The 69,523-nt window shown below is 43.1% G+C and overlaps 2 long non-coding RNA genes across 4 annotated transcripts; both read left to right on the top strand.

Annotated features, from left to right (window-relative positions):
• Window positions 1–11,862: 11,862 nt before the first annotated feature.
• On the top strand, window positions 11,863–59,584 carry LOC120100960 (uncharacterized). Of its 2 annotated transcripts, none has more exons than XR_005501377.2 (3): window positions 11,863–12,831; window positions 46,244–46,373; window positions 47,152–59,584. It is a non-coding gene; the product is annotated as an uncharacterized LOC120100960 (long non-coding RNA). The 2 variants fall into 2 exon arrangements; XR_005501378.2 differs by lacking the exon at window positions 11,863–12,831 and adding an exon at window positions 35,859–40,561.
• Window positions 18,282–29,157, top strand: LOC120100961 (uncharacterized). 2 transcript variants are annotated; one of them, XR_005501379.2, is made up of 4 exons: window positions 18,282–19,995; window positions 20,883–20,960; window positions 21,738–21,806; window positions 23,641–29,157. It is a non-coding gene; the product is annotated as an uncharacterized LOC120100961 (long non-coding RNA). The 2 variants fall into 2 exon arrangements; XR_010064483.1 differs by having other exon boundaries at window positions 18,282–20,960.
• Window positions 59,585–69,523: the final 9,939 nt, after the last annotated feature.

Here is a 69,523-nt window from a genome sequence, read left to right as displayed (position 1 = left end):
CCCAAGGATAATGCTCAGAATGGGGTTATTTATATCCTCCTTGTTAGTCATGCAGTCTGTGCACAAACAAAATAACATTATTCTTATCTCCTTGGAAAGTTTAATTCATTAGCAATTAAAAGCTGATATAGAAAAGGGCCAGGCACCACCAGAAAGAGGCCCTTTCTCTCAAAGCACAGCCCCTGTGAGCCATCGGAAGGGGCGGCTTTCATGGGTAACTGTGTCCCCGGGTTGGCTGGATGGTGGCACAGCCCTGTTTTTGAATAAATAGTTTACCCGTGTAAGGATTAGTCTGCTGTAATTAAACAGATAAAACAACCCAGGGGCTCTGTGCAGCACCCTGTTGAAACTTGCTGTCCTCAGGCTCTTGCCAGAGCCCATCCTGCCTCCAGTTGCAGTCCCCTCCCCTGTCTGCCTTCTTTGGCGGGGAGGGGAGAGCTTGCCTCTGGGCCATGCTACTGCTCTGACCAAATGTTCTTAGGAAAATGGCTCCTCCAAGCAGTCGACAGAAGGAGTTCCACTTGGAACAGAGAGGGGTCTGACCACTTTCCCGGTCGTCTTGGGGTCAGGGAACTTAAGAATAGTGAACCTGTACTGTTCTGCCAAAATATGCTCATTGCAAGAGGTTGATGATAGGGACACAGGGGTGGGATGGGACGGTGGGTCAGAGCGTCGTGGAGAAGTAGGAAATAGCTCTCTGTACTTTCCGCTCAAAATTCTTACAAACCTATAAGAGCGTAAAAAAGTAGTTGGCTATGTAAGATTAAAAACAGACAGAAACCATGTGGCTCACCCATGACTCTCTGGGTGAAGTTGCTTTAGTTAATTTTCTGCTTTGTCCTGGAGAGCGAACCCAGGGACCCGGGCCTACTACCCCCAACTTAAAAGGCCTTGTGGAGGAATTTCGAAGACTTGGAAACCTTCACAGGCACAGGGGATTGGAAACAAAAAAGTCCATTTCTCTGTATTTTGGAGAGTGAAAGGGGCAACTACCTGAGGGCTTTCTAGCTTTAGCGCCACTTGGGTTTTCCTTGACCATCAAGCCCCCAACACACCCAGCTTGTTTCGCCTCACCTCCAGTAAGTTTGCGGCAGCTGTCTGTTCCCACGGAAATATTTTCCTTTCACGACTCCATTTCCTATAGTACGGTCTCAGTGTCTGAAACATAACCGACACCCTTGGGAATTGACCGGGTCTAAAATAAGTATGATTAATACAGTAGGGACACATTTTAGGGCTGAAAGGGTCCAGAGATAAACTCTGACGAAGAGCAGATATCCTGTGGCGAGAACTTTGCCCACCCCTATGGAGGCAAGAAAGAGTTAAATCCTGCAAGGCAGGTAGAGGAACTTTTAATCCCAGCTGCTGCCCCTGGGGGTGAGAGGAAGAGATATTTGATAGTCCAGAGAAGAAAGTAAATATAGAGTAAATTACTTCCATGTAATTGGGGAGATTATGTCAAGTAGATTGCAACTTGGAAATGGATCACTTCTTTTCAAAACGCAGGGTGACTTGTAATTCCCCCACCCTGGCTCCAAGGTGGCACCAAGACAAGGGGCAGTTGCTAGCTTTAAGGGCTAGCTCTGGCCAGCCGCTGTGTTTTGTAAAGTCAAAGCTAAACATCTTTAACACTTGGATTACTCCGGCCCCTTGCGGTAGCTTTTCAGGACAGCGCAGAGACCTGAGAAGTGTGGTCCCTAGAAGGATACCACCTTAAATAGCTGAACTCTGAGCCCTGGTGGATAGAAAGCAGAGAGCTCCGCAATTAATATAATTGCCCTCCTTCAAGGAAATAGCCAATTTGATTTAAAATGGAGTGGAAAAGCCGGAGAGGGGATCTGTGCAAGACACCTAAAAAATGTTACATATTGAAAACAATACTTAATGGAAGAAGTTCCCCACAAATGTCTGTTTGGCTCTCTGTCCCAAGGCCAGCATGTCCCTACCTGTCCCTATAACATCTAACCCTTCTGAAGGAGGTGCTAAGACCGGGGAAGCTCACTGAGGTTCATGGTCGTTTTCATCTGGTACTCGATTCTGGGCAAGTTGCTTTCAGCCGAATACTCAGCTCATGTTTTCTTATTTGCAAACCGGGGACGATGAGGTCTCTGCCTTTCGAACAGGGGATTTTGAAAGCTCAATGAGAAAATGCCCGCGAAGCACCCAGCACTTAGTTCTCTTTGTGATTAGCTCGATAAGCACACAAAATAAATTATTTCTCACACAGAAATAATTTCTGCCCACTGTTCTAGTTATTATTTATTTTTTTGAAGTTAATTCAGTGTGTAGCATCCAGAATAGAACATTACATTCTAGATATGACCTGATAGTGCACAGTAGAGTTCTCTGTCCTTCGTTCTAGGGCTTGTACTTTAATTAATGTAAACCAAGATTCAAGTGTTCTGCTTATGGTATTTGGGAGTGACTGGCACAGCCAAACACTCCACACTCCGTTCTTTGCTATTTTACTTTAGACTCCATGCTAGACTTAAGTTAATCACGTCACGTGTGATTTTTCCACAGTTACTTCCCCTTTCTGTCAAGTGTAGCTCATGTGCCCATACCTTCTTTCACTCTAGAAACTTTCAAGAAGATATTTATGGTGAGCCAACAGGGTGATTGTTATTTGCCATGATTGGTAAGTTCATGACGAGAAGAACTATCTCTTCACATTCGTATCTCCAGGGTCCGGTACAATGCTCGGTAGAAAAACCGAATTCCTTAAATGTTATTGGATCAATGAATGTGCTTCTGAAATACCTTGTAGATAATGGAACGATGTCCAAGTCGAATGTCTTCCTTGTGAGGTGGTGGTGACTGTTGATGAGATGAGATCCCATGTAGACAGACTAATCTCAATCTTGTTGTACAGACAAGGTAGGCGTTGGACTCCTGAGTTTCTTGCCTCCGCCCTCTGAGGGCTGAGAGTACGAGTCAAGGCCACCACTCTTTTCTTAACGTAGCATAGTGTGATGGTTAGCTTTAAATGTCAACTTGTCACAACGTAGAAGCACCTGAGAATTGAGTCTCAGCTGAGCAATTGTCTTTTCTACGTTGGTCTCTGGGCACATCTGTGGCAGATTGCTCTGGTTATTAATGGATGGAGGGAAACACAGCCTCCATGGGAAGGAGGTCCCAAAGTATAGGAGAGAAGAAAGCTAGGTAGGTGCAGAATCAAGCAGCATGTGCACATTTGTCTCTCGCTCTTCTTGATTATGGGTGTCATGGGAATAGATACTTGCGTCTCTGTCTTCGTTTCCCCTCAATAATGGATTAAAATTTAAAATTGTAAGCCACATGCGTACTTTTCCTCTTCTAAGTTGCTTTTGGTTAGGGTGTTTTATCCCAGAAAATAGAGATGACTCCTCCCCAATATCACTTTCCTCTTAAATAGTATCTCTCCCCACCCCCAAGGACATTAGGCTACTTAAAGAAATTAAATCAAAATAAATGTTTCAGGTCTTAGTCAGTGGTTTTTCCATTGGCTCTTCTAGCTTTGGCTGGGTCATCCTTTGTGTCTGTTTGTCATTGCTGTCTCACATGTCTTCCGTCTGCCAGTCTTGGCTCAGGATCCACAACTGTTCGACTGTCAACTCTTAAGGATGCATTTTAAGAATTTCAGTTTTGTTGAAGTTTCTTGAACCAGAAGTCAGATGGCATGATGTAAACTAATAATTTTTCAATGAAGCAATGAAAAGTCTTAACACTAACAAACAAGGACTCCAACCTATTGACACCTGTTTGGCTATGCTATATTGATTCCTACAGAATGTTATGAAAGAGTTCCTCATATTCCCTAGACTGTAAGCAAGGACGTAAATAATCACGACAAATGTGCCATAGAGTATCCCACGACATTGGTTGCCTTCACTGAGTCAAGTGTTTCCTTCATTCAGGTGGGTTTGGTTGCCATGAAGGACCATGGACTTCATGTGGCTATGCCTTCATGACTATGATTGGACATGCCATGGAGTTGCAACAGACAAGCCCAGCTTGTCAATCATCGGTGACAATGATCTGAAGAAAACGGGTCCTGCTGCTTATCTAGTAAGAGTGATTAGCAAGTTACCAGAATTCAAAATTCCACAGGGATTTCTCATTTCTTACTTAGGCCTTCAGGGCCCTTACAGAGCCTTCTCTGATTTGATTCTTGGCTTTTTGGTTGTTTTTCTGTGAGTCGCTGAAGTGGTGAGATAGGTGGGGTGGATGAGGCTTCGACCTCAACTGAGTGTGCAAGGGTCTGTGACAAGTTCAAGATAATTCTACACACTGCAAATCCCGCCACACCCCGGAGACTTGGCAAGGCTCACACATGTGGCCCCTGCACCCAGGACTTGGCAAGGCTCACACATGTGGCTCCTGCATCCAGGACTTGGCAAGGCTCACATAGGTGGCCACTGCACCCAGGAGGACTTGGCAAAGCTCACACAGGTGGCCCCTGAACCCTGGATGACCTGGCAAGGCTCACATAGTTATCCTTTATTTTTCTGAGTATGAAATGTACTTGATGGAGGGTTTCAGGGAAACAGTCAGAAACATTGTGGGATCTGTCTTAGAGCTAATTTGCTGAACAAGTTCTGTTGTTGTATAATATAAAAAATAAAAAAAAGTATGGTTATCTTTTATCCCCCAGGAAGTCCGGCACAAGATATCTGCTGGATATCTTGCCAGAAGCACACATTCCAATTCCGTGGTGGCCCAGACTAGCCGCCCTGCACTCCATTACACTTAAATCTACACATGAAAGAATACACAACACAATAATCTTTGACCCAATTGGTAAGATATAATTGCCCACCTAAACATACAGAGCCCAGTACCATCCATCCCTTAAGAACATTAATAACAACCTATAAATACATAGAGCAGAATCTTAACGTCACCTGCCATGGCTTCTTGTCCTCTCCGTCCTGTCTCTTCCTCCTTTCTCTTTCAGTCTCATCCTCTTCCCTCAAACTTCTCTCCCGCCCATCCTTCCTTCTCCTCCAATGACAGGCCTCCTTCTATCCTGTACCTGCTCCTCACCTGTACTTTACAAATTCAATGGGGAGAAGGTTCTGGTGAAGTCACCTGAGTCCTGAGTACATGACTAGGCAGCTGTCCTTGGGGCAGTGGAATTAGCATCAAAATACAGATAACTCCAGATAAACCACAACAAAGTTCTAAGTTTTTCCTAAGCTTGATTGCTTATTTTGGCCTAGTTTGGAATGAGGAAGATGGATTTCATAGGGTGGGACACCAAGAAACTCCCACATCGTTCCTGGGTACTATCCACTGAATCCTGGTTTGGTTAATATTGCAAAATCCATTCAGTGTTGCACGAGGGGTAGGATGCTCCTGAGGGTCAAAATTCATCCTTCAGTGAAGCATGTTTCCAATACTGTCCTGTACTCAGCCATTGTTGGTCAGGAGAGAGCTTTGATAAACAGTCTCCACTGTTGATATCATCTTGGTGAGAACCAACACATAGTAGAATCTAGAACAACTTTTCGTTGAAAGAACACTAAGACCATTTCCTGTTTCTATGTATAGATTTTCTTCATACACCTTATCTTTTATGTCCTTATAATTCTTTGGTATATAAATCCCTTTCCTAGATTAGTTTTCCCACAGTGACTGAGAAGTCTGTATCTTTCTGCATCATTATGATTGAAAAAGAATGTCCCTCAAAGCCTTTCATTTTCCATTTGACGGGGAAATTACAGCACACAGTATTAGCAATTGCCCTGAGCAAGAAGACTAACAACACAAACAATATGAACTTGGCATACGAGGACAGTGCTCTCCAGCTCATGAATAAATGAATTACATTGCATGGTTATGTTCATGGCATACTTAGTTTACATTATCTCATCTGCCTTTGCGACTTGCTCTAAGGACAGGTAAGACTATTTTTATTTCAGAATTGGAGAAACTGAGACTTGAAACACAATCATTTACTTTCAGGATTCAAAGCAGAAGAACCAGACATGGTATTAGGCTTTTCAAATCCTACCAACACAGACACAATCACGTGGCTTCCTGCGATGTTTTGGGGCACATAGTTTGTATGTCAGTCTTAGGGGAGACTTGCTGATGTCAGATCATTTATGTTCTAACCCCTGATTCCCTTGAGAAATCTCCATTTAAAGGGATGTCCCTTCCCTTGCTGTGTAGTGAGTTTCCTTGGAAGGAAATGTCCCAGTTGGTCTAACTCCACTGTCATCTGCTAGCTTTGCATGCTGAAGTAATAATGTACATTTTTGAGGTTTTGCTTGCTTTTGGAAGATATGGTGGTTGGAATGAGCAATGGTTGGACCTTCTGCTAGGTTCAGCCTGGGGCGCCATTTGTTATTGTTGGGATATTGAGTCATTCCAGCCTTACAGTGTACCTAGCGGTGGGGTTTGAGAGTTTTATCATCCTATCCCATTTCCGGTTCTCTCCTGTTTCATGCCTGTGTTTGAAGATGTGATCTCGTAGCTTCCTGCTTCCATGCCTGCTACTCGCTGCTGTGCCTTCCTTCCAAGATGGCCCCTTATCCCTCCAACTGACATAGATGGTGTGACTCTGAGATTTAACAAAGACATTTTAAGAATACCAGATTATGGTAAACTTATAGAAACATAGGCATAATCTCAGAGCTTCTGCTTCTTTATTGTGACCATTTTGATTGAATATTTATGAACTCATGGTTCTTTATTTTCATAAGTTCTAGCTGGACTATAAGCAATTCAGGAGGTTGGGATGGGAGGATTGTAAGTTCAAATCCTGCGTGGGATACAGAATAAGTTCAAAGACATCTTGGATGAATTAGTGATACCAGTTCCCATATAAAACATTAAAAGAAAATGGCTGGGAAGTAGCTCAATAGTAGATAACTTGCTTAGCACATGTGAAGGTGAAGGTTAGCATTACAAAAGCAACTAATCACTCCTTTGAAGAAGGAACTAGGACCATTGTGGCTCATGCTACAGGTGTGATAAGGGTCCAGACTCTGCATCTGTGATGTTCTTTAAAGAGAGGTATAACAGTCACCTCTCTCACTGTGGTGACAAAATGCCTATCAAAGGCAACCTCAAGAAGGGAGAGTTTATCTTGGTTCTCAGTTTGAGTCCATCATGGTGGTAAAAGTTTGATGTCAGGAACCTGAGGTCTCCTTTTTCTGTCAGAGAGCAGGAGAGATGCATGCTGGTCTCCACTATCTTGATGTTGCTTATGCTTCTCCTTCCAACAATGGCCTACTTTGGCCAACAAGATGGTTCCTTTTCTGAATTTCAGAACATCGGTCTGACCTGACCTGTCAAGGCTTAGAACTGTTAATCTCCTTGACCATCACATTACTCTACGTGACTGATGAGAGCACCCCTGTTTTATTAAATGCTCTCTCTGCTGAGAATTGGGAGCTATTTCTAAATAGTAAAGAGCTGCCACTCACCGGGACTGTACTCTTCCTCGAAAATTTCCAGCATTGATTTGTTTGGACCCATTATTTCAGATTAGTCTTCTCCATCTTCTCTTCTACTTGTATGGAGGTGAGTGACTAGAAGGAGTCACATTGCAGAGAAGGTATTCTGTCTAAAATAAATCAGGATTACCTAGAGGAACTAATTTCTTTATATAAATAATAAATTCTGGGGTTGGGGTTGAGGAGAAGGCGTCATGGTTATGGAGGGCACACTGCTCTTGCAGAGGTCCTAAGTTTTTTCCCAGCTCTTACGTCCAGGTGTTTACAACTACATGCATTTCTAGTTCCAGGGGACTTGGCTATCTCTTCTGAACTGTGTGTGCGTCCAAGTGTGTGTGTGTGCATGCATGTGTGTGTGCGTGCGTGCGTGCCTGTGTGTGTGTGTGTGTGTGTGTGTGTGTGTGTTTGTGTGTGGTGCCACTGCTCCTTTCTTTATGGAGAGGTGTAAAGACCTTGAGGATAACCTGGATAACTGGATAGTGTTAATTGAATATTCTATGTTCTGAGTATATGTGTAGAACTACTGTACACTGTGGCTAAGATGTCACAGGTAGTGAGGCACTGTGGGAATTCGAGGATTTTCAGGTGGGACCAATCCGGGTTTCCATTAAGTCTACCATGGGTGCTGAACTTCACCAGCTTGTCTGCTCTAGGGATACTGGGAATGTACTTACCAGCCCAAGTGACATTTTTACCCCATGCCGTGGTGTCTGACATTCCATCTGTAATGATTCACTCATTTTTGGCTTTCTTTCTTTCCCTTAAAATGGAAATTCTCTGGGTTTGTGCAAAATGCAAAACCAATTAGCGAAGCTCTGTGCCGTACATGAAGGTACTTGTTTTCTGCTGGTGAAAAGGGAACTTTGGAAGTTCATGGGGGAGAGGGTGGGAGTGGAGGGGAGAATGGCTGAGGGGTTAGGGGAAGAGTGCAGACCTCAGGGGAGGGATGGGGGACACACATCTGACCCCCTGGACTGCCTCAGCCTACCGAGTACTATTGAAAAATGAAAGAGCATACATTTGCAGCATGCTGCAGTTTGCTTTGCAGTAGCTGAATTAGGTAAGACCTTCATAGCGGGAGTCTGGGTGACTAGCTAGACTTGGAGCCAAAGACGTGAGTACTATATGGTGGCATTTATTTGGGTACTGAGGCCAGATCCTGAATGGCTGACCTGCTACTTCCCTAACTCAAATCCAGAGGGCGTGATTTTTCCCCCATTAAGATTTCTGTATTGTTTTTTAATTAAAAACATTATTTATTTATTTGCTTACTTACTTATTTATTGTTTAGTGTGTCTAAGTGTGTGCCCACCAAGCACATGTGGAAGTCAGATGACCCATGTGGTTCCTGGGGATCCAATTCAAGTTCTCAAGCTGGGGAGCCTTTACCTTCTAGTTCATCTCTTCAGCGCCAGTTCCTGATTTCTGTGCTAAGTCAGGGAGTTTGATTCATGAAGCATCAAAAGACCATGTTGTCCCTACATCCCCTTTCTTCTTTATACATACAAGAAGCCTTTTAGGCTAAAGACCATTGGTGGTGGTCCAGTGTCTCTTTCTGGTTTAACTCTCTGGCCTCTCATTTCTACAGAACCTGTATTTCAATGCACAAATCTGGCACGAAAATGATCCTAGTGACCCAACGTGGGGGAAGACAGTAGCCTCGGGCAAGGCCCCAGGCTGCAGGATACTCTACATATCATCATCGGGCCGATTGCTTTTGGGGTTGGGAAATATAGTCGTTCTAAGCTCAAATGCTTCAGTGAAGTTGGTTAAGTACGCATGGGAGTCCAACCCCGGTGGGCAGCCTGTATCTCACCTTCAGTGGACTTTGACTAAAATCAGCTCTGTAGTTTGAGAGGAGGACACCGAGCTCTGGACACGCCTGGATTTCTTTCTCGGGCTGCCATTGAGTACTCACAGAATTAACCAAACAAGCTAGGCACTGGTTCCCCAAATAACGTTCATTGCAGACACCTGACATGACTCTGAGTGAGTGGGAGGGCTGTTTCTTTTCTCTCTCTTTCTTTTTTTTTTTTTCCTAACTGCTTTTGCATCTTGGCTTTCATGTTACTACATGTACATTCCGCCCACAAATTTCTGTTATCTAATCAGGTGCATCGGTCCGTGCTGGAGATGAGAGGGCAGGAACGCCCCTCTGACTCAGATTTTGCACAAACAAAACTAAGCCTTGTTAGCAAAGAGGGCAGAGCACCCATGGCTGCTCTGTTCAGATCTTTTCCCGACAATCTGCGGGGCAGTGCAAGGGGAGGTGAGGAGTTTTTACAGCAAGATAAGCAATGGGAACGACCAGCCTGGTATGCTAAATAAAATTAAAATGTCAATATTTACACATGACCTTCAAGGCTCTTTACACGCTTGTTTCTTAGTGTTCAGGGCAGACTGAGTTTCTTTAGTTTGTTTCCAACAGCTTGGAAATTCATTGTGAGGACATAACCCAAATGTTGTCCAAATGTTCCTTCCAAATGGCCGTCCCCAAAGAGCCATTTTAAAGGCATATGACCTTTATGTGCCGATGGGGGTTAGTGCCCTGACTTCCCACCTGCAGGGGCTGTGGCCTGAAGTGTCTATGAACTGATGAGGAAGACGGTATCACCTGTTTTCATTTCTTGATTTTTTTTTTTAAACAGGTTTTTAAAGACAGGGTCTCGAGTTATCCAGACTGGCCTCAGACTTAACATATGGCCACGTAGGTGAGGCTGATCTTGGACTTCTGATCCCCCTGCCTCTGGTTCCCTGTGCTGAGATTCTAGGCAGTAGGTACCACGTCTGGTTTTCTGCTGCTGGAGCTCAAACCTAGGGCTGTTTGCACGTGTAGGTAGGCACTCTACCCCCCAGCAACCCGCCGGCCCCGTGCAAGTCCTTTATCCAGGCATCTTGAAACCTGGCAGTTGTGCTTTGCCCGTCCAACCTCCGCTTCTGTGCTGACACAAACGAATAAACGCGACCATAACGGTTGAAATGTAGTTAGAAACACAATTGAGAACATCTGTATTGTAAGCAGAAATAAATTAGAAATACCGAAGTGGTTTTGTAGCTGTGAAAAAGGGAAGGAATAATAATAAAAAAAAAAATAACCCACAGTACCTGGATTAAGCGGCGATAAATAATGTATAAAGCAAAAAATCTCATTACCCCCTGTGCAAACTCCCCCCATCCGATGAAATATATTTTATGAATGTAGTAGCTGTAATAATAACCAAAGCATTTGTTTTTTTCCCCCCACAAACTTTCCATTTCACAACTGTGAGATTGTTTGGATTTACAAGTGAGGCTGGGAACATCCTGAGGTTCCTGGGGCTTGGTCTCTTCCTTATGACCTTCAACTCCAGGAGTCTGTGCGGTGCCACACTGCGCTATTTATCACGTGTTTTGTGTGGGTGAAACGGTCCCCAAAGGAAGCGACACAAGCCCAGGAAGGGCCGAAGCACTAATCGTGCCAGCCCGGAGGAAAAGGCCTTAGGGTTCTCTCACGGGGTGCTTCTTCTGCGTATGCCTACCACACCTGGCCACCTCCAGAGTGCCGGCTGATGGTGGTGAGATCCGGCCGTTTCTGATGCCACCGTAGGCGAGGTGACAGCTATGAGAGAAGTGCCCTTTGTCTGACTGACATGTGGGATCAATAGAGGGATGGCCAGGAGTGGTCCTTTGGGCCTTCTTCTCAAAGTAGCCAGGAGATAAAGGTCCTCTGCCTGCTGGCCCGTCTGCCTCATTCCTGGGCCTGCTGTCCCTTCCAGTTTCCCTGGTTCCTTTTTGTTTTTTGCAAGCCCATGGAGCAAATCTGGGACACCATGGGACCCAGAAGCATGCTGAAGGGTGAGCAGTGGTGTCAATAACAAAAAAACCAGTTCTCCTGGGCGAGGCAGGGTGAGCACTAGATCTTTTAAGATATGTGAGGGCAAGGAGCAGAGCCAGCTGGCTGGGCGACATTTTTACATAATAGGAGCCATCCTATGCCTATCTCAGACAGCTGAGGATTCCTTCTGAACTTTAATCAGTGAATTAGTGTACATCCCACCTGGCTTTCTGAAGTCCTTGGAAGGGCTCCTGAGCCTGCCACAGAGATCCCCCGAAGATAGGCAGGTGCTGTTCTGACTTGTGCCCAGAGTCGTCTCTGCCCAGTCCCGACCGGATCACAGCTGAGCAGAATGACCCTATCAGCTCCTTTCTATCACGACATCACCGTATAGATTCTTTCTGGATCAGTCAGAAGCTCATGAACTCATGACCGTGTCCCACCTCCCCCCATTTTGTTGTGTGTCTGGTTCAGTTTGGATGTGGGTTAGGAGGTGTGTGACACCCTTGCTATAGGTGACATTGGGCCAGACAGTGGCTGCCACTCAGTTAACTGGAACAGGGAGATGACACTACTTTTCTTTTTTTCTTTTGGTGGCAAGTGAATAAAGTCACATAAGAAAAGGGGTTTAAAATGTCGTCGGTGTGGTGAGATTAGAAAAAGGAGTGATCTCCTGCCAGCTTCACTTACCGATTGAGGACCGCATCAAACAATAGAGATGAAGACAGCTTCGAAAAGAAGAAAGCATCCAGCGTCAAGGCTTGGGCATTATGGGATGCCCATGGCAACTGCTTTTTCTGTGGCTACTTGTTCTTACCAAGATGCGCAGCCCACTGAACCAGCACCCAGGACCCAGAAGCTGGAGATAACTGTGTCTGCTGGTATCTTTGTACACCCCAACTTTCTCAGGAGCTCCTCCAGCATTTTGAAACTTTGTCTCTTGTTTCCTCTGTTCCTGAGATAGAGGGACAAGTATCTCCTGATACGGTTGTTGGGGAAACAGGATTGCAATGGATTCCCTAAAATAGCTTTTAAGGACAAAAGTTCTGTGAAGGACATACGTCATGCATGCTCTCCTTCTGTGCAGGGAGTAGGCACATCTCCACATCCCCCTAGGACCTCAAGCTGATAACAGCACGGACCTATGGAATCAGGACAAGGAAATGGTTCTGCTCCTGTAGCAATCTAGGTCTCCGAGTCCGCTAGGATGCAATGAGCAGATTGCATCGTCAGGAAAAAGGTTAAGCGCCAATATTTTGGACAGGAGGTGGTTAGATGCATTTTTTTTAAGCCCTTGAATTTACCTGATGGTTTCTGTGCCCTTGTGTGGACTACAGCCCGTTTCAGGTTATGAGTAAATTTAACATCACAAAGGAGGTCATTTGAAACTGTTTCCATCGGTTGCCCCGCCTCCTCGGCTGCCCCTTCAGTCTCCCTTTCTCGGTGTCTTCACCAATTTGGCAACTTTCTGATCACCTAGAGTGGGAACACTAAGCGGCTTTCGAAATGTTTTGAAACTTTTATGGGACAGCTGTGGAAAGACGGAAGCTTTCAGAAACCCACCAATATAAGGTAAGAGACTATTTATCTGTTAGTGCTTTCAAACCCACAGTTTCTTTTTGAACTAATTTTAGACTCATGAAAATTGACATTAGCCTCAGCAGAGTTTTTTTGTGTCCCTCACCCCACTTTGGTGTATATTGAACCTCTCCCTTCATCATAACACGACCGCCAGGAGTAGAGAATGAACTCTCGTACGTTATCAACTAAGCCACAGGCTTCATTCAAAGCACGCCAGTGGCGTGGCTAATGTCCCCTTCCTGTCCCAAAGCCCTGTCCAGGAATGCTGTACTGCTCTTAGCTATTCATTCTCATTAGGCACCTCCTCCTCGCTGACCTCTCCTCCTCAGCCTCCTCATCCATTGTAATCTTGGCATTTTTCTCAGGCTGCTTACCAACCAGTGACTTGGTAGAACATCTTTTAATCGGTTTACTTAATGTGCTTTCGTGGTTGGGATGAGGCAATGCAAGAATACCACAGAAGGATACTGTCTCTTTCTGGATGGCATCCTACCCAGGGATGCCCCATGCTTTATGTGCCCTGTTACTGATTATTTTAGGCTCGATTGCTTCATTAAGTTGGGGGCTGCTGGTTTTCCCATCAGATGGCTGTATTAGATAGGTACTTATTTTGTTTATAGGTAGGCAATTATTTCGCCCCGTTGACCCATTTTGAATTTCCCCTTTTTGTAATATGAGAGAAAATGCCTCTAATCTCGTCTATCTGGTCTCATGCACAGCGAGTGGCATATATTTTGGGTATTCTTTTTTTTTTTTTTTTGGTTCTTTTTTTCGGAGCTGGGGACCGAACCCAGGGCCTTGCGCTTCCTAGGTAAGCACTCTACCACTGAGCTAAATCCCCAGCCCCTTGGGTATTCTTTTTGTTATTCTTTCCTACGCTCTTTTGCAGAAGGCATCTCCTGCTGGTTCCAGATGTTTCCCTACCGTTGTGTTCAGTTGCATGGTACTCCATTCTGAGGAGTGTCTCCTAGTGTATTTGTTCTTCCACATGTGTGTTTCCACTGCTTTGCAATTACAATCAGGGAAGGAATCAACAAATCCATGCTCATGCATTGTGTTCAATATCAGAGCTACCACCCTTAAGAAGTGGAATTATTAGGTCAGAATGAAACACTTACCTATACCTAATTTTCCTGTGCAGCTAGCACAGCTGTTCTATCAATTTGAACTCTTGATGGGAAACTGTGGAGATGGCTGATCTCTCTCCACAGCTTCACAAACAAGCTTCCGTTTCACCTTTCTTAATTTTTTTAAATCAGTATTTTGATCTTTCATTCCTCTATCTTTGAGGTTCCCATGTATTAATATTAGTCCTTCTGCTCCAGTACACAGCATGAATAGCTCCCCTATTTCATAGCCATCATGCGATGCCCTATATGGTGCTGCTGTTACAGAAATGATTTTTTAAATCATAGTTAGAAACCTGTTTCTTTTTTTAACCAAAGTTAAATAATAACTCCGTCATTTTCCCCATATGATATGGTCTCAGTTTTTATATTTAGAACCTTAATCCACTCTGTTTATTCCACTGCTGCCTGTGAAATATGAGTCTCATTTGATCTTTCTTCTCCCAAATGACTACCGAGAAGCTTCAAACTATTTATTTAAAAGTTGCCCATTTCTCCAGTGACTTTGCTACTTTTGTGAAACAGTAAACTTCTGTACGTATTGGGTCTGATTCCATACGCATAGTCTACTAGTGTTTTTGTCTATTTAACTATTCTCTATTCATGCTCCAGCGCATACTCTCGTTTTATAGAATTGTAAGAGTTTTAATCTCAATTATGTCTCCATTAAGTAAGAGAGTGATTTTTAGTGCTAATCACATTGAGGAAATGTTCATCTTTTTCTATTTAAGGAATAGCATTACCATTAATATAATTAATATATATTAAGTTTTGTCAAATGATAAACTTTTTCCTTAACAATTTTTCATTGCAAATGTGATGGCTGGCTTTAATTGTCAATTTGATACACTCTAAAGTCACTCTGGAGGGAGTCTCAATGAGTGATTGTCTAGATTAGGTTGGTTTGTGAACATGTCTGTGGGAGATTATTTTGTTTATACCAACTGAGATAGGAAATCCTGTCCACTGTGGGTGGCACCATTCCCTAAGAAGAGGATTCTGAACTACACAAGAGTGGAAAAAGTGATCTGAACACAAGCATGCTTGTACTTATTCACTGGTCTCTGCTCTTGACTGTGGATGTGATATGACTAGCTGCTTAGGTTCCTGCCACCTTGACATCTCTACAACAATGTGCTGTAATCTGAAATTTTAGGCCAAATGAACCCTTTTTTCTTCAATTTGCTTTTGTTAGGGCACTTTGTCATGGCAACATGAAAGGAAACTAAGACAAAAACAGCAACGACAAAATAATTTTTTTATGTGTTGTGCCAATCTGTATGTATTTTCAAAACATATGTGCCTGGGGAGGCCAGAAGAGAGTGTTTGATCCTTTGGAACTATAATTACAGATGCTTTTGAGCCACCATGTGGGTTCTGGGAAGTGGGCCCCAGTCCTTTGCTGGTGTAGCCAGTGCTCTTAACCACTGACAGAGCTTCCAAGCACTGGCAGCAACTTTGTATCTGGAGGAACGTTCATGATGCGGCCTCCCTTAGGCATCTTTGCTGGTATTTCATCACCTATGACCCATAATGATGAGCGCTTTGGCGCTGTAGCTTTCCTCCTTATTGTCTTTGTTTCTGTTTGTTGCATTAAGAAAGGTTGAAACACTTTCTTTCCTTCTGAGCTCTCTGGAACAGTGCAGAGAGCTCCAGACCAACTGATATTTGAGGTTTGGCGGTTTGTTTGACAAATTCTTCCTCGAAATCATGTGTTTGGAGATTGCTTTTGTGAGGCTGTTCCTTGACATTCTTTTTTTTAATATGGAAATTGATTTGATTTCTAACTTAACTAGTGCAATGTGTTTTCCTTAAGAAATTATCCACCTTGTACATTTATTTGCATAGAGACTTGTAACCTGGACTTAGAATTTTCAAGTGTCTTTTCTTTTGTGATCATTTTCCTCGTTATGATTCTTACTTTGTATTTGTCTGCATCCCTCTTCTTTTTCTGATGTTAAATAGTGGCTTACCTGCTTTGTTAACATATCCCCAAGTCGTGATGCCCGTGCTCTTATTAATTTGCCTATGCAGCATTGTAAGAATCTCCATTTTGCTTCACTCCTATTCCCCAGTTGTAATAGTTTTATATTGTCAAAATACTGTATCTCATTTTGGTTTTATATGTACATTTTTATGTTTTTAAATGATTGCTCACAGATCTCCTTTTTTTTTTTTTGACATTTTCTTCCAGTTATAATTTGATTGGATAAAGCTCATTTTATCAAGTACAGTTTATGGGCACAGACTTCTGTAAGCCCTTATATATTAAAAGTTGTGCTACTAATAATCCTTTGCTCATAATTTTTAAGCTTTTAAGCAATTTTAGTCCATTATTGGCTTCTTTGTATATTGGTTTTTCAAACTCTGATGTTAGTTGAATTTGTTTGCTGATAAGTTGCCTCTGTCTGTCTCCCTGTCTGTCTGCCTCCCTGTCTGTCTGTCTGCCAGCCTGCCTTTCTGTCTCTTCCTTCTTTTTGGCACAGAACTCTTTGTGGATTTCATCATCGTATCTTAAATCTCATAGTCTTTCTAAAATATGCCTTAGTTTTCATTATTCTTAGTTAATTTTCTCAGGTCTCTACTCTGCTTTTCCAGTGTGTAAAATCAGGCCATTTTATGTTGATAGAACTTTCTCATATTACACCTTTTAAGAGATATTGTAGGGGCTGGGGATTTAGCTCAGTGGTAGAGTGCTTGCCTATGAAGCGCAAGGCCCTGAGTTCGGTCCCCAGCTCCGAAAAAAAGAACCAAAAAAAAAAAAAAAAGATATTGTAGTTTTTCTTTCTCTTCTTTGGGGAATAAAGTGACACAGACCCTGTCCCCGACCCCCTGCACCTGTAGCATTTTGTCTAATCTTCACCATGTTCTCCTGTGCTGCCCTCCTGCTCTGGGCTACTGCTTTGTCTCCCTTCCCTGTCCTTTAAGAACCGTCTCTAGGAGCCTGCTTACCTTCAGGCACCCGCCCTATATCATCGTCTTTATTTCTAAGATTGCCTTTCCTTCCTACTGTTTTTCTAGAGTTGAGCCAACTCTATTTTATTTCTCCATTTATTTTCTTCCTTTCTGCTCTCAGAGTTTGAATTTCTAGTTTAAGGTCGTTTGTTATATTCTTGGATATTTGTTAGAATATGTTTAACTAAGTGTGGAGGGTGAGTGTGAAGTTTATTCTGTTGCATGATCTTTTAGGGGAGTAGCCGGATAGTCCTAAGTTCATTTATATGAAGATTCAAAAAATCTTCCCCTCACATATAGTCTAGTTCTTACTATTTTTTGCATTTATCAATTTAGTGTGTGTGTGTGTGTGTGTGTGTGTGTGTGTGTGGTGGGTTCCTGAGCATGTCATGACATACTTGTATAAGTCAAAGGACAATTCTACCTTGTGGGTCCTGGGACCAAACTCATGCTGTGAATGTCTCGCTTCTAAGCCATCTTATCAGTGTACGGTCTGCTTCCTGTCCAAAGTAGTATTGTCCACTCTGGCTCTCATCTGAATCTTGGGAGTCCTGTAGAATCACTTGTTTGCCTTGCATATCAAATCAGCTTCTAATAAATGGCTGCTGGGTAAATGTCCCCATGAGATTTTTTTTGTCCTTTGACATTACCCAGCCTATAGCTGGACAGATTGGTTTTTTGATACTTCGTGTGGACACTGGAGATTGCTGGAACACAGAGCTCATGACTCAGTAAGGAATTTGTAGGAGTGATTTGACTTCTTAAAGTCTAGGGTCTCGAAAGAAACTGCTATGAGTCACTCATTGGACAAAGTTTTATAAGTCTTGCCTTGTAGCCCAACAGAAGTCATGGACATGTTAAATGAATGTTGCAAATGAACAGATATCTCTAGGATAAGTGCTGAAGAAAGTGTTTGGAAATACCACTGGATTTAATTAAGTCAACTGAAAAAGAATCTCAAAAGCATTCCTCTTCGTACACATTCAAATGACAATGGCCAGTTGGAATGTAGGCAGCCCAAAGGAGGCTTCTTCCCCATTTTCTGTGTGTGCTGCAAACCCTTCTGATTTCTAGTAAAGCCTGTAGACCCTTCCCTCGGTTATGCATGCTTTAAAATGCCTAGTACCAAATCCATGTATAATTTAAATGGAAGAAACAGCATTGCAACATTACTATCAGAGTATTAAAATATACAACTGGGTGGTAGTTAATAGATTCTCCCTTATTAATGCATTAAATGATAAGATCTAGCCGCCAGACTAGATCTGGCTTTTCAAGTAGTGGTAAGTGGAAGGAGGGTTTCCAGATCTCTGCAGCTAGTGTAAAGTACCCTGAAGATATTTGGGATTTGGTTGGTGACACAGTCAAGGTTTTCTTAATACCATAGTGTTTTCCCTCCTGTGCTCATAATAGAACAAAATAACAAAATTCCATTTAGCAATTGGTACAAATCAAGATGCAATACTTTTTCTTTTCCTCCCATCTAAGTTCATGGCTAGGAACATTAGGTTTAGAACTACTGATTTATGCTGATAACAGCTGGCCAATGTGGGGACTTCAGTAATCTCCTCTGAATGCTTATCTATTTTTGTGACCTCTGACCTAAGCCCCCGTGAACCTCCGAGCTCCCTTGTTCCATGTTTTTTCTTTAAGACTTGCCTTTGTGAGGTGGGAGAGCCCAAAAGACTGTTAAATGACAGGTCACTTGAACCTTCACAGACAGAAAGGTCTGCTTTTCATTTGCATCTTGTTGGTTCAGGTAGATCTATCATTGCTCTCTGCAAATCCGAAGGAGTTCTTGGATAACTGGGAAATGGCTGAAGAGGGCGTAGTAGTGAACAGAGAGATCTGGGACCTAGAAAACAAATTCTGCCAATAGCTAATAAAAGAAAAAGGGAGGAGTACCACACTGGCTGATAGAAAGAAAATTTCATAAACACGAAAACATAATAAAGAAGAGTTTGAATCTTGGTGTCTTCCCTTCATGATTAATGATTGGTCTCAAATAGTGCGGGTTAGGGAAAGTGAAGTTCCTCTCGAAGTAGCTTTAAAAATGCCACAGCTTAAAAAAATTATTGTAACATCAATTTAAGAAAAAAAAATCCTCCGTTAAAATGTAAAGGTCAAGAAAGATTTGGGTGTTTTTAAATGCTGTCTTGAAGAAATTCTTAAAAGGTTAAGATGTCATGTAGTTTCAGAGTTATGGGCATAGGAGGGGGGCCCAGGACAAAACACACCTACCTCGGGGCCCTTCTGTGACTGTGACCCATGCCAACAGTGGGCAGGAGGCAGCTGTCGGATCACAGTGTGTCATGGTGTCACAGGGAAAAGACACATACCTCCCTTAGAGCTTTGAAAGCTAGGGGAGTGTTTCACCTACAGAACTTTTTTCCTGTGACACACAGGCCACAAGATCGACCTCCATCTGTGCTTGCAAATAGCATGGAGTCGCCTGTTTCCTGTGACAACATTAAAATCATCAGGTAAAACCACCCAGGAGTCCCGAGTGCCTGCCGATTCTCTCTCCTGCTCTTGCTGGGCCCTCGCTGGGCCCTCGCAGACTTGCTTCTTCAGTAGTTTCCATGGAGAGCGGCACCTTTGGTTTTCAGATATCTGAGAAGGAAGAGGAGGTTCACTGGCTTCTCCACTCTGCAAATTTTCTGGCGGCTACTATGACTCGAGGGCCTTGGTGCTTTTGGTGTTCTAGTCATGAGATAAAAGCTAACAGATTTTTGGAGGGGAACAGCCTTTCTCTCCTGGGAAATCAAGGACGGTGTCTGCCTACTGGTGCCTCTGATCAGGACTTCCGCTCAAGGATCTGAAGGAGTCACGTGATCATTACGGCTTTCGATCTGTCCCGATCTGTACTGCACACACGTCACTGCGCAGTTACCTGGTTGCACATCTCAACGTGGCCTGAGGAAGGGAAGTGGTTTGGCATCGGGTGGAAGCCGAGAAATGCAGAGCCTGTGTCTTAGACACCACTTCCTGAACTAGAATCCGCGTTTCATAGCCGTCCCAGTGGGATGTATGTGCGAGACGTTCTGCACCAGTAAAGGTGCCCTCTGCTCCAGTAAGCATGACTGGGTGAACACAAAGGGCAACTTTCCCCTTGGAAATTGCTGCTGACTGAGGACAAACGTTCTTCAGCCCTACGATGAGAAGAACGGAAACTACGATTGCAGAGGGAAAGCCGTTTTTTATCACCCAGACTCAGGCTTGGCTTGATGTGGGTTCTCTGAGGAACAAAGGAAGTCATTAGGCCTGTCTCTTTCTAAAAGTTTCTTTGCGACATCAACTGGTCTTTATGCGGTTGAATTTACTGGAGAGTGGGCTTGACCGTTGCCAACATAACTTGTAAGGCATCAAAAAGCAACTCGAAAAGTGCAATCCAGTGGCTTGTTAATTAAGTCTGGAATCCACCATCTCATGGATAATTTGAGTTTTGTCTCCTTGTTAAGTACAAGCTGTGTGGTGGCTGCTCAGACTGTCGTAGCACGGGTGACATGCTTGTCATACCTCTCCTTTGGCCCCTGTCCAAAAATCCCGGAGCCAGCTCAATTACTGTGGTATTTCCTGTTTATTACCACTTCTTATTATTTCTGATTGTATGGATTTTGCATTTCATATTTTACATTTACCTATTGTTTTAGTCAGGGTTGTCTAGAGTCACAGAACTTATGGGTAGTCTCTATATAGTAAGGGAATTTGTTGATGACTGACAGTCTGTAGTCCAACTCCCCTACAATGGTCAGCAGCAGCTGTGAATGGAAGTCCAAGGATCTAGTGGTGGCTCAGTCCCACAAGGCAGGCAGGTGAGGGACTCTTCCTTCTTCCAATGTCCTCATATAAGTTTCCAGCAGAAGGTATGTCCCAGATTAAAGGTGTGTACCACCATGCCTAGATCTGGGACTTGCTTTGTCCCAGGTGACCTTGAACTCAGAGATCTTCTTGCCTTAGGCTCCTGGGATTCACAGCCTCCATGCCAAGATCCAGGTCAGAAACTTGTATCTCCCAGCCTCAAGATCAGGATCAATGGTGAGTCTTCCAGTTCTGGATTTTAGTTCATTCCAGATATAGTCAAGTTGACAGCCAGGAACAGCTACTACACATATACCAAATATATATTCTCATGTGTATGTGTGTGTGTGTGTGTGTGTAAGATGTGTGAATGAAGGCATGTGTGTACAGCAATTTGCATGTAGAGGTCAGGGTATTGTTTGAGATATGGTCTCTTTCTGCCTTTTGTATACCAGGCTAGCTGGCCTGAGAGCTTCTGGTGATTCCTGAGTGAATGTTGAAGCACTGGGATGGCAGACACGTGCTATGGCAACTGGCTTTTTCACGGGCCTTGGGGATTTGAACTCAGATCCTCATGCTTGCATGGCAAGCATTTTACTCACTGAGCCATCTCCCTAACTCTGAGAACATATTTCTATTCTATGACTTCATGTAGTCTGCCTTCCCAAGTAGATCTTTAAGCTTAGGGAGGGTAGATACTTAGCACTCTTTCTTACACTGTGACCTCTTACCTAGGGAACTGTCAAAAGTGAGGTCCGTTAACAGCACAAAAATCATGTTATTGTTAGTAATTCTGTACTGTCTTGTGGCTGCTTTCTGTCTCCTAAATAGGACATGGTTTGCCTTGCATGGCCTTTTCTATGCTTTCCCTATTCTGAGAAGAGGACACCAAGGTAAAGGGACAGAAAGAACTTTGCAAAGTCCCATGGGTGATATGTAATAGGACACATTAGGACAATAGTATGTGTCTCTTCATTAACAAGGACCAAATGTTCTCTTTGCCGTCTGTTACAGGACGCGGAAGATGAGGCTCGCCTTGGAGAGAGAACGAGCCTTCGGTGCCAGATGAGCATCATTGAGAAGGTGTGTTGAGCTCTGCAACTAGCTTTTCCACATCTGGAATGGAGTAGCGAGCTCAAAATCACAGCAATCTAATACTCTAGTAGGGTTTAGAAAGCATCAAGGAAGGAAAAGGGGCCATGTTTGAGAGTGGACCCCAGGGACAGCTAGGAGCTGTGGCCTTATTCTCGGTGATAGGGGAGAAACTCTATGTCATACAGCCCAATACAGGGCCAGGCTTCCTCTGTTCCTTGTTTCTGATTGTGTGTGTTCGTGCATGCGTGTGTGTGTGTGTGTTTGTGTGTGTGTGTGTGTGTGTGTGTGTGTGTCAGAGGTCAATGTCAAGAAGCTTGGTTATCCTCCACCTTACTTTTTGAGACAGTGTCTCTCCCTGAACCTAGAACTTTCTGATTTATCAAGATTGGCTGGCCAGCGATCCCCAGGGATTGTCCTGCCTCTGTCTCCCCTCTGCTGGGATTACAGAGGTACCTTGGGCTTTTTACGTGGGTGCTGGTGGAACTGAACTCAGGCCCTTGGGCTTGCAAGCATCTAACTGACTGAACTATTTCCCTGGACTGTTCCTGACTTCTTAAAGGAACAGATCTTCTTGGGGTAAGCATTTCTTCACAGAAGACAGGCCTGTTCCATCTCGTGGTAGAAAGGACAATCCTGTACCTTGTACTCTGGTTGCAGAACTCAGAATCTGCTTCTTTACGAATCTACACCCCAGGGAAACAACTCATGTCCAACGGGCCTGGGATGCTCCTGTGACATCCACTGCAAAAGCCCCATGCTTTTGTGAATGTCCCCAAAATAAACCTCTAAACGAAAGCCCGAACCACAGCACCCTTTCTTCACGGGGAAGCAGGGCGAACGTGATGCTTCTGAATCAGTAGTCAGCGAGGGATGTTAATTCACGAACGCAATTAGAAGCATTACAATGACCCCTATGGAGTCCTTTTGTTTTATTGCTGTTCACAAGAACTGGATTCCATATTTAGGAAGGAAATCAATCGATACCAGGGATCTCGTGCAGCAATAGAGCGCTCTTTGCTCAGTAGGTAACGCTTTCCTAAGACCCTGTTTGGGCTACGCGCTCCAACCTCATATCGAAGTGTTTTAGACACACGGAAACCCCTGCCTCAATTACTGCAGATGTTCAGTAAAAAGAAGGAAGCAAGGGAGGGTTCTCACTGTGGGCGCCAGAGCTGATCCTGCGGCACACGCCCTTGTCAAGCGTGGAGGACCGAGATTCTTGCCGTTTGAGCAGTCCTTACCTTTGGAGCAATTTATTTAGGTTAAGGCATTGTCTCTAGAAGCAACCTATTAAAAATACAGGTTACATGGGCCTAGTAACAATTCCCACAATAACTATTATTTGAGCTGCATGAATTACTTTATCAGATTAATTAGCTGTCATCTATCAGACAATATGGCTCTGAGGAAATAAGGCATTGTTTAATGGACATCATTGTCTGAGATATGAAGCAGTTCTATGAGGGACTGGGGTACTTGGGGGCCCTTTGCTGGGGGTCTGGGAGGCTAGAAGGCAGCCAAAGACACTGATTAAAAAGGGAGAGGAGAGGAGAGAGGAATGAGGGAACCATCAAAACTTTTTTTCTCTGCATAATTTTGCCTCATGTCACCCGAGGATTGTTTTCTATTTAAATGTCTTTAATAAACCAGTGACCGGTCTCATCTTTCCTTTGGCCCATGCACCCTCCCTCCCCTAATCGAGTCCTGCTTCTTTCAAAGTAACAAGTAGGATGGTGGGCGTCTCCATTCTTCTACTGTTACCATCAGGATATGGGTCTTCCGAGAAGGACGCATACTGAACTACATCTCATCGTCTCTTCAGGCTTCTTGGGGTCAAGCAGCCGAGCGTTGGATACCTGGATGTGGCCTTTAAATATCCCATATGGACTTTTATTTTTGTCTTCTCTTCTGGCTACCTGGAAGCCAAGGATTCCAGGACATGAAGAAGATGGAGGAAACTGTTGGTGGAAGAAGTCTAGACACGCAAGTCACAACTTAGAAAAGGGCCATCTGAGTGTGTCTATCATGGACCGTTTGGGCTGCTAATGAAATACCATGGGCTGGGTAGTGTATAAAATCAGTATTTACTTTCTGCAGTTCTGGAGTCCGAGAGTCAAGGTGTCATGAGGTTTATTATCTGGTGAGGGCTCCTTTTTGCTTACAAGAAGGTACACGATGGCTCTGCCCTTGTGACATGACTCCTTTTTTTTTTTTTTTTAATTAACTTGAGTATTTCTTATATACATTTCGAGTATTATTCCCTTTCCCGGTTTCCGGGCAAACATCCCCCTAACCCCTCCCCCTCCCCTTCTTTATGGGTGTTCCCCTCCCCATCCTCCCCCCATTGCCGCCCTCCCCCCAACAGTCTAGTTCACTGGGGGTGCAGTCTTAGCAGGACCCAGGGCTTCCCCTTCCACTGGTGCTCTTACTAGGATATTCATTGCTACATATGAGGTCAGAGTCCAGGGTCAGTCCATGTATAGTCTTTAGGTAGTGGCTTAGTCCCTGGAAGCTCTGGTTGCTTGGCATTGTTTTACATATGGGGTCTCGAGCCCCTTCAAGCTCTTCCAGTTCTTTCTCTGATTCCTTCAACAGGGGTCCTATTCTCAGTTCAGTGGTTTGCTGCTGGCATTCGCCTATGTATTTGCTGTGTTCTGGCTGTGTCTCTCAGGAGAGATCTACATCCAGCTCCTGTCGGCCTGCACTTCTTTGCTTCATCCATCTTGTCTAATTGGATGGCTATATATGTATGGGCCACATGTGGGGCAGGCTCTGAATGGGTGTTCCTTCTGTGTCTGTTTTAATCTTTGCCTCTCTATTCCCTGCCAAGGGTATTCTTGTTCCCCTTTTAAAGAAGGAGTGAAGCATTCACATTTTGATCATCCGTCTTGAGTTTCATTTGTTCTAGGCATCTAGGGTAATTCAAGCATTTGGGCTAATAGCCACTTATCAATGAGTGCATACCAATGTGTTTTTCTGTGATTGGGTTACCTCACTCAGGATGATACTTTCCAGTTCCAACCATTTGCCTATGAATTTCATAAACTCGTTGTTTTTGATAGCTGAGTAATATTCCATTGTGTAGATGTACCACATTTTCTGTATCCATTCCTCTGTTGAAGGGCATCTGGGTTCTTTCCAGCTTCTGGCTATTATAAATAAGGCTGCTATGAACATAGTGGAGCACGTGTCTTTTTTATATGTTGGGGCATCTTGTGGGTATATGCCCAAGAGAGGTATAGCTGGATCCTCAGGCAGTTCAATGTCCAATTTTCTGAGGAACCTCCAGACTGATTTCCAGAATGGTTGTACCAGTCTGCAATCCAACCAACAATGGAGGAGTGTTGCTCTTTCTCCGCATCCTCGCCAGCATCTGATATCACCTGTGTTTTTGATCTTAGCCATTCTCACTGGTGTGAGGTAAAATCTCAGGGTTGTTTTGATTTGCATTTCCCTTATGACTAAGGATGATGAACATTTCTTTAGGTGTTTCTCTGCCATTTGGCATTCCTCAGCTGTGAATTCTTTGTTTAGCTCTGAACCCCATTTTTTAATAGGGTTATTTGACTCCCTGCGGTCTAACTTCTTGAGTTCTTTGTATATTTTGGATATAAGGCCTCTATCTGTTGTAGGATTGGTAAAGATCTTTTCCCAATCTGTTGGTTGCCATTTTGTCCTAACCACAGTGTCCTTTGCCTTACAGAAGCTTTGCAGTTTTATGAGATCCCATTTGTCGATTCTTGATCTTAGAGCATAAGCCATTGGTGTTTTGTTCAGGAAATTTTTTCCAGTGCCCATGTGTTCCAGATGCTTCCCTAGTTTTTCTTCTATTAGTTTGAGTGCATCTGGTTTGATGTGGAGGTCCTTGATCCACTTGGACTTAAGCTTTGTACAGGGTGATAAGCATGGATCGATCTGCATTCTTCTACATGTTGACCTCCAGTTGGACCAGCACCATTTGCTGAAAATGCTATCTTTTTTCCATTTGATGGTTTTGGCTCCTTTGGACATGACTACTTCTTAAAGTAGCCACCCTGAATATTGTTACTATGGAGAGCAACTTACAATCCATGGGTTATGGAGGACCATGATAGTGTCTGTGCAGGAACACCTGCCCTGGGTTTGAGACTGACGGCAGGCAACACTGCATTGCGCTAGGCTGTTGGGACTGGGAGGTCTCACCTTGTCACTGTGAGTTTCTATCTCTGATGAAGTTTGTTATTGGTGGAATTCAAAAATAATCAAGTCCATTGTGCAGAAGAGTACTTCAAATGTTACAAATAAGGATTCTCAAGTTTCCTGAGACTTTCTGAGACATTTTGAGTTCTCTGTATTCTTATTTAGAGCTCAGAACAATCTTTCAGGAGCAGATCTATTAGCTCCAATTTATAGGTGAGGGACCAGACTGGGAAGGGGATTAGAGAACTTGCTGATGTCAGGGCACTGAAGAGCAGGGCTCGGTGCTGGTGATCTTGGTCAACCGTGTTCCCACAGTGCTTTCTGCCTGTGTCGTAGTCCATTCGTACCGTCACTTGGGGAAGGACCAGGGTCAGCACATTGAATGACAAGGTAAGGTCACCGCAAGCACTGAAAAAAGGCCCAGCCTTAAAGAGGAGAAAAAAAACCATCTTGCTCTCCCCAAAAAGACGTTGCCAGAACGTTTCCTTTATCTGCATTCCACACCTAAAAAATACGGAATTGATTTTCTCTGATTTCCCTTCTCTGCCCTTCATTGAAAGACTTGATTATGCCCCAGTTTTCTGCAGAGAGAAAATTCTTACTGCTGAGTTGTACAATCTGCAGATGAGGAGTTTATAACTGGATTTCAACCGTGGGACATTTTCCCCTCCATTGAGACATGCGTGTAACTCCCATCACGGGAAGGCTTCCTTGGGAGAAAAGAAGATTCCTACTTCTGTAGAGAAAAAACAAGGAGAGAAGCTGACCATGGTGTCAGGAAAAGCCTGCGCCTGAGAGGGCAGGGATAAGGCAGAAGGGGGAAGCTAGGCTAACGTTTCTTCAGGATTTTGTTTGTTTCTGTTTTTGCAGAGAAGGTAGAGTTTCCCTGACTGAACACCATCATGGTTGTTGTTAGTTATTCAAATCCAGAAAGAGAATGCCCCAAGAAATAACTTCACTGTCGTGGGTAAAACACACATATAGGATGTCATGATCATAGCTTCCGTTAGAACCAAGTCCACATATGTCTCTAATCTCCATGGTCCCTCAGAAGCCCACAGTTTGATAAGACAGAGGCAAAGCAGAAGTACTCTGTGGTTTAGATCACAGGCTACAGGGGCAGTCTGAGATTAACATTTCTACCCTTCCCGTTCTAACTGAGCAATGGTTTGGTCAACTTAAACCTAAACTCCCTAAGCTCCAGAGTCCTCCGTTGTAAAATCAAGACAGAGGTGGGTATCTCGCTCAGTACTCTGAGGATGGCACAGTAGGTAACTGTGTGTGCATAATCAATCACCCTTGTGGAGGAGGATATTAATCATGATGTTGACTCAGACACAGAAATAAGAAGATGGCAACTGAGGCAATTAGGAAACCATATTTATTGATAACTCTTGCTTGTGTGTGTTTGAGCATGTGGGGTATGTACAAGCATGTGTGTTTGAGCGTGTGGAGTATGTACCAGCATGTGTGTTTGAGCATGTGGAGTATGTACAAGCATGTGTGTTTGAGCATGTGGAGTATGTACCAGCGTGTGTGTTTGAGTGTGTGGAGTATGTACCAGCATGAAGCCAGAAGACATTCTCAAATATAATGCTCCTCAGGTAGCTGTCCATCTCAGTGGCCTGGAGCTCACCAAATAGGCCATCCCATGTGAACCCTTGCCAGCTCTCAGATCAGAAGGGCACACTGCCATGCCCAGCACTTTTACGTGGGTTCTGTGGATCAAGCTCAGGTCTTTGTGCTTGCAAAGTAAGCGCTTTACTTAAACAGGACATTTCCCCAGCTACATTACTTTAGTTACATACGTTACGTAGCTACATGAAACCGAGGCTTCAGTTTTATGGATTCAGAAGGTAAAACCAAAATGGGATAAGAAGAAATCCTAGTGTAACTGCGACCTGGCCGAGAGGTGATCAAAGGGACAGGTGGGCTTCCTGGAGGAGTTTGTACTTCTTGAGCGTGTGAGCTGGAACAAGGCAATGACCAGGAGTTCAGGAATTTTTACATGGTGCTCATAATCTACACTCTGGTTCAGTTCTTAACCCAGGGCAGAGAGAGGGGAACTTCCTAATGAACAGTTGGGGTGGACATGTTATAGCGAGATGGAGCTCAGGACAGGCAGCCAGAGAGAGACAGCACAGAGAACGGTCTTATGGGGTTGATGAGGGGCCTAGCAAGGTTCCAGACCACCCAACTTGTCCTGCAGGACCACCCTTTGTGACTGTGACTCAGTCTGTGTGTGTGTGTGTGTTTGTTTGTGTGTGTCTGTGTGTACACTTGTGGGTGTGCATATGTGTGCATGTGTGTGCACTTGTGCATGTGTGTGCGTGTGCATGCCCATGTGAAGAAACCTCTGGCATGACTTATCAGGAATGCCTTCCACTACATTTTTGAAGCAGGGTCTCCTCCTTGGCTTAGAGCCTACCATTGTGCTAGGTTGGCAGGGTAGTGAGCCCAGTGTCTGCCTCCTGGGATTACAAGTGCACACTGCCACAACAGCCTTTTTAACAGGGGTTCCGCAGATGGAACGAGTCCTTGTGCATGTACAGCAGGCATCTTATTGACCGAGTCATTTCCCCAGTCCGGCTCTGTTTTATAAATGAACATTTTGCTGCAGAAACTTATCATAGTCGCTGGAGGTCAGAAGCCAACATTTCCATACAGTTTATTCTGAAGGGTGCCTTATCCCTTCATATTTAGCGAGTTCCTCACAGGTCTGCTACCGAACATCGCTTCTCAGAGGGATAGAACCTCCTGCCTCTGATACGGACTGAGAGAAAGATGTTCGTTTTTGAAGCAACATAGATTCAGATAGTGATAGTAATTCTTTGTGAAACTGTGTTTGAGTAAGCAAGCAACAAGCATAGTTGAAATGTTCTCCTGCCTGCCGGACAACCGTTTCCTTTTGAAAGCCGTGTTCGTGTACTAGGCAGAAGCCTGGACTTCTACAGAGGGAATTGTGATTTGCCAGCTAGCATAAGCCTCCGTGCCTCCTGCTCCGGGTTCCCTCACTCTTTTATATTCCTCCTCAGCCTCAGAGAGTCCTTCTGCAGCCACCGGACTGACAGGCCCAGCTGCTTGGCTGCAGTTCACGTTTTCTCCTCTAACAGCCCTGTTTGCCCTGGGAGTTAATTTGTGGGGATTCACGCTGACCGAGTTGGGTCTAAAGTTGGAACTAAACTTCATAGAAGCTGAGCTCTGATCCAAGTTAGGCAGAAGTATTTACTGCAGCTTCCTTTCAGTCAGCTAGCTCTCGTTCTAGAGACAGGCTGGGGTTTTCCATTGTTGGGACATAGTCACATCTTGGGAGGCTCATTGCCAGGATGCCTAGCTCCCTGTTTCTTTTCAGTGGCCTTTTTTACATGGCAGTGGCAGTGGTAGGGCAGGGTCTTGTGTAGCCCAGGCTATCCTGCCCTTAAACTCACAGAGCTATAGGTCCCATCACACTAAGATCTGTTTTATTTTTAATTATATGAATATGTGTGGTTATGTATATTGTATGTGGGTGCTCATGGAGTTCAGTGGTCCAGAAGGGAGCATTGGATCCTGGGAAGCTAAACTTTTAGGCCTGAGCCTCCCAATGTGGGGGCTGGTAAACTTTAGTTCTCTGGAAGAACATAAAGTGGTTTAACTCCCCGGATCTCCTCTCCAGCCCTTCTATCGTCCCTCATCCTCCCCCTCCTTTACTTCTCTCCTCCCTCTCCTCCTCTTCCCCGCCTTCCTGTTTTCTTCTTTTAGAGAGAGACATGTATCTTCCTTGAATCAACCATCTAACCAAGGATAGCCTTGAACTTCTGACCTTCCTACCTTTAAAGTGCTGGGATGACAAGTGTACCCTACCATACCTGTTTTTATGTGGTGTTGAGAGTTGAACTCAGGGCTTTGCTCACACTAGGCAAATGCTGTACAGCTGAACCACATCCCTGGCCCCTTTGTGACTCTCGTTAGAGATCTGGCCATGCTGACCTAGCCACACCCCATAGAACCAATCACAAGCAGAATTCTAAAGGAGACAATAGTTTCTAATCATATAACTTGTGGGACCGTAAAAGGTAATCTGGTTCCAGGTTGAGCTAAGGCTAGAAACCCTAGTGACCCTGAAGGGGATACCTGACTCCTGGACACCAGGCCCCTGTCACCATCTGCAGCCCCCCCATCAGTCATGTAAGGGCAATGCCCCAAATCTCCCACAGGTAGAAAAGGACTTGACCTCCTGACTGTGACTTGTGGCCATGTAGGCTCAAGCAAGATCTTCATTTTAATGATGTACCAAAGGCCTGGAGGGTTTAGCCAATAAACTTTCCTTCTCAGACATTCTTCCTTGCAAGAGGTATTTAATCTCAGGCCCACCCTGAGAAGTGGGGTACGGTTTTCCTCATCCACTTTCCGTTATGACAACAAATGCCTTAAAACTATGGCCCATCTCTTTTCATCCGGATCTGCTCTGGGGAGCCATGGAGAAGGCCTTTGCCTATAGAGCTGCTGTCTAATCTCTTGTAGAAGGCCATGACCAAGCCAAGCCCAAGCCTGCTGCTAGCAAGCAAGAACTCCCCCAGGGACCAGAAGGAGTTCCCTCCCTCCCCCACCAGATCCAGTCCACTGGCCCCCACTCTATTCTCAGCTCTTCCTGACACATCCAGTGGTTCCTGGATGCCCAAGAGCCTGAGAACCAGTTGGCCCTGGCCTTGTCACAGTCCCGGGGACCCCCAAACCAGCTCCAGTTGTCTCGCACCTCAGACTGCACTCTCCCACCCTGGGGCTTCCATACAGCCCAACACTCACTCGGTGGGTGACAGCGTGGGGAAAACACAGTCAACTTCCAGGGTCCTGCCTCCCAGCAGCTGTGCCCTGTGGCAGAGCAAGTGCAGGACCCATAACCCCATAATACTTTACACTCATTTGATTTTCCTTTTAAATTCCAGGCTTTTCAGACGTGTCCAGGAACTTCTAGTGATATTTTCTGCCTCCAAGTCCCCTACCACAACTGTGAACTTGCCTCTACTTATATTTTTAGGAATGTAGCAATAGTAACAATCACAAAACAACTGTTCCTTGGCCCTGGACTAGGCAACCATAGACCTAGCATTGCATTCGCATCTGCCTCGAAACAGCTACAGAGCAGGTGTGTTGTCATAGGTACCGTTAACACCATCTCTGCTTCTGTGCTCGACTCGGGGTATCTACCACAGCTTGGCTGCCATGACAGTAAAAACTTTCTGCTTGAGGCAGTATCTTGGCCTCAGAGAAGAGCCGAGTGATAGCAAAGAGTTCTGGAAAGTTCTCAGCCTAGGATGAACACTTTACCTGTGACTTGTGGCATCCGTGGAATACTATACCCAGGGCTGGACCCCTCACAGCAATTGCTAACCAGGAAAATGCCTTACAAGCTTGTCCATAGGCCAATATGAAGGGGGCATTGTCTCAGCTGTGGTGGTGCATTCACTAATGATCCTTACTCTCTCTCTCTCTCTGTCTCTCTGTCTCTCTGTCTCTCTGTCTCTCTCTCTCTGTCTCTCTCTCTCTCTCTCTCTCTCTCTCTCTCTCTCACACACACACACACACACACACACACACACGCCCACCCACATACATACTCACACCATCTCCATTTTGTGAGACGATCTCAGTTGAACCCTCTAGTCTCCCAGAACCCTCAAAGGGACCAAAAGCAGTTGCTTACACTGTGGTTCCCCTCTCATCAAAGCTAGCTTCACTGTGTTCCCCAGTGCCCTTGGTGTTCCCTGAGATTGATACCTAGACTTGTTCTCAATCCTTGCCTCATTATTTGTCCTGGGAAAGTATTATCCAAGTTAGCACTTGAAGGTACTCACAGAGCAGTAGAGTAATAGTCTTAGGCTGGCTCGCCCGGTGACCGGTGACTGGTGAATGGCTGGCAGGGCAGAATCAAGACTGACTCTTATCCTTCCACAGCTCAGCTTCCATCAAAAAATGATCTGGCCCTATTTTTCCAGCTAAGTAGTCAATTATTTACTATGTAGCTTCTTTCCAGAGAGGACTGGAGATGTTAGAACATAAGCAGAGACTCACTTCTATCGAGTATCTGTGTGTATGGCTTGTTCTGTTGGGACGTGGGATTCAGCTAATAATATACCTAGATGCAAACGTAACAACTTAATTGTGTAATGTTACTTTGTAAAAGTGGTGAAACATAGTAATGTTACTTTGTAAAAGTGGTGAAACATAGAAGCACGCCTTGCTTTGCAGGCCACTGAGATTGCAATGCCTTGTCTTAAAGATTTTAAAGGGCAATCTCTGGAATTTTGGGCGTCTGGAGTTGAAGGAAAGCTTTCTCTGGGTGCTCTGTGGCGAATTTTGCTGCGTCTTTTATGTATCTAGCCATTTGCCTACTGTGCCTCCCCTCCTGACTCTCCTTGCTAGCTATCTAATCATCAAAGGAACGCCTTTGGAACGGGAAGGTAAAGTTCAACCTTGAAGTGTTCTGGCCTGTCTTTCCCTTGAGCAACCGAACACCAGCCGCTTGCCCTTACCTACCTGGCTCACCGGGGGACGTGGAGACCTGTTTACACGCCTTGGTGGCTCAGCCTGTGAAGAGGGAGATAACTCTTGATCCAACTTGCTTTCCAAGGGTGATGGGAAGATAAACGCCCACAAAGTCCTGCAAACTCTTGGGATGAAAGGCACTCTGTAAATAGAACGTGGTTTAGGATGCTTATGTTTTGATAGGGTGGCTCTCAGGCTTCCACCAGGAGTAGAGTGTGAGGAGAGAGGGCAGAGCCCTCTCCACTACCCCTCCCTCCACCATTTAGCAGCGACCTCTTGAATTGTCACTTCTGCCCATTGAACTTAGCTTTCATTTTTATAAGGGCTGCGAGGCTCTTATGTTTTTACCCTTCACAGTCCTCAGACTTGGAGGTAGGTATTTTTTACAAACACACGTGTGCCATGTTGGATCGCCCTTCCCAGGTGGGCGTAGGCTCAAGGACCAGAGCAGTAAGCAGACATTTCAGCAAATGCCCTGGGCTGGAAACTGTCCTCTAGCCTCGGTGTGTGACTGTCCTGGGACACGAGCAAGAATCATCTCTTCCAGAACCAACGAGCTTCACAGTTTTCCTTTTTGTGACAGAATTGGAACTCGGCAAAAGCGAAACAAAACCGCCATAGAGAAATGGCCTCTCCTTCCCAAATTAATTCTTTCAGTTTACGCTCCTAACTCCATAGAAATGTGCTTTGGCTTTTGAAGTTTTTATTAATATTTATAATGCCCTTTCTGTTGCCCTTGAACCTCACAGAAATAAAGCCCCGGTATAAAATGCCTAGTTGCTAGGTGGATTGTAGTGTACCCAAACTCAAATCATAAGCTTTGAAGTTTATACATATGCATATATTTGACTTTGTTTTCCTCTGCACTCAGGGTTCCTGATGTAAGAGCTTATATTTTTAAACACTATATTTTTAAGGGCAGAATTTAATAGCTTATATTTTAATTTTGAAAGTAATGCACACTTATAAAAACGTACAGATGCGCATATAGAAACAGAAGGGAAAGTCCATCTCTAACCACACATTTCTAAAACCCCAGTGGTGAGCAGCTTTGAAAATTAGGACCCTGTAAGTTGGAGGGTTTGCAATGGTCTTCTTAAAAAAAAAAACACAACAACTAGGAACCAGTCATATTCCCCCTTTTTATTTCTGAATAGTGAAGTGATAAAAATTGTAGAAAAATTCAAAGACTATAGTAAACTGGTCAGTGAAGGGAGCTCGTCCACTCCAGGAACATGAAGGAGAAGTGTTCTTTACCCAACATCATTGGATAACAAGAATTAATTCTGTCTTCGGGGGGAAGGAGAGTTGAGGTGGGTTTTTATTCTGGATGTGAGTGTTCCTCCTGGAGAATGCACACACCTTCCAGCGAGGAAAGAACAAGGACACTGTCTTTTCTGGTTTCCTTACTAAGTACAAATGTAGACTGTCTGCAGCCGGCTCCCCAGTCCCTGCTGGTCTTTGCTTTGGAAAGTGTCTTATCCACCCCAGAGCTAAGCTTTCACAGAGAACTGCTAGAGTCTAATGTGAGCTAAACCATTAGTGCAAGCATATCTCTTCCAATGCATCTATCCTTACTTCCTTTGACAATAAAAGTCCCTTCCAACGAAACAAACCCTCACCCCACCCCAAGTTCATTCTCAAAAGGGAAGCCACATGTAACATGTTAGCGTATTTCCTCCAGAACTTTCCTCTGCAAGTACAAATATGCATGGTACTCAATTCTTCCCATACCCTTACATGATATCGTGACCATTTTCTCATATCAAGAAATCTCCCCGGGCCATAATTTTGAATGAGTGTAGGTAAAATATCCACTGTTTAAGTCATTCTGCTTGTGTGGAATGAGATGGGCTTGGGTAGAGAACATTTCACCTTGTGTTCCTAGGGTGGAGGAGCTCCTGGTCAAGGAAGGAGACATTGATGGAAACATGTGATTGGCTCTCTCCCCCTATCCCCCACCCCCGGGGCAACTCCTGTGACAGCTGGACATCAGCTCACTCATTTCCCACAATAATCCTTTGAGGAACAGAGACTTTGAAGTCTGTTTTCCAGGAATTGCTAGTGGTTCCTCACATATGGTACATCGTCCACCGGGAAAGATCATCTTCTTTAGGCATCCTCCTGCCTCAGAGGTAGGCCTGCTGTCAATGGTGGGGTTTATTATGAAGGAAAGGAGTAGGGTGGGGATCCACCAAGTTGGCTGTTTCTCCAGTCAGGTTCAAGCAGTCTTTTTGACTCTGTACGGCTGCTCATCTCCTGGGTTCCTGTGTCAGGCTCTCATTGTCTTAACTCTGACAGTGGGAAAGAGGGAGTCAAGAGTGCAATCAATCACATCCCTGTGCCTTAGTGAGTATGACTATAGTTAGCATTTGTTTGGTATTTCTTCTGTGCCAGGCTGCATTGCCCCCTGTAATGTGCCCACTAACCCCAGGGAGCAGTGTTACTGTTCTTGTTTCTGACTTAGGCATGGCCAAACCAATGCCTGCTGAAACCCCTGTGCCAGTGTAGGGCTGGTTTTCCTAGCTGCCTTCTGTCCATTTCATCTCAGAAAGAGTTCATAAACTTTTCTGCACAACCCTAGCATGCGCGTCTAGGCTCTCTCGTTATCGAATCTGTCATTCTCTTTTAGACTATTCTATCGTTGCTACAAAGGCCTTTCAATACAATTTATAGCAACGTTTGGTTGCTGAGAAGATCTCTGCTTTCAATGCTGTGAGATCTTTGTGACTTTCATTCACGACACCACTCTGTCTTAGCTTTTGTGCTTGCTGGGTCCCTACCCATCTGGTCGGTTTGCATCTGTATTTCACCTGGGTTCCTATGGTTTTATTTTAAGGATAACTCTTACTGAATTATCTCACATGAAAGTGCCTTCCCTACTCCTCTGCTCGTGTTTCATTTTAAAGTGGAAGGCCACTCGATTCAGGACCATCCGTTCCTCGCCGGATTCCAGTGCATCCACTGACAGGCTTTGGCATCAGTTTTATGCAATGAGTGGGCACTTCTCTAGGCCAAGTTTTCACTCAAGCTTTATGCCACTCGTTAGTCTTTAGAAGGACAAACCCAGAGGAAACTGTGCCAAACCAACTCGTTAGCAGTTGGGTGAAAGTGTGCAAGCGCTGTTTGTACTGAAGTAGTACACGGGACGTGTGAACCGTTCTTTCAAAACTCACAAATACTGGTAAGATTTTTCAGTCAAGTTCCTAAGTCAAAATTATCTTATCAGCATCCTAAAGAGCTCTAGGCTTTATGGAGTCTAACCTGAGTTATTAGTTACATAGTGGTTCTGCCTGGTTCCTGTATTGTGCAGTCTACTTTTTAAACATTCTAAGTTTGTAATTTTTTCTTTTCTTTTGTCTTTTGCCTACTTTTAACACTTCTAGTTTTCTATGCACGGCGGATCTTTGCCAATATTTGTGTGTGTGTGTGTGTGTGTGTGTGTGTGTGTAGAGAGAGAGAGAGAGAGAGAGAGAGAGAGAGAGAGAGAGAGAGTATATGCATGATTCTGTGTGTATGTGTGTAGAATTACCTCTGTACATGAGCCTGTGGTCAACTGCAGGTGTCTTCCTCACTCCTGCTTCACCTTTCTCTTGACAGAGTCTCTCATTGAATCTTACTGATTACCTAGACCACCAGGGCAGCGAGCTCCTGGGGCCTTTGATCTTTAACCCTTGAGGACTGGGGCTAGAGGCACATACTGCCCCATTGGATCTTTAGTGTGCATGCTGGGGAACTAAGGAGTTGAACTTGGGTCTTCATGCTTACACGGGAAGCACTTGACCTTCTCTAGCCTCATGCCAACTTTGAATTTTTAATTCATGTGTGTAATTTTAAAAATCAGTCTATACACATATTTTGTTTCTTGACAAAATTCGAGAGCCTTGATATTTTAATAAAGACTTTAAATCTATTTGTGTTTATTTCTATAGCTGACATCCTTTTTTTTGTGTGTGTTATTTTGCTTTCTGCCCTCCCCACTTCCTTCTTGACTCTTTATTTTGTTGCTGCTGCTCCCCCGTTTTCCTCATATATGGACTAGATTTTCTTCACATTTTCCTACTTAGGGTTGTCGTACCTGCGTTTCTCTGAAATTTTAATTAACATATATAATCCTATATTTCCCTAATCATGCCAAGGATAAAACAATCTCTTGACCTTTTACTTCGTGAGATGATATAATTAGCATGCAACAACTTTTTGAAAATTATGTAGATCATGAAAAAATAATTTTGTTTTAACATGTTTACCATACGACAGGCCTGGTACCTTTCCTTCATTTTAGGAGCTAGTAACTATTGGAGAAGTTATGGAAAATGTTACTACAGAATCTTAAATGTTCAGTGTCACCCACTCCAAGCATTTCATCACTGAAAGGAAACCACAGAGGTCTCAGTGACTTCGAAGGACTTATTCTAGGTTCCTAACTTGAAGAGCAGTGTTACACTTCAAAGATGGGTATTCACAAATGCAACTCTTGCTATTCTATGGTAGCATGTATTTTTCTAGAAGCCATGGAGATGGTGAGGAAGCTTGAAATTATTTGGGACTGGAGGACAAGTGAGCAGAAGAGAAAGGATTTGAAGCCTACAGAAAGGAAGGTGGTAGCATTTGGTTTAGAAAAGGGGGAAAATATATAGCTACAGCTTCAACAGAAATATAAAGAAAATGTGTAGGCTCTCCCTGCTTGCCTCCTGTGTCATGTCAGGAGGGGTCTCGAGCTGGTGAGATGTTCTGCTGTGATAATAAGTCTCAGAAGAGGTCTTAGTTTGAACATCTTTGGGTGATTTGGCTCCTCCTGTGCCGGGATTTTCCTTCTGTTCGCTTTTATTGAGTTTTAATAAGAAACCATCTGGTGGAATATTTTGGACTTAGGTTGATATTTAACATGCAGAACAGGCTGGTTTCAAGAGTGACTATTTAGCCACCAAATAAAATAAAAAATAAAGGCGACAATCATAGCCCAAATAACACCATGCTTTAGTCTTTCCTGATTGACATAAAGATTCTGGTCAATTATCTCCTAGTCGAGAAACAAAATCTTTGGGGACCATCAGCTCAGAAAAATTCTGGCATGAGGAAATGGCTAGCTTCTCTCCTCGGTATCAGAGATTCCAGAACTTAACCCACCAGACCTAAAACACGCCCTATGGGAGGCAGAGCAGAGTCAAACTGGAGCTTCCATGAACATGGATTGCTCCTGGGCAAGGCGGCAAAGCACCTACTCATTTAGGTGAGGCCCTGTTCATCGCTAAAATGTTTCTTTTATTTTTTCTTTAATTGTTTTTATACCAGGTACAATAACTACCTGCTAAAATATTGAGATTACTGAAAGGAGGCAAGCTAGAAAGAAGGCATGTTCGAGTCTTTTTTTTTTAAAGCTTTTCTTTGTCAGGGGACAAGTTGACATCCAGATATTCTGAAGAATTACATTCTTCTTTTCCATCTTTCTTCTCCTCCATGTGTCTTTCATGCCAAGGACTATGGTCGCTGTCAGTGTCATTCTGTGGGTAATGTTATTAGCTCCATTTTGAAGACAAAACCTCAAACACACTTACTCGAGGTCATATACAAACTATCTCTCCAAACTGGAAAATAACCCATGTACACTTACTTTTTCATGTGCATGGAACCACCAGCCCTAAACATGGTGTAAATATCTGCTTATACCTATCCTCTGGGTGATGTTGATATTTAGATACGACTCATTCTCTTCTGACTGGTGGCATTCCTTTTAGCACGATCCTGGGCGGATTTGACCCTTGCAAACAGTTGTAACTCGTCTTCACACTGGTGGCTTGTGCTGGCTGGTGCTATGTCAGCGGCACACAAGGCAGAATTCCCTGAAAGGACGGAACCTAAATCGAGAAAACTTCCTCCATCAGCTCTGGCTGAAAGGTATATTTTCATTAGTTATGATAGGGAGGGCCCAGCTCATGGTGGGTGGTGCCATCCCTGGGCTGGTGCTACTGGGTTCTGTAAGAAAGCAGGCTGAGCAAGCCATGGGAAGCAAGCCAGTAAGCAGCACCTTCCATGGCCTCTCCAACAGTGTTTACCTTCAGTTTCCTGCCCTGCTTGAGTTCCTGTTCCGACTTCTCCCAATGATGGACTATGATAATGAACATTTAAACCAGATAAACTCTTTTCTTCCCAGCTTACTTTTGGTCATGGTGTTTTGTCACTGTAATAGAAACCTAGACTAAGACAGTATTACTGTCAGTCCTTGGAACTGTTCTAATACATTTGCATCTACACGTTCAATTTCATTAACTTTTTGGACTTATGTCATTCACTCAATATAGTGTAAGGCTGGCTACTGGGGCTCAGGGTTAAAGGTCACATACTTCTCATGTCATGAAATCTATTGACTCTGCTTTATTTGCATGCAGGATGATTAAATTTGAATGGAATACTGCTACTGGATAGGTCTGTCCTACGATTTTTAGGCTTTTAATTCGAGTTCAAAATAGAAACCACAGTTTGCGGTTATGAATTCAGTGGCAACATGCTTGTCTGGAAGGTGCAACAGCCCAGGTTCAATCCCCAGCACCATAAACTGAACACTTGATACCATAATATCAGCTTCTCTCTCCACACACATCATTTATAAATATTATTTACAAGATATATGTCACATGACTATATGACAATGAAGGTCAAATGTCTTATATTATGGCTTTGCCTCATCAAAATATCGATATATTTGTTCCATTGCATGGAGGCCTGGGTGCAACGTTGGGTCATCATATGGTCTAAGAGCATGGTGACAATGCTGACCCTGTGGAGTGGTCCAAGGCTGAGGCTGTGATTCCCAGCCTTGCTGCTCATCTGGGAGATCTAAGAAGTATATATGGATGCTCTCGCTTCAGTCTGGAAACGGAATCAGAATTGTAAAAAGTCCTTAGGATCTGAGTTTTAAACAGCTCATTACTCAGTTCAGTATTTCTGGATCTATAGTCAGGATAGCTGCTCACCTTGATGATTGTGTATGTGGATGTACACATGTGTATGTGTATGTATACATGTGTATGAGGATGTACACATGTGTATGTGGATGTACACATGTGTATGAGGATGTGTATATGACACATTAAACAGGAGCATCTTATAACGAGACAGAATTCTCTGTACTCTCCTAGTAAAGTGCCCCAACTCTTACCCTACACTTATTTTCTCTACATTACACTATCTTTGATATTTATACCCTATATGTAGCATACACAAAGATATATGCTCCCTTACAAGAGCTAGATTATGTATTGGTAATATCTTTCCTCTCTTGGGCATTAGGACATACACTAGAACTTGAGAAGCTGTGTGTTAACGTGTTGGACAGCAACAGTAGCTGATGGACTGAGTGGAGTGGAGCTAGCAGATGAGTGATCAATGAGTGATCAATCACACAGGCCTCAGAACAAATCCCAGTTTCATTGTGTGACTCTGGGCAATCCCATTCTCCAATTTCCGGTTCTATGAAATAGGCAAATACCTTCATCTCCTGGTTGTTTGGTTAAATAGTTTATAGATGGTATCTTGCAGCTGGTAACTAGCCAGTGCTTAGAGTGCTTAGTCAGTGCCATGGGTTAGTACCACAGTCACTCAGGGTGAGTCTTCCCTTTTTAGTTAAACTTTACTGGAAACAGCCTCATAGACACATCCAGAGAGGCGTCTCTTAGATAATTCTAAATCCTGATGATGGAGACAAGCAATCACAGGGTTTTGTTTGTTTTTAGTGCCCTCCTCAAATTAAGTCCCTTCTTGTAGTAAGTGTTTACACAGACCTTCCAGATCCTCTAACCAGTTTGATCTTTCTATCACACAGAAATGTTCTTTCCTTTCATGTTCCAGAGAAAAAGATGGACCAAAATCCAAACAGCATTTGCCACCCACATGTGGTCCACCTAGCAAATGGCGTTCAGAGAAGGGGGAAATCTAAGTTTTTAAGTTCTGGCTGTTCCACAGAAAGGATCTGGTTCAAAGAGGCATAGACAATAGAAGATGCTACAAGAAGTACCAGCAAGAAACAGTAGCTGCACCATGTACGTTCTTCTTTATATCTTCTCTTGTCAAATGAAGAGTTTAGATCCTGAGGACTGCTGCTGTGGATAACCACACCTGCATATGTACTTGTACACGTCCAGTGGATAACTGTATCTGGCTATGCACTCATACATGACCATGTGTGAGCATGTGTCCACACACTTTCAGTTAAGAAAGGACCTTGGAACACTCTTCGCCACATATATATCATATATCACATACCATATATCATGTAGTATACATTATACATTACACATTACATATTACATATTATATATCACATGTCATATTACATATTACACATTACACGCTACATATCACATATTATATATCACATATTACATGCTATGTGTCACATATTGCATATTACATATCATATCACATATCATACATCACACATCATATATTATATATATCATATATCACAATCACATATCACACATCATATATTATACATCATTTATCATATACCATATATCATATAGTACACATTACATATTACATATATAATTTATATGTACATATTTAGTATATTAAATATTTATATATTAATATATATTATATGTGTATTATATGTCATATATCATATATCATGTAATACACATTACATATTACATATATAATTTATATTCACATATTTAATATACATATGATAATATGTATATTTTTTTCCCTGCTGAAATGAAAGTGCTGTCATGAAAACACTGAGTGTTGTTTTTGGAATTTTAGCTCGGTAGCCTGAAGTCGGACAGTTTCCCACACTCTCAGCTCTCTTAACAGTAGTAGTAATGCCCCAGTCTGCTCCTGTGCCTGGACAACGCTACCACCTTCTCAGAGAAGGGTATCTTAGCACCCTGCAGTCTGTTTCTGTTATGCACACAGCATTCTTTGTCAAGTAGGAGAACGAGGCTAAGCCACAGCCCAGGGGTAGAGATTCCACCTCAAGCTAGTTGCTGCCTGTGTCCTCCTGCCCCCACTCCCAAGCACTGCCTGCTCGATCGAATGAACTAATTTCTCTTATGCCGTATTTGTCTAAGTTAAAACATACCTGCTGCAGGTCAATATTGCACTAAAATGTATCATGGCCCTCTGTTAACAACACAGCTTTAACCCAGCACTGACTCCAGTCCATGTTAACAGTTTGGCAATTTTATTCTCTTGTAAATAAGTGGGTGAATGCAAAAATCAGTTATGTGATGTATGGAACTTACAAAAGTGGTGAGAACTGTGTGATTATTCAGATTGCAAAGAGATCTTTCACTCTTGGATATCCCTTTAAAAGTAGTAGTGATGTCTTTATTGGAAAAGGCTTTTGAATGCCTTTCATATACATGAGCTCATTTGTTCCTGTCCACATTCCTATGGACTAAGTGGGGCAGTGACTATTATCTGCATGCTTTATGGCTTAGTCATTTGATATGTGATTCCCTTTACAAAAAGTCAACCCATCATTTCCTTAGAAAGCTCAATCAATTGTGAGAGTATGTTTCACTCCATTTGCTCGTGTGTGTGTGTGTATGTGTGTGTGTGTGCGTGTATGATATATATATATATATATACATATATATATATATATATATATGGAAGAGAGAGAGAGAGACCCTGATTATCTCTTGCTATGTAACAAATTACCCCCAAATCTAATGGTTTAAAATGTCATTTGAGTATATCTTACATTTTTTACTCAGTAGCCTGAGCTGGGTAGCCTATGATTCCCGTGGAGTCACCTGCAGTCACTTGGTTCCTTACCTCAGCACTAAAGCTGAGACCCGGCTGAACTAGATACACTAAGATGGCTTTTACTTGAGTTTAGTGCCTTGACAGGGAGCACAGAAGGCTGGAATGTCCAGTAGGATGCCCGTGCATACTTGGGGTCCTGTAGATTTTATGCAGAGAACCTAACCAAATCCAGCTCCACATCTGTCTGCCATCCTGTCTGTGTCTGTCTGTCTGTCTATCTATCTATCTATCTATCTATCTATCTATCTATCTATCTATCTATCTATCTATCTATCTATCTCTTCATGGTTCTTATTACATATCCCAGGCTTCCCTTAAGGTTGACATCTGCTTACCTCATTCTATACCTGCTAGAATGGCAGGTTTGCATTATCATGCTATGATCTCAAGACCAAAGAAAGCCATGGAAGGCACCCCAATACTAGGGCTGTGGTGTACATCCCACTCCTCGGTGGAAAGAGGAGTTTGTTATAATCTCTAAACCCCAACGATCCCCTTCCTGTGCAGGAATGCTGTCATCCTAGCTAAAGAACTCTCACGTTCTTATTTTGTAATAGCGAAGGACCCAGGCTGCATTGGGCTTTGGCGGGAGATCCAGGATCTTGTCGTTCCAATCAGATGGAGAATGTTCCTCTGAATGTGGCTCTTTCCGACCTCTGAAGAAGGAAAGCATCACGTCATGTGGTCCCCGTTCTCCAACATTCAGTGCTGAGGGAGAAGAAGAATACAACCATGGTTCTCACTCAGGAATGGGGAGAACAGGAGCGCACCTTTGTCTTCAGTCTGAATAATTGCTCCCTACCACAGTCCTCTTTGATTAGAGCAGCAATAAAATAAAAGAATATATCATTATATGTATTACACATAATTAGCGTTTGTTCTTTACCTAGCTTATTTTTCTCAATCTGTGGTATTTTATAAATGCTAAAAATAATGATTTGGCACTTTTAGTAATCCTTTCAGACATTAAAATGTAGCCAAATTCATTACTTCTCTCTCTGTCTCTGTCTCTGTCTCTGTCTCTCTGTCTCTCTGTCTCTCTCTCTCTCTCTCTGTGTGTGTGTGTGTGTGTGTGTGTGTGTTTGAGACAACCTCACGTAATCCAAGATATTTCAAACTCACTATGTGGCCAAGGTTGGCCGTGAACTCCTGATCCTCCTGTCAGATCTTCTAAAGCTGCTCATGCAATATGCTTCTCAGCTCATTGGTTGTATTTTTACCATCTAGATTGCCACAGGCAATATCATCAGAATTCCTGCCCCTTCAGAAGCAGGGCGCTGGTCTCCAATAGTTATCATTTTATCATTTTAGGTTATAATCTTTAAACCCCAATAAATAGTCATCAGTAGTCCTCCTTAGATCTACCTACCTTCATGATCTTCTGTCTGCTTTCTGGTTCTAACATAGGTGGGCTGAGGTCTTGCTGTGACAATACCCCACTGCCGAGTATCAGGTTTGGTTCCTTTTTACTGCATCATAAGTTACTCTTTTTTTTCTTCATCTTTATTAACTTGAGTATTTCTTATTTACATTTCAATTGTTATTCCCCTTCCCTGTTTCCAGGCCAACATCCCCCTAGCCCCTCCTTCCCTTCTCTATGGGTGTTCCCCTCCCCATCCTCCCCCCATTACCGCCCTCCCACCAAAATCACATTCACTGGGGATTCAGTCTTGGCAGGACCAAGGGCTTCCCCTTCCACTGGTGCTCTTACTAGGCTATTCATTGCTACCTATGAGGTTGGAGCCCAGGGTTAGTCCATGTATAGTCTTTGGGTAGTGGCTTAGTCCCTGGAAGCTCTGGTTGGTTGGCATTGTTGTTCATATGGGGTCTCAAGCCCCTTCAAGCTCTTTCAGTCCTTTCTCTGATTCCTTCAACAGGGATCCCATTCTCAGTTCAGTGGTTTAATGATGGCATTCGCCTATGTATTTGCTGTATTCTGGCTGTGTCTCTCAGGAGTGATCTACATCCGGCTCCTGTTGGCCTGCACTTCTTTGCTTCATCCATCTTATCTAGTTTGGTGGCTGTATATGTATGGGCCACATGTGGGGCAGGCTCTGAATGGGTGATCCTTCTGCCTCTGTTCTAAACTTTGCCTCCCTATTCCCTCCCAAGTGTATTCTTGTTCCCCTTTTAAAGAAGGAGTGAAGCATTCGAATTTTGGTCATCCTTGAGTTTCATGTGTTCTGTGCATCTAGGGTAATTCAAGCATTTGGGCTAGTATCCACTTATCAAAGAGTGTGTGTGTTTTTCCATGACTGGGTTACCTCACTCAGGATGAGATTTTCCAGTTCCATCCATTTGCCTATGAATTTCATAAAGTCATTGTTTTTGATAGCTGAGTAACATCCCATTGTGTAGATGTACCACATTTTTTGTATCCATTCCTCTGTTGAAGGGCATCTGGGTTCTTTCCAGCTTCTAAATGTGGCTAACAGTCGTTACTTTTTCATAAGTGTTAAGATTTTGTTGCTTGGGAGTTAGACAGAGCTCTGCAAGGACATTGCTAGGCTCTATGACAGATTGACTGAAGCCATTTGGAAATGTTTGACTGGTGTAATGTTTGGAGGGTCAGGATGGATTTCCCTCAGTACCCATAGCATGGCAAGTTTGTCTGGAAGGTGGGTTCTAGCTGGCACTGTGTACTGGTGTATCTGTTTGTACATGGCCTGTAGTAGGGTGGCCTTAGACATCTTTCATAGTGACTCAATGTCTTAGAGAGAATACTCCAAGAGGTCAGAATTAGAAATTGATTTCCTAAGATTTAAAACAGCATTGGTTCAGCTGCACTTCTGCTCTGTTCTATTGGCTAAAATAGTGAGAGTTCCCTCAGACTCCTGGGCACGATAGTCCTCTTGTGTCTGTGGGTAGAAAACTAACCTCTAGAGTTCATCAGACTTACAAGGATGCCCAATTCAATGGAATGATTCAAAATTAGACCATCAAAGTTCCGGCTCCCTTCCCCCCCTTGCTCCACATGTCTGAGCTGATTCAAATGCCTCAGTGCTAGTTTAAATCATAAGCAAAATGGGGATGGTGATACCTGTCGTGGCTCAGTGACTCTGGGGCATGTGTGTTGTGGCTCTTTTTAAATAATTAGCATTCAGAAAGCACATTTTAAATTGCTCTAGGAAGTAGAATAATGAATTACCATAACTAATTGGGCCATTAAAAAGTTTCAGCATTTTTATATTGAGAAACCAAATTGGGTCTCAGTATTTGCTATATAGTATTAGCAGGGCTACATAGAAATAGGTACACACAGAACCCCTATATATCAAGCACAGAACTGCATGTTCCAATATGTATGCCCTCTGTCTTTCCTGTGCCAGGTAATATACATTTCTTACGGAATCTTTGCAGCATCCTTTTGAGGAAAGCAGAATTATTAACAGCTTAATCATAGTTCTCTGAAACATTTTAGTTCTGGAGTTTAAATTCTAACATATCCTTTGCATATTTATGCATAATACATCTTAAAAAGAATCTAATGAAAACTTTAGTAGAGTCTGTAGGGGTTTTGTTTAAGTTCTATGGAAACTGTCCCTTTTTACTTTGTACAAATATTCTTGCAAAATGAGATAAAAGCAGATCTATGAAGATATCAAAGTGAAATAACTAGAAGGGGATTTAAAAAAAAGAGGATGCAGAGGAGTGAGAAGTCACTCGTTTAACTCACAGCAGCTAGAAGGAAGACAGGTGGTTGGCACAGTGGGTCAGAAGATAGGTGGCTGGCACAGTGGGTCAGAGGTCAGATGCCTGGCACAGTGGGTCAGAGGTCAGATGCCTGGCACAATGGGTCAGAGGTCAGATGGTTGCTACAGTGGGTCAGAGGATGGGTGGTTGTCACAGTAGATACAGTGGAGGGCTGAAGCCATGGATGGGATGTGCACCTTGAAAAGGCAGTTTCTTCCGTTGGACCAAAGTTTCTTTTATTGTTTTAGGAAAGAACGGAACTAGAGACCCTGCATGACTTATGTCGATGACAATATTCATGACTCCAAGTAAGGGTGAAGAAACACTAGATCGAACGGGAAAACTACCTAGTAAAGAAGCGGCAATGCAGGTTGGAAGGTAAGGTTAGAAAACGTTACGTTAACTTAGAAGAAGGCAAGCACATGAAGTTTTGACTTGGAAGATAACAATTAATAGAATGGCCCTGGAGATGGATAAATCCACCCACAGCAGAGAATTAACATAAGATTCATACTGAGCTGAGATATCAATACGGCCATTTTCAAAAAGCCTAACAGGTTCTTTCTGCAAATGTTTGTTGAGCCTCTTGTGTGCTAGGTGTTCAGGGCGTAGTACTATCAAAAACTCTCCTCTGCGACAGAACTCGCACTCTAGGTTGGAGGGGCTGAGGTAATATGTAGGCCTAGTAAGTAAATTACAGGGTGTGTTTTGTACGTGCTTAGCAGAACAGCGTATAAGAGAAGGATAGAGTGCGGATGGAAGCCTTTGCTTAGAGACAAATGAACTGAATGAACTGTGACGACTACTTCATGGAGGGAAGGAGACCTCAAAGGGCAGTGTAGGCAACAGAGTGTGGTGTAGAGTACAGACGAAGGTGGAGGCAGGGCTGAGGGGCTCACGGAATCACAGAAACAAAGCAGAGGAGGAAGCGAGCCCATGAGAGCAAGGTGGTGTGGCTGGTAGCAGACAAAAGACTTCAAAAGGTGTCACACAGACAGTGGTAGCACTGAGAAGCAATGCAGAACGTTGGAGTTCGGGTATATTTGAAGGCAGAATCAAGCTTACTAGTCGGTTAGGACTTAGGGTGGAAGAAAAGACGAGCAAAAGAAACTGTGGGGATTCGCTCTGCTCTGAACATTCTTTCTTATGTACACAGGCGTTGTGTCTGAATGTGTCTGTACACCGTGGGGATGCATTGCCCACAGAGGGCAGAGGGCACACCAGATCATCTGGGGATTTTAAATGAACCAGGAGTGGACAGTTGCTCGAATGAAGACAGTGAGAAGAACAAGTCATGGTGCTGGAGCTGGAGCTGGAAGGATCTACTTTAGACACGTCAGGCACCGGGTGTGTCTTAGGTGTCAGTCCGTGCCATGATCTATGGGCATGGGTGTCAGTGGAGGAGCTGAGCTACAGGCACACATTTATTCTATCCAAGATATCAGATTAAGTTTTCAATGGTGTAGAAAAATAGAAGAGAGACAAGGTCCAGAGCCCGAGCCTCAGGCGTAAGTGCCAAGATGAGAGGAAACATTGGGAAAGCAAAGAGTAAAGACCCGAACATTGAGAAGAAAGCCGGTTAAGCAAATCTAGGAATCCCAGCAGACAGAACGGTTTCAAGGAGTAGAGTGGTCTGGCCCAAATCTTCTTGTTAACTGAATAAGAGGAGGCCAGGGATGACCACGAGCCTAGTAAAGAAGAATCTTTGTCACCTTGATAAAATGTCACCTGCCGAGGAGTGCAGATGCAGCCTGACGGGGTTAAGGTCAAGAAAGAATGGGAAGACAGCAATTGGGGACGGAAGGCCAGTCGCTTTTTCAGAGAGTTTTCCTTAATGATGGAAGAAGTCATAAGCCCATGACTAATAGATGTATGTGGAAGTTTGGGAAGGCAAAGGAGTTATAGATTGGTTTGGGGAGTGATGAGGAGGGCTAAGAAATTAGACGAATATTGCCGGATTGACTGGGGGTGTGAAGAAAATTCCATGAGAGGGGCGCTGGTTTCCTGGCGCTACTCATGCTGGTCCTTAGCAAACAAACCAGTATTCCCGGAGGAGAAGGCTATTTCCTGCTGAGAAAACAGGAGGAAGGGAATAAGGGTGCTAAACTTTTGCTGATAGAACCTAAGTTAGCCTTCTAGACCACCCCACGGAATTCCCAGGCATCTCCTTCCTACTTCTTCCTCTTGTCCTTGATTCTTTTCCTTACCGGTGTTGACGCGGGTACCTATGCTGGTGGCGAGTGGGTTTCAGGGAGCAGATGGGTTTTCTGCACCTCTCTCCAACAGCATTCCCCACTTTACTCTCTAATGAGAAATGAGCACGTTTTCAGTGGCTTACGGTCCGCTGGATCCTTCCCTGCTATGTGTCGCTGGAGGTCAATTGAACGTGCCTCGGTATATTTTCCTTCTGGGTCTGAGTCTGAAGGAAGACTCCACATGTGCATCATGCTATTCTCTGGGCGGAAGGAAAAGAGCAATGGCGGAGTCACATGATGCCCACCGAGCTTCTCTCTGGAAGTGGTAATTGTCACTTTTGCTTACATTTTACTACAGAAGCCAAGTCCAGGGCTAAGATGATGTCAATGGGATAAGAAAGTACATGCTTCTTTTTCAGAAGGAAAACAAATAATTTGGAACAATCATATAATTAGCTACAAATTTTTCCAGGTGTAGCTGGAAAAAAAAATCCTCCTCAAACAATACAATGGGGCAAATTACCTCTTCTCAACCATGATTGACATCTAGCCCTCGGGGGTAACCTCAAGGAGATTAGACACTTCGGATGAATTTCTGGGTATAATTTTACGTCTGGGCCCGAGGGTTATTTAGCTTTAGAATTTAGAAAATACCCTACCTTCAGGGAGTTGAAGCATTTCATCTCAGATGTTCTGGGCATTATAATTGTAAAAAGGAAGCACGCCCAATTTTATAAGATACATAATATAAGCAGGGAGAGCAAGTCCCATCTAGACCTGTCATTGGGGATGCTCTTACAGTCTGCATTCTCAAGACCTACTTAAAAATAATACGAAATAAGAAGCAATAGGAGGAAGGATCTGCGTTTTCAACTCAGTAAGAGAAAAAAAAAATCCAAATTTGGTAAAGAATTCTTTATTCTTTACCTACCAGGGGGGTTTTCATAGCTTAACAAAAAAGCTTGGGTAGTTTTCTTCACGATGCTATGCCGCCAAGCTTCTGGCTTCATGACTTCCGGTGCCCCGCAGGAAGCAATGGTGTGAACGTGAACGCCTAGTCACGGTCTCACGTCAGTGAGAAAGAAGACTGAGAGCGAAGCCCCCTATGTCCTAGCTGATGCGGCCCTTATCTGCCGGCTTCATCTTTTTTCTTTTTTTCTTCTTCTTTTCTTTCTTTCTTTTTTTTTTTTTTTGAGCTGGGAACCGAACCCAGGGCCTTATGCTTGCTAGGCAAGCGCTCTACCACTGAGCTAAACCCCCAACCCCCAATCTGCTCGCTTCAATGCCTCCGTGTTTCCTTCCATTAACATAGGATCATACACAGTCTTTATCTTAATGAGTCTTTTCCTCTTTGTTTACGAATATATGATTGTGACCATGGACAAAGGACATGCCAGGAACTTAGCCAGAGCCCAAACTGTATCGCTGTAGGGTTTTCTCCTCATAGATTTGTCCAATGACCCAGCTCGGGAGAAAACAGTCAGGTGATGCGTTCCCAGTGGTAGCTCACTTCCCACCAGCGCACCACTGGTGCCCTCATTAGGGTGATTTTCTTCCTCCCAGAAGCTTTTTTTCAGTTCACCTCAGCCTCCCACCACAGTGAATTTATTGTCTGTGAAGGGGACTGGGTAGCTGTCCCCTGAGACAGTATTTGGTTTATTTTTAGTGCAGGCAGTTTGGAAAAATGACTTTCTCTGTGTACAAGCACTCCTTTCATTCTGACTCAGAGTCGGACACTTCTCACCCTGTAAGCAGATCTTCCCTGCCTTCATTTTGAAGATAGAAGCAGCGTTATATCACAAGGAAAAAGTTACCAGGAGGTGTCATTCGAAAAGTGTTTTCCTTGGGTTTGCCGGCCTTGGATCTGTAGAGATGTTTAGTTGTGTAAAATTGCAAGTTAGTCTGACTAAATTGGGCAGCTTGCTAGTAAGCATTCCACTCCCTCGGTCCCAATTGATCCCCTGAGCCATCCGTACTCCCTAAAAGTGTTATTATTACTATGAGGCTACATGCTCAAAAATTATTTCCCTTGGGAACGCACACCTAACCCAGACAAAAAGATTACTTTTTTGTATTTGTTGTTTTACTTTTCCAATACCCGGTGTCCCAGATCTCTTGTTTATCTCTGTCTTCTTACCTTAGGTCTTACCCTGATGTTCCAGTTCCCTGTCCACGGCTAGGGTGAACCGTATGAAATTGCCAATATTCCAGAGATTTTTTTTTCTGACCTACCAAGGCAGTGATGATTTCATACAGTTGAGGATAACGCAGTTAGAACGAAGTGGTAAATTGGGAAAATTCTCATGCGAAAAAAAAATGCAAATTTATTGACCAAATCAACTACAACTTGATAACACGGAAGAGCGTAGAGCGTGTATCCAAGCTTCAACACGGTTCTTTGAAACAGGGAGGATAATTAGCATATTAAATGAGAAGTTAATATTTTGGAATACTGCAACAGAATTTCCACTTCTAATATGAAAAAAAAAAGTTTAACTGAGATGCGCACATGGATGTTAATGTGCCAAGATTCTCTGTGTGCAGTGGCCGTGACCACCACTTGGCTGGTGCAACGTGTTCAGATCTCTAGAAAAACTCACTCCCTCTCTCTCTTCTCTCCCTCTCTCCACCCCCTTCCTCCCTGCTTCCCCCTCTTTTCATGATTAGACTTACGAAGAAGTCCCACTGACCTACTCTCATTTTGTCTACATTCTCTCTTATTCATCGTGTCTGCTGTGGTCTGGTTTCCATCCCCAACACATGTGTATATACACACATGTATATATATGTATGTATGCATTCATATATGTATGTCTTTTAACCAAGGCCACTAATGACTTTGAATAATTCAAAGGAAGCCTCTTTTGGCCTTTATCTTTACTTAGCTTCCTTGCCAGGTTCGATAGGACGACCTGTGTCCTGCTTCTAAGTATTTCATCTCCTTCCCCTGACTTTGCATGCTCTGTTTCTTGTGGTTTATGGATACGCCCCCAATCCAGGTTAGCCTCAGTTAGACACAAAACAAGACCGGGCTTTGGTTACTGTGTATCTCAGAGCCCAGGTTAGAACCGATGCCCAAAGGTCCTTGTCTCTATTTGTGGATTAAATGAAAGGTGGAACTGGAGAGTTCACAGCGCTGTGCTAATCCTTAGTCCTTGCTGATACTTTGTTTCCTTGTGCTTCAGTCCCTGCTTCCAGAAGTTCTATACGGATTACAGGAGTACACCAATCCCATCTTTATTAAGGTCTAGCAGTGAAACAGCTACATCCTTCATGCTTCCAGCTCTGATGCTGCCCCAGTGGTTTCTCCTCACATGGCTTCCTGGAGCTCTGAGCAGGCATGCTACACCATGCCTCTCGTGTTTTTAGTAACTACTGCCTCAGAAGGGAAAACAGTCATGCCCTTTCCCCCTTCCCGAGATGTGTCACTTAGGGAGCCAGGAAAGTGCATCCCGCAAACTGCTATCACTTGTTGCTCCCTTAGACGCATGACCCGACAGAGGGCAAAACAACCCCAATGTGACTCCTAAGGAACAAAAGAAACACAGGAGCAGAGACTGTGACCCACGTGTGAGCTTTATGCAAGTGTGATTTCTGCTGTTTTGGTTGGAAAACAGCTGCAGGTGTCCTCTAATTATAACCCCATTTTCACAAATATCAACTGTCATATTTAATCTGTTATACCCAACATATAGCCCACTGTTAGAGCACAGTCCTTTCATTATAAATTTAGTAGCAGAATTTCAAATGCTCGAGCTAACATTCAGGCTAGTCAATTAATGCATTATTTACAAGTTAAATGTTATTAAAAACAGGTTCTTAATTTGCTAATGATTTAGTAGACCCAAGGCAATATTCCAATTTTTTTTTCTTCCGTTGAAAGTGGGAAAAGGTTTAGAACAGTTGGGGTAGGAGGGAATGTGAGGGATATTTTGGCTCCCTCACCATCTGAATTTCGTTTCGGCTTTCTTCTTTATTGTGTGTTGGTTTGGAGGCCTTTATTAGCGTCATCCTATTGGAGAAGAAAGACTCACACAAAACACGAGCAACACAGATGCCATTGTGAAGGGTAGGTTCTGAAAACGTCACCAGGCAGTTTGTAAGGACTCTGTACAGTCCCGTGTATTGTGATAAACCACCTCGGGAACTGCACAGCAGGGTCCAGAAGGTCAGAAGTCAAGGAATTTAAACGTCATTAGCAGCCCACCATTGTCCAGCTATACAAACAGAATATATGTCTTTTTAAAATATGCTGTGAAAAGTGTCCTTTCTGAGATTCTGGGGTCTCAGAATAATTACCACACTCTGGGTTGTATTTTGTTGTTGTTGTTGTTTTAGTTTTTTCTTTGTCATTGTCCCCGATTGTTCTCGATGCACGATGTCCTTGGTGTACGTTGCTCTACAACGAACTCCTGACTCAGAGAAGAGGACCTGGGGAATTCTGTGGCGGACGGGCTCTCATGTACCATGAATTCAGTTGCCCCTTGTGTAACAGTCTCTGCAGAGATTCTCTTGACTGGGACTCTGACTTTTAACCTCCTTGTTTTCCTTAGCTGCCACCTTTTAATTTCTCAAAACCTCAAAGTCCACACTCTTAAAGAAACTGTGTCAGAACTAAGTCTGCCCCACAGCTCTCATTCTGTTCTCAAATGGAGTGACTTATTGTATAGATTTAAGGTCTTCATATGCCATGCTGGTTTGATGCACATACTCGTACTGACATGGTCTCTCTAGTTAAGCAAATAAGCATGTCTGTATCAAACATTGTTTTCCTTCTTTCTCCTTCCCCCATTCCCTCCCTTCTCTTCCTCTTTTTTTCACTGAGATGACGATAATCTTTAAAATCTATATTCTTGTTCTAATTCTTCTCTGAGTTTGGCGTTGTTCTGTTTTTGAGACTGGGTCTTATTTGTAGTTGGTCTTAAATTCATGGTTTTCCTGTCTCAGTCTTTGAAATCCTGAGATTTACAGGTATAGGCTACCGTGCTTGGCCTTCTCTGAGGTTTTTTTTTCTTTTCTTCGGAGCTGAGGACTGAACCCAGGGCCTTGCGCTTGCTAGGCAAGTGCTCTACCACTGAGCTAAATCCCAAACCCCCTTCTCTGAGGTTTTATAGGTCTTTTTATTTGTTTCATACAATGTATATACCTATGTGCTTTTCATATATATATGTGTGTGTGTGTGTGTGTGTGTGTGTGCGTGTGTGTGCGTGTGTGTGTGTGTGTGTGTGTGTATGTATGTATATATATACACAGTAGTATATTGAGTAAACAACAGCAGCACTAATCTGCTGCACATTAGTAGTATGACCTGAATCACACTCTCTCCCTTCATTTCAGGAAACTCACCCTTCTCTCTGCTCACTGGCCCTCTCATTCAAGGTGTACTGTATAACCCAGGATGAATGCAGATCTTCTTGCCTCTGCTTCCCAAGAACATGGACCTACAGACCTGTGCCACCACGTCTGTCTGTCCCATTTCTTAAATGGAGAAGACTCTCCTCATTTAGTTAATTAGAATCAGTGAGATTATGTACTCTCGTGAAAAATTGAGTTAAATGGTAGGACCCAAAATATACCTGTTGTTGTTGCCTTAATGAAGTAAAATCTTTTCATCTATTTGTCTTTCTGTCTATCTGTCTTCATCACCATCATTTATCTATCCCCTGTCTTCTATTCATTTAATCCATCTTCTATTACTATATGCTTATCTATCTATCTATCTATCTATCTATCTATCTATCTATCTATCTGCATAGTCCCAGACTTGTGTTTGGCCCTGAAAAATCTTAATTCTCTTTGGCACCAATAAATATGTCATAAGCATTTCTCATTTCAAATTTCACTCAGAACACAATTTTCTCAAGGACAAGGGTTAAGCTCCTTTCCCCTGGCTCTCTTGTTTGTGTAGAATGTGGATGAGTGCTGCGTCCGCCATGTTCTAGGAGCTATTGTATGTCTTGGCAAATACCCTCTTCCCCTATCAACCACCCATATAATAAAACTCTGGAATTTTCATTTTACCTCTTTCCAGCCTGAGATATTACCTTTCAAAGTAAATTATTGGCACACAAGCCTTGATTCAGGAGGAACTAAAACAAAGATAAACAGGTTTTGAACAATAGACAAAGATAAGATATTAAACACTGTGTAGAAGTTTCTATAATGGAGTGTATTCATTCCCTTGGTAAACACACTGAATAACATTTGGTACCTGGTTTGTAACATATACTCTCCAGTGATGGGAGATGATGATCCAAATGGACCAGGTCCTACTCCCCTACAGAAAGAGCCTTTACTGTAGGGAAGATATATGAAAAGGAGCAAGTCAGCATGCAAAACCATAGCAAGGAGCTTCAAGTGTTTAAAGACAAAAATGGCAAGGGGAGAGTTGGGCACAGAAGGAGGTGGCACTGCCCTGTAAGGTGAGGCTTAAAACAGCAAAAGTAGAACAATATGCTTGATCTACTGCCTTCTTCTGGAGTTGTAGCTAAACCAACAGACAAAACCAACAAACTGAAAACACCAAAACCAAAACAAAGACCTGTCCTAGCCTCGGGTAGCCTGGGGATAGAGCTATAAACATGGCTGGATCATAATCCCAGTTAGAGAAATGGGCTGCAGGGGTTTCTGAGGGTGTGGTCTTCTCTGCAGAGTTACTGGGCTCTTCAGAACTAGCCCCTAAGACTGGTCTTTGCTCTCAGCTCCTGTGCAAGTCCGCTCCATTCATATACCCTTCATTCTCCAGCTTCTCTCCTCACTTGCCCATGGTGTCTTCTTTCTCTTTCCAACTTCTCATAGAAAATGAGAATTTGTATAAAATTAAGAACATACTTTATCTCATTTGATTTTCATCCAATCTTGACAACTAAGCAATCACAGTCTTTTTTGTCCATAGCTATTCGACTGTCTTAGTAAATTTGGGGCTCAACATCAGCCCTTGCCATCCTCACTGAGGTTACCTGACTCTTAGAGACTGAGACTTTATGGATATTGCCACCACCACACCCTTCTGATCAGTGCCGGTTCAGATTACCCTTGGTCTGGAAGTTTAGCTCTGTATGGTCTGAAGGCAAACAACTGCATCAAGAAAACCTTCATGAACAGGCCCTGCCTGTTGTATCTTAACTTAGCCCATTTGTTCTATTATTGACTGTATGGATTGATTTCTCATTGCTATCTTAAAGGTAACCATGATTTGAATATGAACTGTTGCCACAGTCTCATGTGTTTGAACACTTGGTCTCCAGCTGATGCCTGGCCTAGATGGTATGGAACATTTAGGCCACAGTTACTATCTGGCTAGCATAAGCCATTAGGAGGCAGACATTATCGAGTTACAGTCCAACCTGTCATTGGGTTCTGTTCTCTGCTTCCTGATCCACAAACTGCAAAAAGAGCTGTTACTTGAAGTATAGTGGATGGCAGTGTTCTACCTGGGGTTGTATAGCACTTTCCTTTGAATTGAAACATTCCTGCCTATCAGAATCATCATTAAAATTCATGGAGTTCTAAAGGGAAGGTTGCTAAGACTTAGGAAAGAGACAACTCAGAAGTCTCAGGAAATTCCCAAAACTTACTACATGCATAAAATCCCTCCCTTTCCTAGATAATATGAGCAATAAGAGCTACTGAAAAGACTCTGAGCTAGATACTGCTTGTAAGTCTTACAATGAACATCAGGGTTCCAGCTTTGTTTAGTTGTCAATCTTGTTGGGGTGAGCTTTTTGGTGTTTGGACTGTCTTTGAGTCATTTCTGACCTAAATATAACATGTATGTAACTCTTCACCTATAAACTCATTGCTTTACAAGTTTGACTTTGGTATAATTGTTATTTTGGTCTGTCATTTAGTTCCCTATTTGGGGTGAATAGAGACCTATATCATGCCTCCCAGGAAAAGTATTACATAATAGATGGACAATTATATCTTGAAATGAGACAAAATAGACACATTTCCTACAGGGATTTGGTCAAAAAAATACATAATTTTAAGATTAATATTAAAGTAGCTAATACTGAATATTCCTTCTTTTTTGAGAAAACTCCAAGTGAAATTTGATCTAATCTTCCTGATCCATCCCCTGCCTACTGGGTCTTTTTATTCCTTTGACCATCCTCTGTGGTTCTAAGTCTACGTGACTCCTTCATTCAGTGATGGGGAAAAGGGGATACTCACAGACTCTCTCCTCTGTGGGATGAACATACGCTGAAGAATTTATGGTGTAGGCCTGGAGCTTCTTTTGGGTTTGGAGTTGGAAATTGTGCAGTTTTGAAAAGTTTAGCCCTAATATTCTAGAGAGCATATAAGACAATCTAGTGGACTTTGAATGGATGGCTCTTAACTTTGGGAAATAACATAGGATGAATGTTCACATATGGCTGTTTCTCCTGACACAGTCTGACAATGCTGAGGCTATTATCTATCTATCTATCTATCTGTCTATCTATCTATCTATCTATCTATCTATCTATCTATCTATCTATCTATCTATCTATTTTTGTATTGTATAGATCACTCCAACTAAGATTCTTTAGTCCTTGCTTAAAGTAGATAAGGTCAGTATTTTCTAATTCCATTTAATGATTTCACTGTTTACTTTACCTTCGGAACACTGCTTCTACTTTGCAATTATTGAATAAATTGGTTGTAATGATTTGTTAAATATTCAAAATCATAAAAGGGAAGTCTTAGAACGAAGCAGATTTGGTTCCTTGTTGCTGATGGTGCGGTGTGTCATGTGGCCCCGAGCAGATATCTTACATGGCTGTTAAGTCTATGCAACAGCAGCATTGTCGTTGTTTGGTTGTTGGGGATTTTAAAGGTGTTACTATGGGCAGGGGTCTGTGCGATGCTTGAGTAAGTCAGTGTTCCGTGTCTGTTAGATCATGTTTCGTTCTGTTGCATTACGTGTGAGAGAGTATATGCATATTGCTAGGCACGGCCTTTCTTTTCTTGTCAGTTCTGCTGCCATTGGAAATAATGATCCCTTTTGCTTTTAACTCTCCCAATTGTTGAAAAGTTCAGAAACAGAGAATAGATTCAGTGGTTGCCCAGGCCTGGGGGAGTGGGGGTGAGGATGAAGGTACAGAGTGACTATGGTCTGGGAAAAGAAATGCAGGAGCTGTCAGTGTCATGACTGGGGTGGATACATGAACTGACGTAATTGAAAAATTGCACCAGACCGAACATATACACAGTTGAGAGCAAGCTACACCTAGAAACCCTGAAAAAGATTTGTGGGTTCACTCATGTCTTTACTTGGTTATGATACTGCAGAATTGTTTGGGGGTGAGGTTAGCATTTGAGAAACTGGGGAGAAACCCAAGATCTCTCTATTATAGTTTCATGTGAGTTTACAAGGAACTAAGAATAAATGACTTAATCAGAAAAAAGATATCATGGTTTCAGTGGTACATGATTTTAACAACAAGACTTGTTGTTCCTCTTCAGCCAAGTCCCCTTCTGCAATGAACTGCCCCTGCCTTCTGGGAGAGTTCTCTTTCTTGGTTCTTTCTTTTAAAATTTTTTTTCATAATTCTTACTTCCCCTTGGCATATTTTGTTTACTTGTTTATTTGCTCAGTAGCTATTGATTGACACAGTCAGACACAAGGTTTGAGCTCTCAGAGCAAAGAGAAGAAGGAAGTGAAAGTTGGAACAATTTGCCAACTCACAGCCTGTAAGAATAAAAGCTTTGTGAAGGGACTTAAGGTTTCAAAATATCTTGTATTCCTAATGCCTCGGACAAACCAGGCTCTTTAATATATTTTTTAGGTGAATGACTCAGCAGGTTGCTGAGGATGGTAACTAAGGTTCATGTCTAGTTGTCTTTCTTGTCCTTAGCATAGTGCCTTGTACATTCAAAGTGTTTAACAAGTGTTGGTTGGTTCAGAACTATTCAATCTTTGACCTGTTCTGGGCCACCTTGCCTTTACAAAGTAAAAAATTCAAGAATCACATAATTTAGTTAAAAAAAAAATCTCCCCTCTCCCTCCCAAAAACTCCTGCATAATGGTTTAAGTAAGTTCACGATTTTGTAGGGTCACAGTCATAGCTTTCTTGGGCTGGCCAAAGGCTGGCTGGCTACGTCTACTTGGTAAGATTGGCGTCTGTGCATCCCTGCAGTCGTTTAAAACACACAATGATTGTGACTGAGGGCCTAGGCTGGCTTGGTTGGTTTGAAGTTGTGTCCAGAACATTTCAGCATTGGAGCAAGTCCCTAAACATTAATGAGAGCTGGTCAATGATCTTATTGATCACGTAAGCTCAGAATTGGAGACTGAGGCCCACAGATACTCAGTGACTTAAGAATTGTTTGAAGGCCAGGGGACCGCAGAGCTGGAGTTTCACCTTGCCTTTCTAATTCTCAAACTGTGGTGTTTTTTGACTCTCAAAGTGCTTGCGATTGTCCTGGGGTGTCTCACTTGGGCCATAAGCCTCTCTGTTACCTGCTGGCCACTTCTTCATTTGCCCACAGAGGTCCATGTGGTGGTGCAAAAATCTCCTGAGAGACAGGTGGGCAGGTTAGGTTGGATTGGACACACCCGCTCCCCAGAGGACAGCACGTCCTCCAGGCTCCACAGCACCAGGAGACATTGTCATGTTAACAGAGCAGAAGGGAATGCTTCCTTTTGGCCACCATTGACTTTGTCAGACAACGGTGCCATTCAGCTTGAAAAACTCCACTGGGAAGTTGCAGGCTTTAAAAACTAATTTGGTGTTTATTCAACTTTGCAATCACTTCTGTGTACTATCTGTGTTTCACACACCGTGAAACGGCGCTGCACTGTGCAATTGAATTAGTTGTACAGTGACTCAAAGGCACTAAACAATGACTTTGATATTTTAAGTACTGACTAGGAGGGATTTTTTAATTCCTGCCTCATAATGAAAGCAACAACAAGTACAAAAAAAAAAAAAAGCCGTCGGTTACACAACCCTGGAATACTTACACTTTTCTATTCTGGGTGGACCCCACTGAGACAGAAAAGAAAAAAAAAAAACCCAACACAAAACAACAAAACCCTCGGAGCATTTAGTTTGCTTAATGGCAGAAGAAAAATTAAACAAGCGTAGACGTGCAACCTTAACGACACCCAGTAACACTAGAATAACAGTTCCCAGCTTCTAAAACCTGTTATTTAATATAATGGGTAAATCTTGTGGGAGCTTTTCAGGTGTTGCTGAGTCTGAAAAAGCAGGCATGTGGTGGGGAGGGGTGGGGGCACAGGCAGAGCAAGTGCCTCCCTGCTACTCGTTTGTCGAGGAGGGTCTCAACACGGGACCCGGAATACTGGCAGCGTCCCCCAGGCTGTGGCTGGAACAAGGCTAGGCCTGTGTGCTGTCGGCTCTACCAGGATAAGAGCAAACCTTCCACGCATAGCCTTACTGACAAAAAGAAAGAAGAGGGGGAGGGGGGTGGGCTGAACAAAAGCCACGGGCGTGTAAATTAGTGCTGGGAACTATGAGCAGTAACTGGTAATAGTTCAGGGCGAAGCACCTAAAGAGATGATTCACATCTGACAGTAAATACATGAATAGCTGTTGAAAGCTTGTTTGATTTCCACAAAGAGGTTTAAACAAACATTCGTTTGCTCATTAGTCTTAAACAGCACTTTTATGGCGGAGGATGCATTAAACCTAACGTATCTTTGCAACCGAGATATTTGGTGGTTTTAACGATGAAGACGCAGGGCCATGCACATCGTTTACACAGAGCAGCCTTGAACTACCTGTAATGGAGTGAGATACAGTCATTATGTATTGATGCTGTGAATCTTCATCCAGCAGGAGAAAGCAAGCCGGGAAGAAGGAAGGCCGTGTCTTCCGAGATAAAGACTTAGAGGGGCCCTTTCTGAAACTAGGATTGAGTTTGCATAAACTCACTTTGTAGTTTTTCGTTGTTGTTGTTGTTGCATAATTTTTAAAAATGCAAGTGGTTTAAATCTGTTCCCTGAGGTAATTTATGCTAAATGCACATCGAGCCACCATAAATTCCCTGCTCATGGCAGTCTCTGTTTGGGTGTCAGGTCGGTATAGGTTACTGAGCAAATGGCCGCTTCAAAATTTTTAGGGTAATTGCCTCTATAACTCGTTTAGCTTGGGCCCTGTCAGGAGATCTCTAATTGCTGGTGAAGCCTCTGTTCTCCTTCCTCTCCTTCTCTGCAGCACTGTTGCGGGATGCTATGGGGCCTTTCATCTTCCGTGGCACCTCGCCGTGGCTGCTCTCACAATGTTGGCTTATGAGAGTGTCATGAGGCACAGAAGATGGGTCAGTTGAGCCTCGTTTTGTCCATGACCAACCTCCATCCTTACCTCTGAGAGCATCAGTTGCCCATGATGGAGGAAATGATTCTTTTCTTCCAAGTATTTTTCTTTTAATACCAGAGTCATGTGTGTGTGTGTGTGTGTGTGTGTGTGTGTGTGTGTTACCACAAGGCTGTGAACAATTCCTGTTTCTTTTCACCTCACGGTGTGTCATGGTGGCCATGGAACCCTACAAGGAAGGATACCGCTGGCTTTGTATGCTAGACGCATGGGCAGCAACTTCCCTTGATGTCTCCACGTGTGAGAAGTTTTCATTAAAATGCATCATAAAATATGTTAAATACCGAACTCCTAAAGCCAATTCGTTAATTATCTTGCTTAAAATATGCTTCAAATATATCACAGTTGACATCATATGTCACTGATCGGGAAGAGAAATGGTAACACTTAAATCAATACATGTTTTAAATTTATTTTACTTATTATGGTTGTCATAACATTTTGACACGGAGGGCTGACATGTCAACAATGCCGTTATCAGGAAGAAAGGCAATGGCATTAAACTGTCTCCCTACCATACTTCTGTTTCAGGGTAAAGTGGGCCCAGGGGGGAGATTGAGTACAATCTTCAAGAAAACGTCTGCTTGTGGAATCAACACAGGTCATCACTGACTCCTGAGCTCAGAGCAAATGCTAAGGGAGAGAAGACCTCACATTAATCAGTTACCTACTCTCCCCAGTGACCAAACAGTCAAAACAGTTGTTCCCTTATATAGGACATCTTCTGTGTGCCAGACCTGGACAGAGTCTTGCATGGATTGCTTCAATTCCTCCTCAGAGGTGAGGTACTTTGTCCCTGATATATACAGGAGGAAACTGAGGGTCACGAAGCAATAGGCCTAACACGTGTTAGGGCATAAGCCTCATGCAGAGCCTTGCCCAGGTGTGAGTGGAAGTCTCACCTATTCAGTGCCTGGCTTCATCGGTAAACTCAGAGAATCCCTTGTGGTTCTGTATGGTTTGTGACTGAAATCGATTCAGCCATCCCTCTTGGCATTCTGCTTTGTCCCTGGGCCTGAGGACCGCTGGATATTGGTGTGGTAGAATGCAACAGAGGGCTGGAGTTTACTGAGTGCTTCCACACAGTTAGAAAACCATCTTATTATTTTTCTCCTAGCTGTTACCAAATACTTGAAAAGAGACAACGGAAGGAGGAAAGGATCTCCTTTAGGTTGTTGTTTGGGGAGGTATAGTCTACCACAGTGGAGAAGGCTTGTGACAGGAGCATACAACAGCTGGTCGAACTGCATCTGAAATCAGGAAGTAGGGAGCAGATAAGAAGTAGGGGCCAGGTTGCTAAACTCAAGCCCCCCAACCCCAGTAACTAATTTCTTCCATTGAGCTTCTACCTCCTAAAGATTCCACAGCCTCCTACTTGACCATCAGTATCTGGGAAACCAATGGCGAGCCTATGGTGGTGGGCATTTCACAATTCAACTCAACAGCAAACACATGCCAATTGTCTCCAAACATTTGTTACAGAAGGCAGGTTAAAAGCAAGCAGCAATATATGGAGTTTGTGAATTATCCATTTCTGAATTTAGGATATGAGACTCTCCCCACCTCCAAAGGCTCAGTGTAATTTTTGACTATGTTTGAACAAACATAGTGAGTTCGAATCCCACATAGGACTGTATTTCCCATGCTAACAAGAGTCCAGTAATGAGTTCTTGGTCCAGGGTTGGTCTGATGTAGGCTGTAGGTGAGTCCTTGTCTGGTACAGAGTGTGTGTCGAATTAGTACTTGCTGAGTGTGTCTGCTCTTCTGCAGCTTCTGATTGGGGGCTTGCTCTTGTCTTAAGCCTCATCTTCAACTATTTCCAGGCTTGCAACCACACGAAGGTCTACACCAAACCCTTACAGTCGGCCTTTGGAACTCATGGTGGCCACTAATCCAGGCAGCATGCGTGCGGTGCTGTTCTACATGCAAAGCACCACAGCTAGAGTGGAATAGAGAAGTGAGAGTGATAGCCATCAGTCAGCTAAGTAGATGATTACCTAACTATCCTGTTATGGCTGCAAAACATAGGAGAGCTTGACCTATATTGGGAAATCTGTGACAGCTTTTTAAAGAAGTGCTGTTTGAACTGGACCATGGTGAATGGATGGAAAAGGTCAGGCATGATGCCTACATCCTCAGCATTTGGGAGTCAAGAGGATCCTCAAAATGAGGCAAATCTGGGATATAAAAACAAGATCCTGTCTCAAAACTCCAAGACAAAATGGGAAGGGAAATGGGAACAAGAATTTGCTGTGGTAAGCTGTACAGGGTAGGAGAGGGAGAGACAGGATGGCCAGGGCAACAGACAGGAGTGGTGAGAAATGTTCCCTATGGAGCAGCTCCCTGGATTCTAGACAGAAACCAGGTTCATTTGGCTGCAATTTTCAGGGCAGAAGAGAATACAGCAAGATGAAACTTGGTTGGTTGTTTTCTGAGGTAGGGTCTTGTTATGTAGTTCAAGTTGGCCTTGAGCTTCCTTGGTAGCCCCAGCCGACCTACAGTTGTAGTGACTCTCCTGTCTTAACCCTATCTGCTGAGATCACAGACATGCTTGTACCACCATGACCAACCAAAGATACATACACACACACACACACACACACACACACACACACACACACATGTATAATGTATATGTGTGTATGTATGTGTACATATATAGTACACATATATGTATATATCTATACATGTATATAGTAACTTTGATAGCTATATGATATTTTCCTATATATAAGTGTTTCTCAACGTGTGAGTCATCATGACCCCTTTGTGGGTATCAAATGACCCTTTCACAGGAGTTTGATAGATACTTTGCCTATCAAATATTTACATTATGATTCACTACAGTGGCAAGATTATAGTTATGAGATAGAAATGAAAGTAGCTTTATAGTTGGAAGCAATCACATGAGAAACTGTATTAAAGGGTCATAGCAACAGGAAGGTTGAGAACCTTTGATAACATGCGCGCACACACACACACACACACACACACACATACATATATATATATATATATATGTATATATATATTTACCAGCCAAGACATTTTGGATGAACAATAAAAGACACTTATTGGCCTAGTAAATGGGGAACTCCAGAGATATGATGGCTTCCATTGCAATTGGATCATAACTCTTTGTTTTTGGTTTTCTAAGCTGCATTCATTCATGCAACAGCTCTGACCCTTATCCTTCGTTTCAGCTCTGTCCAGAAAAGGAAGAATCTTAGGAGAGAATTTGCTGAAGGACGCTTGAGAGTCACCATTCTTAGACAGTACTGGTCAGACTCACAATCAAAACCCCACCCTGTGTTGAGGAGCTAGGAATGACTTGTCTAGCTTGGCCTGGGATAAATGGTCTATTTCTAATTCCAGGAAAGAATCCAGTCTTCTCCAGAAGCATGGGATTTAGGGAGCCAGGATTCAGGCTGTTGGGAAGCATAGAACAGATGATGAGGAGGCCATGCTCCCACAGCAAGGCTGAATGACTGAAGTCAGGTGATTATGGCAGTTAGGATTTACCAATACCATAGAGAGTCAAGGCAGGAGTTTTAGCAGGTTATAATAGCAACAGAATGTTTATTTAGAAGATTATTATGAACCATACCCTTGCGTGCTCATAGTTTACAAGAAGACAGTTATATAGCTAAAAAAAACCCATTAGCTTAAGAACAAAAATATAAATTGTGCTTTTTCTAATAATTTTTACCTATCTAATATTAATAATAGTTAATAATAGTAATGAAGGACTACTGTGCAAAGAGGTTCATAAGTGTAAGACAATTTTCACTATAACCCTGGCAGGTAGATTCCATTATTATCCCCATATTACTGCTGGGGGAGATAAGATATTGGAAGGTTAAATAATTAGCCCAAGGTCCCACAGCTGGCAAATAGCAAGACCCTAGCTATGTAAATCTAAACAAAGTATTATTCCAATGAAAACTTTATGCTATCACAGGTGTAGGGGACACTGTCATTATTTACCTACCAAATATCCTTGTACCAAGATTCAGAAATTTCAACTGGCAAAATTAGGTTGAGTATAACATAGTAAAGAACAGTGGTGTTAAAAAGTATGAAACGCAGTGACTTGTGAACCAGACAAGACCACTACACGTATAAATGCACAGCAGCTGTGGCAGCCTGAACAAGATCTGTATAAGATGAAGCCAGTCATCATTATAACACAGAATAGGGAGAGGCTCCCTCAACCCTCACCCGTAACCAATCATCTATTAACGGAGATGACTTCTGGAGAAAGAAGTTTACCTCAGGGGGCTGTGACTCCTGGTAATGCTGTGGTATTTCAGGTGCTATAGCCTTTTCCTCATGAATTTATGGGCAGCACGGGGGGGGTGGTGGTTATTAAAAGTAACAAAGAGGACATGAAGTTGGAAGGGGGTGGGGAAGTAGGGGTGGTTCTAGGAGGAGTTAGGGGGAGGAATAGAGGGTGAATATGATGAAAATACATTGTATTAAATTCTCAAAGGATTAATAAAAATATTATACTAAAATATACATAATGTAAAAATTGCTATTTTGAGGAACTTTTGAATATATAACTGATATTGATTGTGTTTGGGATCACTATTTCCAGTTTTTTTATCATCTTGAGCGGTACATCTATAAGTGCACTGTGTGCATCTGTAAGCATTAAGCAGTCTACATTCTCTCCTTCATTTGGCTTCTTGTCACCTCTACTTCCTTCCACTACAAATTTTCTGATTCCGAATGTTTTCCAGAAAGAATTATAGTATTTCACTTTTTCTATCTGGTTCCTTTCATTACAGTGTAATATTTGCAAGGTTTATCCACACTGTGGCATGTATCAGAACTTTATTCCCTCTCCAAGGTTTAACAAAATTGATAAAACTGCTAATAGAGTGACTACAAAATATTTTAACTGTAATAATAAAATTTAAATAGCTCGGCGGGTTAAAGGTGTGTGCTGTTGAACCTGATGAGAGTGGTCTGATCCCTGCACCCATTCCACAGAAGGAAAGAACTGAACCCCACAAGTTATCCTGTGACCTCCATACTTGTGACATGACACACATGTGCATACATGTGTGCACACATAGAATAAACAGATAAGATATTTTGAAATGCTAAATACACTTTAAGTAAGGGGTGTATTCAATAGTGTTCCACTATCCTCATAATACCCCAAAGTCTTAGAATCTATGGCTCTGTTTCCCTGATGACAGTGGCCTGACCAACTTAGAAAGCCCTGGTGGTTGTATGTAAGACCTCTCTGATGAGAGGTCTTGGGGAATTATAGTAAGTTGCCTTAAGAAGGCTGTCCCTGTAGTCTTTCTTACCATCCCGTTAGCACTGTGTCTTATATACACTTGATCTTAGCCAAAAGGCCGAGAAGCGATATGTGTCTTATATGTTAAATGCTCAATCCTTACCTACGGGGTTACAGTTAAATTAATACTAGACAATTTGTACGAGGTATTCACAGTACTTGAGGGACTGTACTAGTAGACAGGTACCATACAAAGAAAAGCAGTAAGCCTTCTGTTGTCTTGGAGACTCTCCACCCTGTGGAGGAGCAGTAATAATGACCAGAGTTGGTGGTCTTTAAAAATACCCATTCCTTCTATTTTCATAGTTTTTGTCTCTAAAAAATATTTACATATGTGAGCTCATTTAGTGCCCAAATGTTTGACATTCATTCACATTTTAAAACTAATGGCATTTTAAAAAGTAGATATGAAATAGAACCAATTTGGAAAAGCATATAAGTTGACCTTACAATTTTTAAGGTTTGATTTTTATGGGGTGAAAATGATGAATTCGTTCCTTTAGAAGAAATGATGTATTTATATTTAAAAGTGGTTGGCACGAAGATCTCGGTTCTCAGCCTGGGCGGGAGATGTGTAGTTCTCGGCGTGGTATTATGTGAACCTGTGTCTGATAGCCTAGGTTGAAGTTAAAAGGGTGTCTTCAAAGGAGAGGTCCAAGCATATTTCCCTAGTCACTCCTGAATGTTCGGGAACAGTGGCCGATAGCCTGCAAGGCTCTATAGAGTCTCAGGATGTCCTTCAGTGACTTTTCTGAGTTCGTCAGACTTGCTGTCACCCACAGCTGTTGCACACGCTTAGTTGTTCCCAGTGTCCCAATGTAGAAGAGGGTCAGAACCACAGGCTGCCACACAGGCCTCAGTAACTTCCCATCTGATTGTGGAGTTGTGCTGGGGCAGAAAGTGCTGGCCACCACCTTCCTCTGACACTCTGGAGACCATGGAGAGGGGAACAATGGAAGAACAGACAATCAGAACTGGTTCAGATGAGATGGGTAAACACTCAGTCCTTGGCAATGGCCAAGTAAGGGTCGAAGGGGCCATTGGCAGGGGCAGTATTATTTAAAGGATCAGCATATCCATTGTGGTTATCAAAGTGCATTTTGTCACACATTTAGAAAGAAAACATACTCTGTTTGAAGAATTCCACCTAGGAAAATGGAACAGAAGGCAGGAAAGACTCTTCATGTGGGAGGAAATTCCAGTTCCATCTGGTTTAAAAAAAATAACTTTGACCACAATGTCTTTCAAAAGGCTATCAGGATTCAAGCATTACATCATCCCAAGGGCCTCTGATTGGCTGGCTGACTGGCGTTTGAATCTATCTAGCCCTTTCCCAGTCCAGTGCCTGTGCTGACTCTGGGACCACAAGTTCTCTTTTTTGTGTGTTGGCCCTCAGTATTTGGGCAGAGATCATTTCCAGAAGGCTTCTTTCTGCAAACCATTCTCCCCCGCTTACGTGTTCTATGAGTAGAGTGTCAAAAAAGTTATTTCAAATGGCTTTGTTGCTATGTAATTGCAAAAACAGCATCACTGAGAGAAATCTTTCAATAAAAGCCTTTGGAAAAATAGAGAGCATCAAGCCATTATAGCTCACCTCCCCACGTCTCAGTCTTCTCTCTCGTGGCCACGCTCCTGGGTTCTGGATTAACATTTGTGTCAGATTATGTACCTTGCCCTGTCATTACGGATGGATATTAAAATTATAGGCTTTATACATAAGCAACCACTTTAGAAGAAACTGAAGTAACTGTATAAGGCTGCCAAAGAGCGAGTGTTTTGGTGAATGGTGACAATTTTGAGTGCTTTTCACTTCATGAAGACACGGCAGTGATGTGGTTAATGACTTCAGAAAGCCTCCCGCGCTGGATTGACATACAGGTTTCCCGTGATATAACCAGGTAGACACCCAGACAGTCACTGTGGGTTAGACACAGGAGCTTGGAAGTTGTGGGAGTCAGGGCTGTTATCTTGATTTATATCAAGTTTACTTCTTTCTCGGGATGCTATAGAACACATATGTTTAACAGTTTCAAAGCTAAACTTGTCTATATTTCAATCATTTTCTTTTGTTTGTTTTAGATAATGTTCTTTGAGGTTGGTGAAGGCAAGTCTAGGAATCGCAAAGCCAAATCAGAAGTGATCAAAGACAAATCAAATGGAGACAGGAAAGTAGGTCCAGCATAGAGAAACATGAGGATGAGGATGTGCACCTCTGACCTCATACTCTTTGGTAATAGGGCTGATGGCTAAGATAAAACTAGACCAAATACTAGGGAGGAACCAGCTGCTTTGTGGGTTGTCAATCGTGAAATGTTTACTCTCCTGTTTGGTTTCACTGGAAAGAACCATAAGGTTTGGACCCACCTTTTAGGATTTATTTTCCCAAACTATGAAGAGGAAGGTAAAAGACTGAAACCCCAATGGCTTATCTGTAGAGGAGACAAGAAGATGAGGCAGAATGGAGCAAGCATCCAGAAAGGATTAGCCATCCTCTCACCCTACAGTACATAGGGACGTGCCTTTCAATGTGTAATTGGTAGTTGGCTCAATCCTGAATACTTTACCACAATTATCTTTGTGAAGGCTAAATTTGCCTATTCTTACCAGGCTTAACAATGTTCTCTTGTTATTTGTGACAACTACAACCATTTTCTTTAGATGAAAAATGTAAACATTTTATTTTTTCAAACAAGATAATTTCAAATGATGGAAGATAGCAAAGAGTCATGAATAGGTATAGTGCACGAGAAGTTGGGGGTGCTGTGAGTCCCCTGGCTCTAGAGATACCCACTGTGTATTGTTGGCTCACAAATCAGCACAGTCCTGTGACTCAGGATTCACATCCCTCTGACCAATGTACTTGGGCACCCTACAAACCCTTTCATTCAGTATGGCCTGTGTGTGTCTCAGCTTTGGCATTTGTCGACTTCCTGCCTCACCCAGAGTAGAACTAGCATCATCTCTACGAAGCCTGATCTTGCCTAGAACTTGCAGCCAACCTGAGGTGCTGAGGTGACAGGTGGGCGTTCACATACCTCACATCAACATCGTCTTCCACCAGGAACACTGAAGGCCTCCTAGAAGGTCTGATGTGAAAACCATTTCTGGATTGGAGGCTCCCAAAGCTCAGATCTATCAGTCATACTGAAAAGAAGAATGGAAACAAACCAGCCCACGGCTATGAGCAGTATCCTACCCTTGCCAGGAAGAGAAAGGGACACACAGGCATATGGGAGGTGTCAAGCAGTGATGTGGTCACCAACATGGGTGACTTGAGGGTCTTGACCTTTGTAGTACCTTTACAATGGCTGGTCATTCATATGTCATGGTGGGTATACCGTAGAGTTCCTTCTTTGTGACAAATGCCTGAGAGGAAATCACCATAAAGGGGAAACATTAATTTCCACTCAAGTTCTCAGAGATTTGAGGATATAGCTGGCTGGCTCTTATTTCTGAGCTGTGGTAAAGATCAACGATATTATTGTGGGAAGGCACGGTAGAGCAAGACAGCTCACCTCATAATGGACGAGAGAGAGAGAGAGAGAGAGAGAGAGAGAGAGAGAGAGAATGTGAAATAAGGAAAAAAGGACATTTGAAAGTCATGTCCCCAGTAACTACTTCCTCCAGTTAGGCCCTATCTCCCACAATTCAAATACCACCAGTTGGGGACTAAGCCTTCCTACCTGTGAGCCT

The sequence above is a fragment of the Rattus norvegicus genome, chromosome 2 (assembly GCF_036323735.1).
Source record: "Rattus norvegicus strain BN/NHsdMcwi chromosome 2, GRCr8, whole genome shotgun sequence".
NCBI classification, from domain to species: domain Eukaryota; kingdom Metazoa; phylum Chordata; class Mammalia; order Rodentia; family Muridae; genus Rattus; species Rattus norvegicus.
This window is presented reverse-complemented; position numbering and strand designations above follow the sequence as displayed.